This window comes from Manis javanica, chromosome X (genome assembly GCF_040802235.1).
Source record: "Manis javanica isolate MJ-LG chromosome X, MJ_LKY, whole genome shotgun sequence".
Taxonomy (NCBI): Eukaryota; Metazoa; Chordata; class Mammalia; order Pholidota; family Manidae; genus Manis; species Manis javanica.
The window spans coordinates 36,543,503-36,615,591 of NC_133174.1; the positions used below are offsets into that span (position 1 = coordinate 36,543,503).

The 72,089-nt window shown below is 41.2% G+C and overlaps 1 protein-coding gene across 1 annotated transcript; it reads right to left on the bottom strand.

Moving 5' to 3' along the window:
* Positions 1–674: 674 nt before the first annotated feature.
* NDP (norrin cystine knot growth factor NDP) lies at positions 675–25,416 on the bottom strand. The gene is made up of 3 exons (XM_037001487.2): positions 25,116–25,416; positions 10,843–11,223; positions 675–1,908 (listed from the first exon to the last, which is right to left on the bottom strand). The coding sequence occupies exons 2-3, from the start codon at positions 11,014–11,016 to the stop codon at positions 1,681–1,683; spliced, it is 402 nt and encodes a 133-aa protein (XP_036857382.1). The 5' UTR covers positions 11,017–11,223; positions 25,116–25,416; the 3' UTR covers positions 675–1,680.
* Positions 25,417–72,089: the final 46,673 nt, after the last annotated feature.

The following is a 72,089-nucleotide window of genomic DNA, read 5'->3' on the forward strand; positions in this document are numbered from 1 at the left end:
TTAATTTCATTCTGTTCCAAAGCCACAAATACACATTTAACCCTGCTGGCTTTCTAAAACATGTGTGAATGCTATGCCAAAGAGTGTACAAAACCATCATCTCTACAGGACAAATAATTCACAGGTGGACTGTACTAACAGTGGACTGCCCCATCCTCTCTGGTGAACCAAGACAGCATGGTGTCAAGGTTGTCCTGGAAACTGAGATGCTAGTCTGGGTTAGAGTTGAGATGCTGAGGGTGGATGTAACACCATGGTAGCCCCATGAGCATTTGAGTAATGCTCAGGAGTACAATTGGACCTGGAACACCAGACAGTCAATGTCAGAGAAACAATTGTTAGTGAACTATTTTCAGACTTGATTTATGGATACTTATCCTCTTCTGAGAAAACTGAAGAGATTAAAAAGGAGATGACTTCTCTATTTCATTCCGTGGTGCCTAAGGAAGCCAGAATGCATCAGATTTTGTGCTCATTTGGTTAGCTAACTTCTGAGCCTGAAAGCTGCATTTCTAAGCCCCCACCATGCTAGGACATTGATGTCAAAAAATGCACCCCTCATCCATTCTAGAACCCTATTGTCCTGTTTTTCAGGATGCCTCCCGCTACACCACAGGGGATGCATCCCGATAGGATATTTATTCAGAAAAAGCAATACTGACATAGTCAAAATGTTGAAGATACTCTTTTTATTTCACAACATGAGAGTAACTCAAAATCTGAGCCACAAGGACCAAAATATATTTGAACAAAATGTTCAAAAGGTGAGGCAGGCCACCATTTTGGTAGCAAGCTTCACATGGATAGGTGGATGTTAGAGGATGATGCCCATGACATGGCTAAAGCTAGAGCTCACCCACAAATAGAGTCATACTTAGTTGTCCAATTTGCATGCATGAGTATTAGTGCATTTTCCACGCCACTAGTACATATATGCCTTTTTCAAAGTCAGTGCAGGATCCGTGTTTGTGTAGGTTTTTTAAAGTCTGCTCCTTTACAACATTTTACCATAATTTATGTGAAAGAGCTTTTAGGTGACAAATTCTTTACACCACCTTTACTTCTCCAGAGTCATTTCTGAATATAATCACAGCTATCAGGAGTTCCAACATTACATACGAGAATCCATTTGTTAGTGATTTGAAAGTCAGTTAGCTGGCCGTGAGTGAATGTGGCTAAACATGTCCACGTGCTTGGTGCCTGGAATGGGAAATTTGTAGTCTTTAGCAGCAATGGCAGCCTTAGACTGAAGGACAAGATGAAAAACACCCAGATGATGTCCCAGGAAGAGTTGGGCTTTCCTGCTTTCCAAAGCGAATGCTTCCCTCATTTGCACCAAACAGTGACAGCCTGACCCACTCTTGCATGAGAGCCTGCTTTTCCCATTAAAGCTGAATTGTTGGAAAACCAAACAGCATTCAGCACCAACGGGGGAAATGCCTGAATCTGAAAAGGAACCAGAGGAATGGTACCAGGGAAAGGAGACGGGAATGGGAAACAAGTTCCCAGAGAATCTCTCTGTCAACAAGCATGTAGAGTCTTTGTTATCAGAAAATGCAGAATCCCGTGGGAATTGCTGCATCTTTTTTTTTTTTGCCTTAACTCTTTTCTTGCCAGGCTAGTTGAACCACCTCAGCAATCGGGTGGTTGTCCCATCCAGAAGCCATTCCACAGCAGGCCTCAGGAGCTGCACTCCTCACAGTGACAAGAGAGGATGTACCGGTAGGTGGCCGTGAGTCGCATGCCCCCTGAGCAGCGCAGCCTCAATGCCTTCAGCTTGGAGGTCTGGGGCCGACAGCAATGACAGGAGGAGCGGAAGGGCTGCTTCAGGACAGTGCTGAAGGACACCAAGGGCTCAGAGCGTGAGGCCTGGCTGCAGTGTCCCTCACACCTGGCCAGAAGCACCATCTGCAGAGAAAAGAGAAGTGGTTATCCTGTGGCAATGCTGAGACCTCATCCAGTCCCCGCAGTGGCCTATAAGAGGCCCTAACACTCTTTGCCAGTTCCTACTGTATTAAATCGGCGACTTTCAACCCTGATTCAACCATTGGAATCACCTGAGATGGGGGGGTGAGGGGAGGGCCAGAGGGGGTGTGCCCCCATCTTTGACCCAGTGAATTAAAATCCTTAGGGAAAAAGCCTAGGCGCTCATGGTTTTCAAAGCTCCTTGGGTGTTTCTGAAGTGCCCTGAGGGTTTAGAACCACTGGATGAGGCCCACTACCCTGATGTGCAAAGGAAAACCAAAGAGCAGAAGACATTTCTTTGGACAGGCGGTCGTCTACCATTAGCTCACTGTCAGGTCTACCAGTCTCAAAATGCAGGAAGTCATTCCAAAGCAAAATTAGGGAGTATATGAAGAATGACTGTAGGAGAAAGGAGTTTGTAAAGTGCAGGGAATTCCTAAAGAAAAAGAATATGGTTTCTGAAGAAGTGAAAGAGGGTAACCTGAGTACTACTTAGGAAGAAATACTGTGGGTACTACCACTTGAAACAAGAGAATCAAGTTGAAACAGGGTACATTTTGGTCCTGGGCATCACACATTCTGGGCTTATACACTGAAGGACCCTGAGCTTCGTGCAGTCACATCTTCAGAGTCATTTAAGGCAAGTATTAGGGTGAGTTCCTTCTGACCATCGCTATTTCCGAAGGTAAGTTAGAATGATAATAAAGTTTGGGCTGAAGTAACAGAGGCTGTGTGTTCTCTATAGTGTCTCTCCATGTGGCTTTAGTAAACCAACTCCTTTAAGAATCTGATGCCAACTGCCAAAGTTATCCCTAGAACAATGGACATAAGTGCCCATTCTATTCTACCTACAGCTTAAGGGGAGAGGCAAAGGCTCATTTACGAACCCCATACATAAATCCTGGTATCCTGGGAGTGGCAGTCAGGGTGGGTAGCTTGATTCATTAAGCTATAGAACCCTAATATGCAGTGGGGCACAGAGGGTGAGGGAAACCTGACATTATGGGTCCATGTTTATGTGGGAGGGTCTTGCTTAGTGAATTTCATATCAAGTGATGGAGAAAAAGTTGCCCTATAATTCCAGAACCAGCAAGAAGAACATACATAGTGGAACTATTTGAATACAAGATTAAAAGATATCTATATATGCATGAAAACTGTTTGACATTTACCTTGTGCTATCTTGGGAATTAATAGTTATTATTAAAAACTTGCCAGCTCTTATCTCTGACATCATCCTACAAGACAGAATTAAATATCCAAGGAATAAAAGAATGAAATGCATGCCCATCTTTCCAAAAGGAAGAGAAAATGACTTCTGGTAATTATAGATCATTAATGTCCCTATCAGAGAAGATGCTGGGATGAATCCAACAATCTCTTAGCAACCATCAGGAGAATGAGACACTACGAAATAACCAGCACGGCTGCTGAAGAATAACTTGGACTAGACCTACAGATTTGTTTTCTCTGAAAGATCACAGAAACAGAGAAAACAGAGCAACCATAAGCTGTTTTGATTTTACTGAAGTTTTAATTCTATCCTGCCTGCTTTTCACATTGATTGGCAAAACAAACATGATCTGAAAATAGGTCTTGAGAGATGCTACCATAGGTTAGTAGTACATGGGCCAGTCTTTGGTGCCCACCCTGTCCCTCTAATGAGAGAGAGAGTCCGAGGTCTTCCCCAGTCCCTTTTCCCCACACCAGCCAGTACATGGGAAGAGCTCTTTGACCTTTCATTTTGGAGGAATGCTCAGGTTGCTCATCTCCAATGTGGGTCATCTATTAAGACAGATTAAGAGTTATTCAAAGAATCACCTCCCAAAATGAAGTCTTTAGAGATCTGGTTTCAGCCTGGATGGATATGGTGAACCTGTGCCTACAGACTTACTTCTGAAGAGCAAAGACATGGTGATGCATCATACCCAAATGATACATGTGCAGGTGAACCCAAGGTAGACCTTGAAAGACCAGGCAATTAGTACTGTTCAAAAAGAGAGCAAGTCAGCAATGGAGGGCTATGTGTAGAAGAACTAAGTTGATATTTATTTCACTAAAAGTTTTCAGGGTCTTAAGCTCCACCTTCTGCTCATTCTGAAGGACAATAACTCCAGCACAGAAGACCCTGGCGCCACTTCCAATGGGCCCCTCTTCCACAAGGTAAGGAAAATGCACAGACATGTACAATAAATACCTTCACTTACATCTGTTCTCATTCTCAGCACCCACTCTCTTTTCTGATCAGGCTTAATTACTTAGAAGTGCATGGAACTGCCCTACATTTCCCTGCCTCTTACCGTTATTCATGTATTTCCTTTCTTAGGAATGTGCTTTCCTCCCAGCTCTGCTTAATGAAATCCCATTGCCAAATTCAAACGCCCTCTCCTTGAAGGAGAGACTATGAAACAATTATCAACACATGTACACAAATCCCCTCTCTGGAAGATTTCCACTAAATAGCTCCCATCTCAAAGCTGGAAACTATATCCTAGTCCAGCTTTGTTGTGTGTGTGTGTAAGAGAGGTAAAGAGGGGGAGTTTGTACAATGCATAAACGAACATCACTAAGGAACGAGAGGGGTAAATATCAGCTTTCCAGGTTAACTGTTGCTAGTCCACATTTTAGTCTCTGCCATCCCTCACCTGTGTTACAAATTTAATAAGCATCTTCTGACCTCTTCCAGACCAGAGCTTCACAAACTGTAATATACATGTAAATGAGCTGGGGATCTTGTTAAAATGTAGACTGTGATGGAGCAGTTTTGGTGAGGCCAGAGATTCCATATTTCTCATGAGATTCTGGTTGCTGTCAGTACTACTAGGCTCACATCCACACTTTGAGAAGCAAAGCCCTGGACCTGTAAAAGCTTGAGAGGCCCTGCTCAGGATGGATCGCTAGGTGATGATCATTTAGCTAATAATAATAATGGCAGCTAACGTTCACTGGGTGCTTTCAGCACTTAATTTCATTTAATCCTCATAACAATCCTTTGTGAAAGGTACTATCATTATCTGCACTATGATTACAGATGAAGAGACAGTGGCTTTAGAGAGTTTAAGTCATTTGTCCAAACTCACATATCTTGTTAAAGGCAGAGCCAGAATTGCACCCAGTTCTGTCTGAAACCAATTCCCTGCCTTTAATATCCTGCCTTCTGATATTAAGATGTTTTCCTGAGGCATCAGCCAACTCATGCCCTTCTCTAATTTACTTTGACCTGCCTCTGGGAGCCTTAACCGTATTACAACAGTACATGTCTGACCTTTTCCTTATGGGTTTCTTGGGACACGTCATCACCACCTCCACGTTTTTATCTTCTTAACCAATTCATCCTTCATGTCAATAAATCATTGATACTTTAAAAAATCAGTTCACTTGCCAAAACACATTGACCCCCAGTTTGTGGTCAGCACACTTTCTTCATGCTGGGGTGACTTGGCTGTGGGAGGACTCCACATTTTGTACTGCATGCAACTGCTCTTAATGGAGGGCATCCACACTGCTCATCAGCAAATGAGGAAAAGAACTTCTTTTGACCAACATCCCACATGGGGCTTCGCTGTTAGAGGAGTTTCTTCAACAGTTGGTTATTGCTCCTACTACCTTCTATTGATTTCTCACAGCTTAGGTTGGTGATAGATACATGTTATCTGCCTTTGGTCCACTTTAATTTTCACTGTCTTAGGTTCTCCAACCAAGTGGCCTGATGCTAGGAAGCTAGGCAACTTCTCTGGCAGCCCCTCTATGTTCCTCCAACCTTAGAGTCACTTGGCTCCAGTTGGATGTGAAAGCCAGTTCCTTCTAATATGAACAGAGGTGCTGGGTTCACAGTGTTTGTTCATGGATAGGCTCCTTTGTGTTCTAATCTGATGTAGGCAAAGAGTAATGAAAGATCCTTGGCTAATAATAAAATAGTGATAATGATAACATATACTGAACATTTCCAAGGCTCCAGGCACTGTGCCAAGCCCTTTGTATGCAAGTGAATTCTTAACAACCATTTCCAAAAGTAAATGCTCCCTATTTTACAAATTAAGAAATTAAAAGTCAGAGGATAAGTTACCAGCCTGAAGTCACATAGCTGTACAATGGAGGGCCAGAATTCCCACTAGGCCATGACAGTCAGCCTGTCAAGCCTTCAGGTTTCATAAGATGCTCAAGGTGTTGACGGCTAAGTTCAGGCTACATTGTAAGGGTTGTTGCCAGCTGTGATTCCTCAGTCTGGCCCAAGGAGTGCACCAAGACCACTGACCCCTGCCCACTCTGGTGACCTACCGTAGTTCTTCATACTTAACCTTTTGATGTAATACACAACTATCTCATGGGGTAGAGAAAACCCACACACAGGTGGTTTGCATCACCTGTTGTTGAAAACCTCTCACCACCGCCAAAGCCTCTTCCGTCTCCTATCTTGTGGAGCCCCTGCGAATCCCTTGCACATGCCATGACTGAGTAGACGTCTCCATCAGCATCAGAACAGAGACCCACCTATTCCATCATAGAATAGGGTTTTGGCTATTTCACCTCAACTGACTGAGAAACTATTTTTCCTTTTCCTCAGCAACAGACACTGTGCACCCATCATTCCATGGCACCCCTTGGAGCACCTCTCTCTCCTCAGGAACAAGGTTCACCCATGCTTCTCCCATTCCTTCTCTCACCAGCACCCTCAGTAAATGACTGTTCAGCTCATCTCCAGGGATCCAGGTCCACCTCCAAACAGTGTACTGCGCTGAGGGCATCAGGGAATTTGCAATCAGGAAATGGCTGCATGGAAGTGGGGTGGGGTGGAAGCTCTGCAGACTCCACCTGGAATCCGGTGCCCAGACTGATATGAAGTGCCCTTTACACAGAAAACTCTTCCCTTCTCTCTCTCCTCCATTTTCTTCTAAGTGTTAGGAGTGAAAAAAACTTGTCTTTTTCTTTTCTATTTTCTGCCTACAGTACCTACCACAGTGCCTGTACATAGCAGACATTCAGTACAAATTTGTTCCTTTTTTAAAAAAAAATCAAGTCACATCTCCCTATTAGTTGTGTTATAAACTACAGGCAGCCTCAGAAGATGGCTTGGGGACCCTAACCACTCCCGCCCAATCCCCAAGGCTCAGCACCTGGCATGCCAGGTCCCTTTTTGTCTGAGAATTGTCCCAGAGCTTTTCCTCCTGAATCCGCCTCCCCCGTCTCCTTTGTTGCTGCTCCTGTGGCCCCTTAGAGTTCAGACAACCATATGCCCTGGTTCCATGTCCCTGGCCTGGGGCCACCACTCCCACTCCTCACCCAACTCATACTTCACAGGCCTTCCCACTGGCTCGCCTTCCCAGCCTCAGTTCCAAATCTAGAATTTGCTCCCCTCCAGTCCCTCCTTCCTCTACTTACCTGGTAAGGGAGGTCTCACAGCAGGATCTGTTTCTCTTCTACTTTTACCCCCCTCTTAGCACCCAACATTGTAGCTTACATTTACTGTGCTCTTCTGCACACTCACTCCACCCCACCAGGTCTCTGTGTTTAACAAGAACCACAATGAGGCTCATTTCCCTAAGCCCTTAAGGCTCTAGAAGATCCCAACAGTTATTGAGGTCTTGGTAGTGACTGAAATAGAAAAGTGAGTTGAAACACCTGTCTAGTTTAAAACTTCATCATCAAGATCATATCATTTATTAATGTCTATTATATGCCAGACACTGAGCTGAATGCTTTACAAATCTTATCACCAATACCTGACCCACACTTGTAGGTAGACAGCATTAGCTCCATATCACATGGAAGAAATTGAGGCACCAAAGAATTATTTCACTTTCCCCCAAATCACCCACTGGGCACGCACTGTGGAGTTGGAAGTCAAAACCAAGTCTCTCCCATTTCAAAGTCTGATATGCACCAACTCCTTTAAAATGTCCATAGCATCTCATTTCCACTAACCACTGACCTTTTGACTTTTTCTCTACAGCCTTTACTCACTTAGAATTTCGGGACGAGTGTCAGTGAACCTGACACTCCCAGTATCTTTTGTATCCAATTCTAGGAGGTGTCCCCACCGAAATCTACCAGGCACATCCTGATCTGTGTCCTCCTTGGTGGACCACTGTGGCCAGTCCTTTCTGTTTGACTCCATCACAGCCCCTTCCTGAATTGGGAACTGATGGCAGGTCCCTCGGGCTGGCCAACTGCAAATTCAGTGTTGGTGGGAGCAGACAGTTTCACAGAAGGCTCCCAGAAATGCTTTCACTATTATTTCTCTTTTGTAGAAAGATTGCTGAGTATAGATCATTATTTCCAGACAGTCAGTTGAGCCTGGACTTCTACATGGGGGCTTCTATGTTCTACTTGCATTCTTCCAATATGACTATCCAAGTAGTTGAAAAATGAATGCACCGAGGCAGACATTGCCAGTCCTGGGCTAAATGACATGGAGCAATCTACTCAATACTTCTTTAGGGTTTCCATTTTCCTTATGGGTAAAATGGGAATGGGAGTGATTTCCATCACAGGTTTGTCGACAGTGATTAGATCATATATTATGAGATGCCTGTGACATATTAGGTGTTCGAACAGTTGCCTTCTCTTCTCTGAGCCTCTTCATCTGTCTTCCCAAGGCCACACACCAGATAAATGCAAGTTGGGAAGTATTAACAATTGACAGGCAAACAATAGGCATGTGTCTAGTAAAATACTGGCCTTTAAACACCATGTTGAGGGAAACGTTTTGCAAAGAAGAAAAATTTACCCTCTTCTTATAAAAACCCCTGTTGGCTGTTTTCTAGACCCAGGAAGAATGTTTTATCCCAGCTCTGCAAAGATGAACAATTTCGTTACTAAGACTCGTTAGAAAAAAGACCAGTCTGAGTCTGTGAGAGTTAAGAATTACAGGATATTTCAAAATGAAAAGCAGTTTGTGTTCCTGGATACATAGAGAAAAATCTAATCCAGAAAAGGTCTGGGTAGTTGAGATTCTGCCAGGCATATCTTAAGGCCAAGGAAAAAAGGTTTATAATTACAAGCACCATTTACATAAAACTATTGCTATATTTGGGATAGTTTGGGATGTTTGAAAATGGATTGTTCCCATGAAATTACAAACATTTCTCCTACTATCACAATTTTGTGCTATTTACCATAGCATTCTGGAAGAAACAGAATGAACATAGGTGGGCTACAATCTATTTCTAGGATTCATTTGAGTTTTTTGGGTTTAAGTTAATGACATCTCCTCTTTGACCTTCCCTTAACAAATGTGATAATACACTCCTCCATCATTTCACCAAATCTTTCCAGATTGTTTCTTAGTTTTATGAGATGCTCCTATTTCTCTGTTCTTATCATCACATCAACACTTTCTGTGAAATAATTTTAATTCCTTTTTTTTTGTTTCGCTTCTTTTTTTAAGAATCATGTTTATGGAGGATAACTCAACAGAGGGAGAATATCCATGAATAAGAAACACTAAATACTACTGCTACCCGTAGGGGAAAGAGACGAGGAGCTAATAATTGCTCCAGGCAATGTCACTCAGGCCTACAATTTCTGAGCAATCACATTTGTAGGAACATATCCCATCTTTTCAATTTGTTTCAGTTTTTCTTTTTTTTAAGAAGGGATTGCAGCCCTGCAAAAAAATGTTAAGTTTTTCTGTTTTACTCCTTTTTTAGTCTACAAGTACAAATAAGAGCCAGAAGGTTTTTCTTGGGTAAAAACCTTTTTTCCCATGGTCATACATCTTATTAATATAATGGTTAAAGTGATTCAATGCAAATTCTGATTCTCCCCAAACTAAAACAAGCCATCATCATTGAGCTATAATCAGAGAAGTTATGGAAATTTTAAAGGCAGGCAAAAATTGTAATGTTTTTAAATGGAGGGTAGACAAACTAACTTATATGGTCTTAATTCTAGTGGTTGATATTACCAAAACTTCTTAATTATACTGATAATTTTAAAAATACTTACCATTTTTTAAACATATGGGAATGTTTAAACGGTTTTAGTCTCGGGATTAAAAGTGAAAATCTCTGAGTTCAGGCTAAACAAATTCTTGTTTACCAAAAGTGGGCAAATTTCATTCATGTGACTAGAGGCAGTGACTATCATGAGAATTCTCATTCTGAGTCTGTCCCTCCCTGCTATGTGCCTCCCTTCTGACTGGTCCGTGTGGCTGGCCACTCTGAGTGGCCTTGAAGCCTGGTATTCCTTCATATACCTTGTCTCAACACTGAGACATAACTTGTGTCGGTTGCCTGTGCAAAATTATATAACCAAGTCCAAACTGGAATGATTTGGATAATCAACACAAAAATGATAAATGATCAAATTGTCATTTACCTTTTGAAATCATTGTAACAGAAACACAGCAGGTGGAGAAAGGCTGTGACCTTTCTGGTAGGCTAGTGACCAACTATTTTAATCAGGAATCCCTTTGAAAGGCCTCCAAAAAGGATACTTCACTGCCCTTGCATAGTTCTTGCATTTGCTTCCTCTTTTTTGCCGGTGGTTGTAGAAGGAATTGGGAGAACCTAGAGATTCCATTTTTTTCTCTTGAAAAGGGACAACTACTGCTCATAAATCACCCACCCAGGGAGGAAACACACCGCTCCTACCTTGTGTTTAGCAACGATTTTATTGTGAGACACTTCTAGCCTCTCCTATTGCCTTTGAGAAGCCCAAAAAGAGAAAAGCTGGCTGGGTGTGCATGTGGTCAATTAGACAGCTTTACTGATAAGAGTGCAAAGCATGATGGGAAACCCTGAAAGCATGATTCTCCCACAAGCCATGTAGCTTAGGTTTGGGCTATGCTCATAGTTGTCCATCCCTTGACAAAGGAATATGGCTTCTCTCCTGTTTCTGGAAGTAGTGCTACCCTCACAGAGATCTTGATCTTACCTTTGAGCTGCACTTGTACAATGGGTGACTTATAGAATCGACGTAGTGGTGTCTCATGCAGCGGCGAGGGTCCGAGTCCATCATGAACGAACTGTCCGTTTTGCTGTCTGTATCTCCCATTAGAGCCAGCAGGGAGAGCATAGAAAAGGATGCAGCTAGTACATGATTTCTCATTGTTGTAGGGAAAAACTTCTCAAGAAGAACAGTAGAGGGAGGCAGAGGACTAAAAATTAGAAATGCCTTCCCCTCCTAGGACCCAGTTCCTTCCGAGGAAAGGGCAGGATCCGGCTGAAGCCTTCTGGTTGGCATTGTCCTTTGTATGCGGGAGTTCTGTCTTACTCTCTTCACTTGCAATCCATCATCTCAGTGTCTGCTGCACAGCTGAAATGAAAACAGAAATTATTTTCCCCAGAAACAGTTACCCAGAAAAACTAGTGGAACCCAGGAGGTACTGAGTAGAATTTTCCATGTCATTTTGAGTGGAGCATTTCAGTTTTCAGAGTGTCATTAGCATAAGCTATCATCCATTCTGCACCCCCTTCCTGCCCTCCATAGCTTATGTTGTATGTTTATAACCATTTGGGGGTGGACACAATAGTTTAATGGAAGCACATGTTGACTTTAATTGCTGGAATCCATGTTCCTAGGAGCAAGAATAGTTTAAACCCATGGTAAAGATTAAACATGTGGTTCTGGCCAGAGCATAACTGAGTTGGGTGGTCTCATCCTTATCCCTGGCTGGTGGGGGCAAGAGGGTCTATTCAGTTTCTCAGTAAGCTCTAGTGTCAATGTCAGACTACAGGGCTAGAAGAGGAGGCAGGTCAGCACTGGCACAGGCCATGTCCCATGGGAAAGAAGTACATTTTCCATTTCCAAGTCCATAACCAACCAGCCACCTAGGTTTCCACTTCTGTGCTCAGGGCTCAGGGCTCACCCTGTTCTGTTTTGTTTTTTTAAGCCTCATGCCGGCCAGCATCAGTGACAAACTGCATCTGAAATATACATTTTACTAAGTGGCCACCAGTGTAGTTAAGGCAACACATGTGAATTTGCCAATATAGTCACATATTTCTGCAGAGCCCTGTAGTGTGAGCTCATGGTATAATTGGAGCAGAGACTTACCATTAAAATGGGATCAGGCTATACTGGTTTTCCTGAAATTTGCTTTATTCTTTTGACCATATACCTCTCAGACAAAGGACTGGAGTTCAGAGATCTCCCCAAATCTCCTCTCTAACCTCCCCCAGGCATGGCTACCACTGATACTTTATATCAGACCAGAAGAAAGAAAGGATCACAAATATTTTCAGACATTTAGGAAAATTTGGGGACCGGATGTGACATCCCAAACAAAAGGAACATAATAATTAAAGCTTCAGAAAAACTTTCAAAGATATTTCAGATAAAAGTTTGATTATTTTGTTCATAGTGCAACATTTTTTTAAACTTCCTATTCATGGACACTATTCAGGGCACAATATTGATAAAATCAAGATTAGTAGTTCAAGTCCACGTAAGTCAATTAGTTTAGCTTTAGTAGAGTGGCCCTGGACCCACCTAGCCTCAGTTACCTGTCATGAGTGGGGGGCAGTGGATCCCAAGAAGGAAACATTATGTGACAAAAGGTTCTTTCAGAGGAGAGCAACCTTGGCAATCACAAGACCACAGAGCATGTGTTTCAGAGAAGTCCTATAAGTTGCAGGAAGGGCAGGACCAGTAATGAGGGGACCCACCTGGATACCAGCACTGCCATTAATTACCTGGGGGCCTTTGCACAGGTCATTTAAACTGGTTCAGCCCCAGTTTCCTCCTCTGTAGAGGAGGGGAGTTGGGAAAGATGGCTTCTTCAGTCCCCTCTAGCTCTAAAATGCCACCACCTGATACTTATGGATTCAGGTACCATCATCTTTACCATATGCAGAAGATAATTCTAAAGCTGAGGAAACCATATTTTCATACAACTTTGCTCCACTTTCCTCTATGTGCACACTAATGGCAACATCTCGTTAAAATTGATCAAGTCTAAGCCTAAAGCTCAAGATTGGCAAAGGATGCTGAAGACCATTTCTTGTTTTCTTTTCAGTTGCACAGTCTAGGTTTTCCTATGTATGTTACAATGAAATGCACCAAGACTTTGGCTCAAAGAGCCAGAACTTTCTTGGGTTCCATGTTCAGAGACTACAATATTACTGACCATTTCCTGAGTTTCAATGTGACTACATTATCCCAAGTGGTTATCTGTCTGTTTGAAGCCTTAATTAGTCTCAGAAAGAGAATTTACTAGATTTCTCCTTTCACCACTCTGGTCTATTCATATTTCCCCCAGGAGTCAATGGCAAAGGGATAAAGGGAAAAGCAGACATTCAGTCCTGGCCTTCCCTCTCCACTGCCAGCAACTTCTCTTCAGAGCCATGGCCAGGAGGTATGGTTAAATGAGCAAAACAAATGAAAGGAAAACATGAACAGCATGATGGCAAAAAACAAGCAACAACATCAGTAACAAAGCCCTATATTGTGTGAATATATGGTCCTATTTGTTGGCATTTGCCTTTTCTACGCAGGAAAGGAAATATAAAGGGCCCTTAGCCATAGAAGATGGGATCCTTCACTCCTGTAAGATAAATGAAAATTAAAGTACTTTGAGAAACTTTATTCAACCAGATTTACAAAGATTCCAAAGTTTGATCATGCACCCTACAGGCAAGGCTATAGGGAAACAGGTCCATTTTGAAGACAAATTAATTGGTACAAATTCTGTAGAGGTTGATTTGACAATATGTATTAAAATTGAAAATGTGTATAAATTTACACTGGCAATTCCACTTCTGAGAATTATCCTTCTGTGTGAGCTCATACATGCATATGGTCATTCACTATAGCATTGTGTCATAGCATAAATTTGGAACAGCACAAAGTATCCATCAGTAAGTAACTACTTAAATATATTATACAGCATTCACATGATGGAATTCCATGCAGCTATATAAAGAAGGATCTAGAAACTTTACTAACTTGTGTTGAAACAGGGAGGGATAAGAATATATGTGTTCATGTGTATTTACATAGAGAAGCTCTGGAAAAATACCCAAGAGACTATACAATTAGCTATCTGCAGGGGTTGGAGGACAGGCATGGGGGAAAGACTTTTCACTATATACCTTTTTTATTTGTAGATTTTTGAACTTGTGAATGTATTACCTATCCATAATTTCATTTAAAAAATAACACTTTTTCTTTTCAAAGTTTGGCTTGAAAACAGTAATTAAGTCAATGAATATTTAAAGTTTGTGCCAGTCTGAGTATTTTAATAGTATCATATTTCTATTTCTTATAAATATGGGAAGACATGCTAGTCTATTTTATTAATTAAATACTCCTTCAGGGAGACCATTTAGTTCTTGTGCACTACTGCCACCTAGTAGCAACATCATGAATTGCAAGCACAGTTAAATTCTTTTTTTTCCTGAAAGGTGAGTAAAAGCTTTTGCAAGCAAATATTGTGAAGTTTATACGGACAAAGAGATAATTAATGTGTCACAAAAAGTAACTTAATTGTCTTTATTTATTTATCATTTTCTCTTTAAAGATAATCTAAACCCAGTAGTAAAAACGTATACAAAAATGACAGAGGGAATGTTGCTTCACCACTAATAAGAAATCAATTTTTCATTTCAACACACCCAGACAGCATGAAAAAATTTTGGGGGGTTTTATATTAAACTCTGAAATAAAAATGCGAGCAGTAATGTAAATATGCCACAGAACTCAAAGGACCCTCAAAACATAAAGGTAAGCGTCCGGCAATACAATACTGGGATTTCTGCCTTAAGCCTTCGAATTGAATGAACCAATACTAAAATAAACATAATGCTCAAGAAAAGGGCGATGTTGAGTCGAGTTGTCTTAACTTTGTATTGGTGAGGGCATGCATAGGTCAGAGTGAGAGGGAATGTGCAGAGTGAGGGGGAAGCGCTCCCAAAGAGGAAAGTCAGGAATGAATGAAATTTACATCATTTGAGGTCCCTGCTTTACAGCAGTCTGGGGGTATCTATGTCTGCCTTGTAGGAGCTTCTGCCATTTTCTCAAAATCAAATTAATTCCAACTTGTTTTAAGTTTTTTAGAGCCATGTAGCATAAAATCGAATGCTGCCTATAGAGGCTTAAAACCTCGGCCCAGTCAATGATGGATTGAATAAGGACATGACTCTCTTGCTGAACTCAGTAGCTCAGGGGCTGCTCCGTGCTGTGGGTAGAGTCTCTGAGAATGGGACTTGGCCGACGTACAGAGCCCACATTCTCATGGCTCCAATGTGGAGCCTCTGCCGGCAGGAGAGGCACGTAGGCTGGCGTGCCCGACTTTGGAGCTACCCTCCAAATGATACCAGTGGAAAAGAACAACTGGTGCCCAGATTTCCCCACCTGTCATCCTCAGGGAAATAATATAGCAGAGCTTACAGTGGGCCCAGCCTCCTGGGTGAGAAATGGTGTTGTGTCCACAGACCAGCTCACTCTTGGACTGACCTTCTGCCTGGCAGAGGGTAAAGCACTGGTTTCATGCAAGTTATTCCAGTGACAGGCTAACTAAGACAAGTGGATGTGCCAAGAATGGTCTTATTCTTGCCCTGCCTGGCGGACATGAGAGGGCAGTGCTTCAGTACCCATACATCTCCCCCACCCCCACCCCGCCGAGCTGTTTTCAGTACTAATATATACAGGTATTGCCCTCCTGTAGCTTCTTTCTACATGTATTTATTTTACATTATTCATTGAGCACCTACTATGTATCTCCTTTTACTTGGAAGTTCAAAGTTAAGGGTCAGGGGAAAAGATAGTCCTACACCAGTTCCCTCTTCCAGCTTGCTGCATCCACAAAGAGTCTTTTTTCCCAGGTAATTTTTTAGACACATTGATAAACTCCCTCAACATCTAACTCATATCCAACATGCATTGCATCATTTCTAAGAATATCAGGTCAAGTAGATAAAATGTAATGACTTTGGAATGGTGTCAATGTAGACAGAATTACTTGATATTTACTATAATTTAAAACAACCATATCAGGTATGAGTAAGGTAAGGATGGCAGAATATAGAGCCTCTCTCAAAAGAATTGCAAAAAAAAATCAAAGATTTAACTGTGGAAGAAAGCTTGCCACTAGATAACACTTTGTACTAAGATTAGAAAAGCAAGAATCTCTAGGTCTAATCAGAGAGTGTGAAGCGCTAAGTACCCCTTCCCAGGAACTCAAAGAATTCCAATTGGATCTAGTCAACTAGATGCCTTGGAAAGTAAGTCAGATGCCTTTTCCCAAGGCGCTTAATTTATAAACTGTAAACAGCATGTTGGATTTTATAAAACATCCCATGTGCTCAGTGAATGATTTTTGATAGTATTCCTATGTGCCAGCACATCAGTAGCAGCCAAGAAGCCAAGCCCAGGGTGACCCAGAGGCAGTGGCCTCCAGCCTGCCAGCCCCAGGTATCTGCAAGGATGGGCAACCACCAGGTCAGTGGGAAAGGAGCAGCTCCTGCCCCTGTCACTTCACCGTGTCTACAGTCAGAGGTGGGGAGGGTGCGAGGCAATGCCAGCCCCCTAGTGCCACCTTAAGAGAGAGAAGGGCATATCCTTACAAATAAACAGTAGTCCTCCAATTCTCAGATAGGACTCGGGGTTCTCTGAACCTGCACTACTAGCCAAGCATGGCCAAACTCTACAATGGTGGGGAGAGAGGAAGAAACGAGATGGTGAGAGCAAAAGGGAAGGAGAAAAAGTGAGATATAACTGGGGAAAGAAGCAATAAATCACAATCCTCGGGTAAATAAGGGTGTAAAAATGAAGGGCTGAGAATACATGTAATTTCTGGAGGTGAGCTAACTGTCAGGTGGCCCCCCTGTGTGTGTATCCTTAGGTTGGATAGTTTTACTGTCTGGGGAGGGACTGGTGTAGGAGGACTTGACCTTGAGGCTGAATAAAACTTGAAGTCCTGATTTTCAGGAGATTCAGAGGAACCTCTTGTTGTTATCCAAACTCCCACTTACATACAACTTTCATCTCTTCAACCCCAAATCCATTTCTAGCCTATGTTGTTGGTGCCCCACCTCCCGGTGTTTTGTACTTATTTGTCAGAAATATTGGATAACTATTCCACTGCATTCTGAAACCTGAAGAGCATTCTCCTGTTGCCTGCTTGGGTGGGAGGAAGGCTGATCTGAGGGGCATTGAGCTCTGAACCCTACCTTCTCATCATTGGCTGTGCCATCTTGAATAAGTCACTTGCTTTCTCTGGGACTCAGTTTTCTCATCTACAAAATGAATGGATTAGTCTAGATGCTTCTATAGTTTTATCCATTTCTAATATCCTTTAACTCTACCCAAGCTTCTCAGGACACAGCACCTGCTTTGGGGCCACAAATTCCCCAAAGCAGTACTACAGAAAGATTTCCTTCCTTACTCAAGAAGTTAATGATTGCAGAAGAGTCCAAACAAGTTCTAATGTGGAGCTTGAGACAAAACTGAAGGCCAGAGTATAAGAATTTGCCTCTTAATGAGACCATACTGAAGTCTGAAATAAAAATAGCCCATAATAACCAATTGACTTAGTGCCTGAATGTACTAAATATGGTTTATAAATTAACAAATATACTGTTAATAAGAGGAAGTGGTTAGCAAGGATATTTAGTTGGTTTCTGTTTCTCTTAAAGCTGTCTTAAAATTTGTAGTGTTTCTTTCCAGTCTCCACCAAATGGGTAGAGGAGAAAGGCTAGTGGTAGTCAGTCATGGTAGAATGATGATGATATAGGCTAAGTTCAACCTTTCTGCACCTTTCCTATGAATGGACCTTATTCCTAAACTGAGTTTGAGCCACAGATCCTCAGTGGTGGGGCCATTTGTGATGCACCGGTTCAGGATAGAAGAGCTAAATTAGCTAAAAGAGTTGTCTTCTCTGCAGATATAGAATGAATAAAGTCCTAGTGGTGAAGATCAAGGTACTCTGCTTGATAAAACATCTATGGAAACTTTGTGCTGGTGGAGGCACATGCCTGAAGCTCTGGGCTGTTTGGATTCATAAGAGTTGCCCATTGGGTATGGCTCTTGGGTCCTGTGCTGGGCTTATGTAGGCTTCTATGGTTTCTATGGAAAGACTCATTCTGAGTTTTTAACCATTGACATAATTAACTGGCTTTCAGAATACAATCCTTGCATAAATTGGAAATGCCCCAAAGTCTGATTACCCGTGTTTCAAGAAGCATGATACAGTTGAAATCTTTTCCTTCTGTAAATCGACTATTCCACTAAACGCTATGACTGATACGGTGATAAACTGTCAGAAAATGCTTACAGGTTGTCCTTTCTGCACTGCCACAAATCAACAACAGCCCTAAACGGAAAGTTCCCTTCCATCCTTTCATCAACAGGGAATAAAAGCAGGGAGAGAGAAGCCGCAGAAGAAGCAACAGAACAGAAGGAAGAAGGATTATTTTTATCCTCCAAATCTGCCACCACCCTTTCAGCGGTTTCAAATAGCACAATTTCAAAGAGGGAAGGTTCCCTTCATTTCGCCCACTCTCTCCCAAGGAAGGGGGTTTCACTCAGAGAATGAGACACTCTACCACACAACCTGTGTAAGACCCTTTGGGAAAAAAGCAGGAGAGTTCTGAGATACCCAACCCAGGGGACTCAATCCTGTTAAAACATGAATGCATGCTCGCCCCGTGGAACAGGAAAGGTGGCCAGGTGTTCTGGGGACCCTGGTGCTGATGTAATTTGACACTTGCTCTGCCCCTGGACTGCTGGCACTGGTATGGCCTTAGGGGAAGAGAGGTGACCAGTGTGAGCTCAAGGTACAGGCTCCCTTTCACTCTGGAGCCAAATGAGTATGTTGGCTTTTCTTCAAAGTGTCCAGCAAAGTGTTTCCAAAGCAGTATTTGAATCTCCTCACCCGCAACAGTGTTTTGGAATGGTGGGTAGTGATCTCACCTAACAGCTGTAGAGCCCTTAGTTAGAAATGGGGCATAAACAATAGGAGCAATTCAGTCTTTCCAGTTCCCATTCAATGTGCCTTTCTGCCCAATGATGGGATCGGAATACCGAATTCAATCCTGTTGCAATCCGGTACATTCACTGATGCAGACTTATGTCAAAGCAGCAGGGTTAAAATAAAATCACATAGAAATACGTTTCCCTATATTGTTAATAACTGAACTGATTAATAATAGCTCTTGGTTTTCAGTTTTGTATTTTGTTTTGCTTAAACCTCGGGCACTCCAGCTACATCTTCGGATTGCCAGTTCTGCTGGAGTGATTCTATTCTGCTGCCTTTGGATATTGAGCCTCAAAAGAATAATAATGTAAATTCTGAAAAAGGAGTAATTTTCCATAATTCAGAGGAAAATCACAGCAATGTAGCAAGTCCTGAAATATCACTTCGTGTTGTAGAGAAAAATTGGACTTTGATTAAGGATTGGGTTTCTTTGATTCTTTACGTCCACTGTAGGCATTGTGTGTACCTATATTTTATTCAAGAGTTGAGGATAGGGGATATTTTTTTCACTTGAGGAGTTGACCTCCATTTCTAACATCAAGTAAAGAAGGCAACTTCTGCATTCAGACTCCTCTTCCTGGCAGGGAGTTGTTAAAATTAATGGAAGCTTCTCTTTCTGCAGTTGTGCTGTTTGAAAATCTGCAGTGGCAGATTTTGAACATCAAAAATCACCTTTCCTCCTTCCCTTTTGTTACTTCTCCCATGACCTGCTCTCTTCTTATTTATACTCCCTGCTGATGGGACGATGGAAGGGGACTCCGTGTTTAGGGCTATTGTTGGTTTGTGACACTGCAGAAAGGTCATCACCAAACATTTTCTGACAGCTCGTCAACTTTCTTGAATGTATTAACCTGTTGCCCTTTCATTTCTAAAGGATATGGCAATTGGGTGGATTACAGCTTAAAAGAAAAAGCTGGGATTGAGCCAGGTTTTGGAAGAGGGAAAATTGTCTGACAAATTCTTAGCTGTTGGAAGAAAAAAGAAGGAGAAAAGAAAAACATATCTACTGCAAATCTTATGAAACTAAGTTTAAAGCTACTACTCACTGTCCATGTGCAGATTTTGACATGAGGGTGAAACGCACCCCAAGTGGATGAATTTCTGATTATAATCACTGGGGATATATTGCCGACTGAAGTTACTCATTCTTTGAATTTTCTGAGTCAGCACTCTTGCTAACAAGAAAGTAGTTGTTCTAGACTGTGAACCCCATCCAGGGTGTTACAGTCTGACTATTGAAAAAGGGTCCAGAGGGTGCTACTCTTGGCAATACGTGCTCTCCCATCAGACTCTGAGACCCTCTGCTGAAGGGGACTGTATGCATGAATGGCACCAAGCAAACTGTTGCCAGACACACAAGAGAAAAGCCTTGCGGATGTGAGGGCAGCTGGCATCAGAAACAATGCCATCGGCACAGTCTTCCTCAAAAACTCCAGTGTGTGGGTGTGTGAATTTGCAGCATGCGACCTGCAGAGCCAAGCCAGCACGCTTTCGGGACCAGCCTCTCCCACCCCACTGCACACACCCGGGGGTTTCCAAAGGATTCTCTGCCCTTCGTTTTCTGCGGGAATCAAGCACAGAAACGCATGGCTGCTGATCTGATGGGTGAGGAGTGGGTACTACCAGCTGGAATGTTGCCACTGGCAGGGGCAGACAGGATAATAGGACTGCTCTTAATGTCCTCCCAAAGAAAACCTTTGATGGACAAAAGAGTGGTTGTATTTTTACCCTCTCCCTTCATGCTGCCAGGTGGCTTTAAATAGATCCTCTAGCCTAGGGACTTGTATGGAATAATTCATATTAAAACCCAAGAAGTGGCAGAGGAGGGGACTTGGTTTTTTCCTCTCTTTCTTTTCTTCCCCCTTCTTGTCAAGTGAGCAGGAAAAGACTCATTTTAATTCAGCTGTGTTAGATTTTTCCTTTTGGGTCTTTTAATGAACTTTAGCCAATTTGGAAAAGACTACCAAAGCCCCCAGGAAAATAAAAGGAATAAAAAGTTTCATTGTAGATTGCTCTTCAATACCTTTTGGTCTTGAGGACATTAGCAGCATCTTTTAAGGATGCTGCACAGAGGAGTTCCATGAGGCTCTTAAATGGGGAGTGCCTAACTGAGAAGTCCAGTTCCTTCCATTTGCAACTCACAACCCCATCTGTGTTCTGCTGTTAAGAGACAGACAAAAAAGATCTGTCCCATCTCCCCAGCCTCGTGCATTTTGAGTTCAGCTCAACCCAGAATCCATTTCTCCTCTCTCCTTGTCATTAAACAGATTTCATCAAGACATTCAGGCCCATGCTAGCCAGATTAAAAGCCCCATCTCTCCTCCTTTTTTCCTGGGAAGGAAAGGATGTGGGAAGGTCAGAGAAAGGGGGCGGGGCAGGGCCGAAGGATCCAGGGAGCTTTATTTCAAGCCACTTGTCTCTCCCCATGAAAGAGAATAACCACATTTCTCTTAATGTAGGCCGAAGTGCATCCAGCCGTTCCCATCACATTCCCACCCCCGGCCCTGTGCCGGACATGAGCGGGTCAGTGTGATGGTATGCTTGCCCTGCCAACCCGGGTCACTCCAGACTGGCTCTCTCAGCAGCCTAAAGGGCAGCTGAGCCATGTGGCTGCTCCTCTCTGCGAGTGGGTTCAAGCTCAGGGCTCCAAAAAGCCCCCCAATCCTATCAGCCTAGTGGAGTGCTGCCAAGAATGACATCCTGGGAATACTATGGAGATGCGGAGACCTCATGGGCTGCTGTCCCTGGGTGGAACAGGACCCAGGCTGTCTGGAAAACAGGCCAAGCAAAGAGCAAGCTCACAATGGAAGGAGCTCAGGCGAAGGGGAAAGGGGGTGGGGTGGGAGTGGTGAAGAGCAAAAGAAAATAAAAGCCACATGCCACCCAGGAAGATTCCAGGCAGGGCGGGAGGAGGTGGTGGAGGAAGGCCTTGCAGGAAACGAGTACCCAGACATGGCACTGCCAGTCTAGCTGGATTCTTTTCTGAATTAGATTATGCGAAAGAAAGCGGGGAAATATATAGCCTGCCAGCTGTTCAAAGGCTTACAACCTTGCTTTTATTGTCCGGGTAAGTTGGTGAGGTGGGGCATCAGAGAAATTCCAAACATACCATCCCAGAGAAATTTTAATATGTTCCACAGTGTCATACACGAAGAGGAAATGACAGCTGATCACAGCCAGGGCAGGCCACAGCAATCTGGGCCCTGGAGCTCACCCACCCTCACACGGCCCAGTTTCCCTCCTCTGCTTAACACTTCTCAGCCCTTCCACCTGCTTCCCCATCCCTGCTCCCACTGGCCCAGCCAGGGCGCCTGGACAAAGAAGCGGTGACAGAATGTCATGGAGAGAGGTGAGCAGGGTTCAACGGTGGCTGGCCAAGAAGCTGAGAGCTGGCCGTGGTGAGTCAGGCACCCCAGGGAATCAGAGGCATGTTAATCCAACCACAGGGGATTATCTGCTGATAAGGGCCAATCAAGGACTCTGGTGATGCTATATTCCGGGTTGTTTTCCCAGTAACCTACCCGAGTCAGAAGACACAAGATGGGATTATTTGAAAGCAACCCTGTGTGTGTGGCTCTGACAGAGACCTGGGTTTGGGGAACAACTTCCAACCATTTCTTCCCAAGGGGCCTCTTGAATTTAGGCCAGACCTAAAAGTCACTGGTTTGGATCCTGAGGGTGGGACAAGAACGTTGTGGGGGATAGTGACAGCATCTTCCTCCATGCATGTTTCCAACTCAGTGATTCATTGAATGGCCCTGATGTTAGCCGCTGAGTAGGTGACTCACAGCCATCCGTGATAGAGAAAGCACGTGGTCCTTTCCAAAGCATGCTCAAGGGAGCGGAGAAGGAATAAACTGCCCTTTTTCCAGGTTTCTCCTACCCAGGCATGAAAGAACCGGGCTGCATTAACTGTGAGTGATGTGTACCCAGGATAGGGTGATAAAGGCCTAAGGGGAATCCATTAATCATCAATGGAAAGAAAACTCATTGATAAGCGACAACCATTTCAAGTAAATCTGGGTACCCACAGATATTTTAAATGGTTCTTTATAACAAAGAGGTCATTGACCACTTTACCCATTGGCAAAGTCCATTTCAGTTCCAAAAGCTAACTGGAGAAAGCATACAGACTGAGAATTAGGGAGTGAGACAATGGCTCATTCACCTTTGCTTCCATCAGGACTAGCTTAATTCCTTAAAAGAATGGGAGAATGAATAATCATCCAGTAAGAATCACAGTACTCAAATTGTGAGTTCTCAAAATACAAAATTGCCAGCCACCACTGGTGGCTATAATTCTGAGAAATCACATTTTTCAAGGGCCCACGGAAATAAATGAGTTGGAAATTGTTAAATGTATTGAAAAATGATTTATTTTCCCCTTGACAGTGTCCCTGGAAGTCAAATTAAGATTGCAAACTCTACAGGCACATTTCCACCTGTGGGTATCAGCTGCTTGGTACACAGTCATCAAGAAGGCCTCAGCCAGTTCTCCCCTTATCTGGACCAAATGTATTTCAAAGTAAATGATGCAAAACGTTGCATTTTGTGTTCAGACACTTTCATACAATGATCTGAATAATAGTTAAAGAAAATTGTTTTAATTTGGCTGCTTTGTTAAAGCAGCAGCAGCTTTAAAAAAATCACTGTAAAATTGTATAGCAATAGATTCCATAGTATCTTTTCAGGCTTTCTCCAACAGTGAACACCCCAGAGTTGTAAATTAACTCATTCAAAAGCCAGATTTTCATTCAACCAATGCTTGTTAGCCTACTTGTTAGAGACAATCAGAAAAGTTCCCCATACACCATGTTCGGCTCCACTGTACAATTGGTCCAGTGGACCCTAAAGTTTACTTTCAGAAGACGGACTGGTGAAAAGAAAAGGGGCAGATATTTGCATTGGGTCTAAACGCACAATTGAGAGGCACTCTGCAGTCCCCAATGTATTTACTTGACACCCGCAGCCAACACTGCATTTGAGGCATCTCTATGGTTCTACATGCCCCTGGGATTTAATATTATGTGGAGGAGTAATTTGCCAATGCCAGCTCCCTGTAATTAAAATGCACTAATATTAGAAACAGAGTGATGTTTTGCAGTACCCATGTCCATTATTAATGACAGTTACAAAGAACAGAAGATGGGACTCCCATCTGGCCAAATAGCTGCTTTTCCCACACCTGAATCTCAGCAGAGACAGGAGCCGACGTCTTTCGTCCAGGTTTATCTGGCCTCGTGGATTACAATGAGCCTCAGTTACAGGGAGTTCTGAGTCATTAATATTCTGTATACAGTCAAACTTCCCTTCCTCCAAGGAAGAGTTATGCCCAGGCTTCCTACAGCCTAATCGCTCATTTAAAGAGAGAACTTGTATTTAGGAGCTTGAAAGAACCCTCCGGCTCTTCCTCAGGTGTTTGGGAGTGTTTCCTACGGGTCCTAGTCCCTGTGTTGATGGGAGCATCCTTTCCCAATCAACGCGTGCGTGGACAGGGTAGCATCAGATCTTTCTGCAGGGACAAGCCGACTTCTAAAAATAACGCTTTGCAATAAGGCCAAGGCAAACAGCATGCATTTCCTCGGACTTTTTGCCCAATCAAAATCATATAGTAAAACCATCCTCCTCTCTCCCCGGTGTTCCTGACTGCATCTATGGAAGCGAAGTCCTTGCTCCTTGGGAGAAGAGTGCAAAGGAGCAAGATTTCCTGCAAAGCATGACACAGAAAGCTAGAAATAAAGGTCGCCTATTGTTTGAAGTCATTCTAAGCACTCCGGCAGAGCCCTGGCAGGAGATCAGCAGCATACATAAGTAGTAATAAAAGCAAACAGTGCGCTTTTAAACTCGCAGGCTTGCCGGCAGCGTTGCTAGTATTCCCCATTGTAAAAGGGATGAGGGCGGCAGGGAAGGTACTGGGGCTCCAGGAATCCATGTCACGGATTACAAAGTTACCTCGAACTACGCAGCGAGTTTGAAAATAAAATCTCTTTCAGTCAAACCCAAAGAGATTCTCCAGCCTCTCTGTGAGGCTCCGCTGCTCTGTCACAGACTTCAAAGACCCGTTCATTTAGAAAAACACAATGCTAGCATGCTACAGATTAATGCAAATTAAATTAATGCAAATTTAAGTGGTATTTAAAGGTGGTCTCTTTGTCTGACAGGAGGATGAAATGCTCGGTTTGGAAAGAAGTAATTTCCTAGGCAAGCCGTCAGCGCTGGTTTTCCTGCTTACCTTGGGGGAAACGCAGGGCTCCTTTCTTCTCAGACTTTTTCTGAGAGCTAGAAAGAGGTCCTGTTACTTCCAAATGCTTTTGTTCTTCTGTCCCTCTGTCACATGGCTTGCCTTTTATATTTGCAACACACAAAAGTTAGGACTGTTGTTTAAGCGACACAGCGAGAGAGAGAGAGGGAGGGAGAGAGAGGGAGAGAGAGAGAGAGAGAGAGAGAGAGAGAATGTCAAATGGAAAAGTGCCATTGTAGTCATATATCAATCAGGCGTGCGGCCGCAGCAGCGCACTAGCAAATGGGAGTGCCACGGAAATGTGAGGCACTGGAGATCGGGGGCTCCCAGCCGCTGCCCCACTGCTAGACTCTCCTCCTCGGAGCATCTTACCATGGGAACGGCATAGAAGAACCGGGACAAGGAAGTTGCTTTCTTTCTTTCTTTCTTTCTTTCTTTTTTTTTTTTTGTATTACGGAAATAATAAGGGGCCAAATGAATATTCTGGCTTTTTCTTTGGCAAGCATGTGGCTGTCATAAAGATAGGCAGTCTGCAATAAAGACACGTAGGTTTGGAAATCCAAAGACAGTGGCATTCTGTTTAGCTATTCAGCAGCTGAAAGAGGAGAAGTAGGACCTAAGTAAGAGGGGGAAAGATGGGAATGAGAACCACTTCTTAGCCGACAGTGTTGCAGCAAGTGCAAAACGCTGCCCCATTGATGGCAATGTGCGTGCATGGCGGGAGTTCTTTTTTATTGCTGAGTTGCTCACCACTAAATGATTTTTAGCTGTGTGTACAGGATGAAATCCACAGTGGCACTCTAATAAGCACCTTCGTTTGCATCATTTAGAGCAAAGCTCTAGATCTGATTTAGAAACAAGGAGAAAGCGTAGTCCTTCACTGTGAGATGTGTGAGTCTGCACCTAACAGGTAAGGCCAACCGGCTGCAGTGCCACTAGCAGAGTGGTAGCAGAGGTAACTGTGTGTGGGCAAAGTGCTTGCTAGCTGGATAATACTCTGATGAGCTGTGGGAATACAAAGGGTAATAGTTCACAATTCTCCCCCTTAAAAAGCTTAAAATTAAGACAGAAGACCATCAGGCAATTTTTGCGGAAGACACAAAGAGCCGTTGAACCATTTATAATTTTTGAATGTCAGATAGACCCAGCCCCAGAATCATTTGTTTTATTAACACTGATGAAGAATTAAATTGATAATAGTTTTGCAAAATTATACTTCATGGAAGGAAGAGTGAATGCAGCATACAACTTGGGAAATTTCTCTACGGAGCTCCATGTAGTAGTTGATGCTGAAACTGTACTGTTCACCTGTATCGCACTGTTTGTTATTCATTGAAACACTGATAATCACACTATTACTTCTCTGTAGAACCTTTACTCTGGTGTTTACAAGAAGTGTCTGAAAATGTTCATTGTTACCTCTATCTTTCAATAAGAAGTGCATTTTTTGTTGTTGTTCTGCCAGGAAAGCCCTGTCTACCTGAGACCAGCCAGTCACAAACAGAATCCACCTACAAGGTTAAAGGATAAATAACAAGTTCAAAGCCTTGAAAGAAAACCTGGCACAAAGCCCATGATGATATTGGCTGCATGTCTTAAAAGCAGAAGATCAAAAAGCAAATGGAAATTGGGCCTTAAAAATGGAAATAATCTGAAAGGGGAAATGACTTGTAGCTGAGTAAGAGCCATGGAAATAGTCATGAACACATTTTCTGGCTCAATTTTGTGGTGCAGATGGGGAGGGAGGATAATCGCTTTGGCCACCAACATTTTCAAATATCAGAGCTTGACGTCCATCCACCTTTTCATTTCTCTCAATAAAAAATAGATGTGTAACTTTCTCAACATCTGTTTACTTTGCCACCCTGCTATCTTTTGCCTTGGTTCTCAGAGTCACTCTATCTGCCCTGAAGTAACATGAAAAGGTGTGGTTCTTCCTGGCTGGAATTTTCCAGCCTTCTACAATCTGCCCTTCTGCATGGGCACCACAGAAAATGTAAAGATTGCAAACACATTGACTGGTTGGCCACAGAAGACAGGCTCTCTCCCAGATGGAGTCCCACTGCTTCCTCCAGCCGTTATGCTGTGAGGGGTGCCAGAGAATGCCATCTGCCACCCTTTTTAGAAGGAGCCTTTGCCTCTGCCCACTGGGCTCCAGAGGACCCGTTTCTGAGCGGATCAATGGGTATCTGGCAACAGCAATTCTTTTCATCACATCACCATGCTTTTTTAGAAAGGCCACTGTGCACCACATGTGGTTCCTTTACTGGCCATCATTAATGTGGCTGAGAGAGAAGGGTTCCCTCTACATTTCTCTCTATGCAAAAAGGAATGAAAATATTCTTGCTGTTATTTCATATATGCTTGGGGTGGGATGGGTTCGGAGATGTCTATCAGCTGGATGGAAAACCCTGAGCTTTTTATTTCTGGTTCTGTTTTTGTTTTGCCTGTCACTTTCTTGGTAGCAGGAGTCATCCAGGAACCAAACTCCCTGGGAGGGATGGGTAACCCCAGAGCAGGTGGGAGGTAGGACCTGAAGTTCAGCTGGAGAGCCAGTTGGGACCAAACGTGGCTCACCAGATGTGCCATCCAGGGGGAATGGCCAAGGCATGCAGATATTCAGAGGTTATTTCTTATGGTCGCACTGGAATCAAGAGCCCGGAGGTTACAGCAGCCTGTGTTGGGGCAACAGAGCCCAGCCATGTGACAGTGGGTAATCTGGGTCCGAGAAGGCATCTTTAAGCAGTCTGACTTTTGGGCTATGTCTGTGTTCCCCACTATTTTACAAGCCTGGATCTCCAGCTTTCCTGGTGATTCTGTGAAATGCCCCCCATCACCACACCCACCAAGATCCTGCCAATAACTTCCTTTCTGCTTTAACTAGCTGGAGATCATATTGGGGTTGGCGACCAGGTATCCTGACCTGAACACTATGTTTTCCAAACTTAAGCAAACTAACATCATTAACATACAAATGTACATGTAGCCTCTACTTCCTCCTAGCTACTTTCTCAAACAGACGAATGGTTTCAGCTTCATTGAATTCATTAGAATTCCTTCAGACCTCATGCAGTCTTCATATAGTCTCTGCTATAACATTTCAAAAATAGAAAATTCTTACGTGGGTATATAACAAGATCTATAGTTCTTATGTATAAGTACTTACCAAGACATCCACTGAAAACCAATAACATTTGACATCATTGCTACATGGATACAGATAGGGGTGTGTGTGTGTGTGTATAAAATCCCAACATACAAGCATAGTCTGCCAGAAATGGTTCATCTATGAGAATACTAATCTTTACTATCCTCATGAATATGATAGCATTCATTCAAAAAAACTATTAATAATAATAGCAACTGTTTAATGGGTGTTCATTCTGCTGGGCTCTGTGTCAAATATTCTATATGCATTATCCCTTTCAGAGAAATGTACAACAATCTTATAAGGTAAACATTTTTATTCTCTATTTTATAAATGGAGAAACTGAGGCTCTGCAGGGTTAGGTGGTTGATACAACAAGCAAATAATATGTCAGCTCTGGCTTTCCTGTCTCCAAAAGATGGTTTAGCCACTATGCCATGCAGCCCCTATTCAACAGAAGTTCACTGAGCAGAGCTTTTATCCTAATGATCTACTATTTGTGGGGGGTACATATAAAAATAGGACATGAATCCAGGTCTTAAGGTGTATATAATACTGTAGGGAAGAGAGAATGTACACTTATGCAGACACTGCCAGGGCCACAAGAAAAGCAAAAGGTACAGTTGGAGGTGGCACATCCAGGAGAACTCTACTGTGTCTAGGCTTTGAAGGTATAGTCTGGGAGCCAGAGGGTGAAGGTGAGTTTGTGGAGCAGCACACAGTCAGACATTTGGCTGTGCTAAACCTATGCTGTGGTGAGCCAGGAGGACACTATGAGCAGAGAAGGAGATAGGTTAAGAGCTGGGACTAGATGAGGTTAAAAAAGAGAGAATACAGTGGAAAGGCAATTGAGACAAAGGCATGAAAGAAGACGGAGGCTGAGCAGCAAAGATAAGTAGCATGGCAGGGATGCAATAGGTACTTGGATTCATCCACACATCCATTCAACAAATGTTCTTTGAGTGCCTCCTACCTGCCAGATGTTGTTCTCATCCCAGGGGCTCCAGCATTAGCTACAACAATCTTTCTATAGTAATGGTGGAGGAGAATGTTAGTAAGGACACTTTCAAGGTGAGTAAGAAAAAGCTTAAGTAGCAGTGACTTAAAACGTAAGGACATTTATTGTGCTTAATCAGGAAGTAGGTAGTTCTAGGGTTGATACAGTTGCCATGGTATCATCCAAAACTGAAGCTCTTTCCATTTCCATTATGCTCAGCACGGTTGGCTTCTGTTCTCCTCTGGCAGGCCAATTCATGGACACGGGCTAGCTGGTGGAACTCTAGAAATCACATCTAAATTCAGGAATCAAGAGGGAAGGAGAAAAGAGCTTGCTCTTTGTCAGCTTCTTCAATCAGGAGAAAACTCTTTCTAGAAACCCCAAGGACTTTTCCTTGCATCCCATTGACCAGCACCTGACCCCATTCCCACCCCAACAATCTCTGCGAGGGAAACACAGCTGCTGTGTCTGTCTTGGCCTGGTTGAAATCCATGCATGCCCTGGCGCTGAGTGTGTGGCAGACTAGACTTAGTCAGATTCTTAGTGATAGTAGAGGGTGAATAGTAGTTGGATAGATAACCAGGGGGAAAGAGACAATATGTGTGTGTGTGTGTGTGTGTGTGTGTGTGTGTGTGTGTGTGTGTGTGTATATATATATATATACACATCAGGTGACTTCAGAGTGTGATAAATGCTATGAGGAAACTGAAACAGTAATGAGATAGAGACTAACTGAAGTAGTACAGAAAGAGGGTTGAGGTGATAGCGTGACGGGAGTTGGTCTCTCTGTGGCGGTGACATTTGAATTTACATGCTAAAAGCAAACTTGATAAGTAGCAATGCCAAGATGGCTGAAACAGAAGAGAAGAGGAATGGTAGGAGGTGTGGTCAGAGATGAAAGCAGAAGCCATGTACATCACAGAAGCCTTTCCTGGCCAGTGTTTGGGGTTTTGCTCTTGGTTGAATTGTATCTCCTCCAAATAAGATATGTTGAAGTCCTGACTCTAGTATCTCAGAATGCAACCTTATTTGGAAATAAGGTGTTTACAGAGATAATCAAATTAAAATAAGGTCATTAGGGTGGGCCCTAATCCAATATGACTAGTATCCTTATAAAAAGGGGAATTTTAGATACAGAGACAGACTGCACAGAGGGAAGATACACAGAAAGAACATGGTCATGTACTGGAGTAATGCATCTAAAAGCCAAGGAAGGCCAAGGATTGCTGACAAATACCAGAAGCTCAAACAGGCAAGGAAGGATTCTCCCCTATGGCCATGAGAGAAAACATGGCCTTGCTAAGACCTCGATTTCAGACTTACGGTTTCCAGAACTGTGAGACAATACATTCATTCCTACTGCTTTAAACAACCTAGTTTTTGGTATTTTGATATGGTAGCCCTAGGAAACTAATACAGTTTCTTTGCAACTGGATGGGAATTCATTGATGGGTTTAAAGCAATGATTTACATGCTTAGAAGCTCACTCTGGCTTATATGTAGAGATGGATCACAGGCAGATGAAGAGGTGGGGAGGCACACAGAGTGGAACGAGAGAGGTCACTGCAGTCTCCCAGGCAACTGAAAGTTGCTGGAACTAAGGCTGAAGTAGTGCAGTTGGAGTGGAAGACTTCGGATGTATTTGGGAATTGAATATACAAGACTTGCTTCTGAACTGGGTGCAGGAAGTAACAAAAAGAGAAAAATCCAGGATGTTTCCTGCCCTATGCTGGACTGAGGGAACAGCAGGTTTGGTGAACGATGGTAAATTTGGTTTGGAACAGGTTTGGTTTGACATCCTTATAAGACATCCAAGTTGAAATGTAGAAAAGATGGTGTCATATCAAAGTCTGAATTTAAGAGGCAATTTCAGAACTGGAGCTATGCATTTGGAAGTTGTCAGTCTGTGGAGGGTATATAAAGCTATGTGGCTGATCAAGATCACCAAGGAGGAAAATCTAGCTAAAGAAGAACTAGGATGGAACCCTGGAACTCACCTACATTGAGTGAGATTGAAAGAAGAGGTCAGAGAAGTAGGGGGGAATCCAGGAGAGTGGGTGGTCACCAGAAAAAACAAATACCATTTCAGTTCCTGCTTTTTAACCATAGAAACCTATTGCCTAAAACTAGATAAAAGGAACTGTGGCAGTAGACCTGTGCTTCTCAACTTTAGAATTGAGAGAGTTTTTAAAATGCTGAGGCCTAGGCCTCACTCAGGCTAATTGAAACAGACTCTTTACACCTGGAGACTAGACATTTGGTATTTTCTAAAGCTCCCTTTGTTTCCTCAAAAAATTAAAAATAGAACTATCCTATGACCTAGCAATTCCACTTCTGGGTATATATACAAAGGAAATGAAAGCAAGATCTTGAAGAGATAGCTGTATTCTTGTGTTCATTGCAGCATTATTCAAAATAACCAAAATGTGGAAATAACCTATCACAGCATGGTGATTATAGTTAATAATACTGTTTTATATACTTGAAAGTTGCAAAGAGAGTAGATCTTAAATGTTCTCACCACAAAAAGGAAATGATAATGATGTGACATGATGGAGATGGTAGTTAATGCTATGGTAGTAATCATTCTGCAATATCAACATTGCAGTACATCTTAAACTTACATGTCAATTATATCTCAATAAAGCAGGGAAAAGAAGAAAAAGAAGACAAGGAATAGGAAGAAGGAAAAAGAAAGAAAGAAAGGAAAGAAAGAAAGAAAGAAAGAAAGGAAAGAAAGAAAGAAAGAAAGAAAGAAAGAAAGAAAGAAAGAAAGAAAGAAAGAAAGAAAAGAAAGAAACAAAGGAAGAAAGAAGAAAGAAACAAAGGAAGAAAGAAAGAAAGAAAGAAAGAGAGAGAGAAAGAAAGAGAGAAAGAAAGAAAAAGAAAGAAAGAAAGAAAGAAAGAAGAAAGAAACAAAGGAAGGAAGAAAGAGAGAGAGAGAAAGGAAGGAAGAAAGAGAGAGAGAGAAAGGAAGGAAGGAAGGAAGGAAGGAAAGAAGAAAGAGAGGAAGGGAGGAAGGGAGGAAGAAAGGGAAAGAAAATAAATTCCCTTACAACATCAAAGGCACATTCCGTTAAGTAAATAACTGGTAAGCTGAACCTCATGAAAACTAAAATTTCTCCCCTGCAAAAGATGGCATTAAGAGAATGGAAGCAAAAGCCACACTGGGAGAAAATATTTCTTCACTGGGAGAACACATTTGCAAAAGACACATCAGATAGAGAACTATGATCCAAAATATATGAAGATGTCATACAGTCAGCAGTAAGAAAATGAACAACCTGGTTTAAAAAAATGGTCCAAAGACCTGAGCAGACACCTCACCAAAGAAGATATACAGGTGGCAAATAAACAAATGAGAAGATGCTCCACATTGTATGTCACTGAAAAATTAATAATTAGAACATAGAGTTATCACTATACACCTATTAAAATGGCCACAGTCCAGAACACTGACATCACCAAATGCTGGTGAGGATGTGGAGTAACAGGAACTCTCATTAACTGTGGGTGGGAATGCAAAAGAGTACAGCCACTTTGGAAGACAATTTGGCAGTTTCTTACAAAACTAAACGTAATCTAACCATATGATCCAGCAATTGCACTCCTGGGTATTTACCCAAAAGAGTTGAAAACTCATGTCCACGCAAAACCTGCACATGGATATTTATAGCAGCTTCATTCATAATCGTCAAAGCTTGGAGACAGCCAAGATGTCCTTCAGTAGGTGAATAGATAAACTGTGCTACATCCAGACAAGGGAATAGTTCTCAGTGTTAAAATGAAATGAGCTATTAAGCCATGAAAAGACAGGGAGGAATCTTAAATGCATATTACTTCATAATTTAATATGTCAATAATAATTCAATAAAGCTGATTTGTTTTAAAGATGCATATTAGAAAGTGAAAGAAGCCAATCTGAAAAGGCTAGATACTGTACAATTCCAACTAAATGACATTCTGGGAAAAGCAGAATTATGGAGACTGTAAATAGAGCAGTGGTTGCCAGGGCCTGGGGTAGGAGTAAGGATGAACAGGTGGGAAACAGAAGATTTTTAGGGCCGTGAAAATAGTCTGTATGATGTTATAATGATGGCAACATGTCATTATCCATTTATCCAAACCCATAGAATGTACCACACCAAGAGTGAACTTTAATGTAAACTATGGACTTTGGGGGATAACTATGTCAACATAGGTTCATCAGTTGTAACAAATGTCCCACTCTAGTGGGAGATGTTGATGTTGGGGGAGGCCAGGCATGTGTCGGGGCCAGGGGACATATGGGAACTCTCTGTACTTTCCACTCAGTTTTCTTAAGAAGTTTAAACTAATCTATAAAGTAAAGTCTATTTTTATAAAAACAACAACAACATGGCATGCCCCCTTCTTCTCCCCAAAATATGATCCAATTAAGGAGACAGCCTCAGGGAAAAAATGAACAACTCCCTAAGCAATTCTAAAGTGCACTTAAAACCAGTCTTCAGCCATTATTAAAATACTCAGTCAATCAGTTCAATAAACAATTTCATAATGTAAATTCAGCTAATGAGCCACTGGATATGTGCTAATTTTAGTGAATAAACTTTTTTTGGCATGTTTTCTACCATTTTATGAGCATCTTCAAAGCATTGAGAGGACATCTTTTTCTTACAACATGGGGTACATCTCATCAAAGGCATAAATCAGGACGATCTTTGGTTTATAAAAAGATGACAAAAGAAAAAAGACTCTCAGCTCTAAATTTCAGCACCTTTCGAACTTTATCAAGAACAGTTTAAGAGCAACATTGTTAGTACATAGAAAAACTGAGATTTTTTTTATCTAGCCTTTTTCTTTTTAAAGGCATTCTTCTGTCTGCAATTTGCTCCATAAAGAGAATGAACAAGTATTTTATACACAAAAGGAAAAATGCAAGGATTCAAAGCAGTCCAAAGAACATTTGAAAAAAAAAGCTCCTGTATTTAAGGAGGAAACAAATCTTCTAACAAAATGTGTCATCTTGCTTCATTGTGGTTCTAAAATTAGCTCTTCCTTATTTAGGTAAGAAATTGGGCTATTAAAATCATAACTTAGTACTTTGTCAAAGTCCTAAGGAACACGGTGCTAGAGTTAAGGATCTCAATGTCCATTTTATTTCAAAGGTCTTATTCTTCACCCCACAGAACCCCTCAACAGTATCTGACACAAATGAGCAATTCTTCCTTAAATTCTTTCTTCCCTTAGTCTTCATCATATTATAGGATCTATTCCTACACCCTGGCATCCTTTTCCTTCATGGTCCTAATTCTTTTCTCTACTAATACCCACCTGAGGGATTTATCTAGTTCTTGGTTCCAACGTTACCTCAAGGTCAGCTTCTGTTTTAGCCTGCTTTCTGAACTTCGAAGCAAGAATGTCCACTAATTCCTAAGAAGTCACCTTTTAATATCCACTGGCACCTCTCTCTGGGGTAGCAAGTCTAACTGACTGTTCTCCTCTAATGCTTCTCCATTTTTTTTTTTTTTTTTGCATCCTTAACTCAATTGCCCCACAGTTGCCCTGGCCTGGAAAATCTTATTAGCTCTGCAATTTGGGGAAAGTTGCTAACTTCTTAAAACCTCAGTTACTGCATCTGTTTTATAGGTAAAGAATACCGGTTTAAGAGGCTCTTTGTGAAGGTTATTTAAGACGTGGAATTGACATTGCTTGAGATTTCAAAGATTATTGCTGTGTGTTGTTATTAGAAGAGGGAGGCCCTGCTGGAGAACACCTAAATAAAGAGGTGAACTCAGTGCAGGCTATAAACAGGCCCAAGATCTTTGACTTCCATATTATGATGCCTATAAAATGACTGGCAAGCTAGGAAGTAATAACTTTCTCTGTAGAATGAGACAGAACTGTTTCGGTCATAGGTGAACTTCAGTTTCTTATGTTCTTACTAAAGAATAATAGACTCTACTGTCAAGAGTCTGTCTTATTTTCTTAAATTCTTAAATTTCACAGTATTAAGAAATAGTCACTTCCTTCAGTAAAACATGAGATATTCATTTAGAAATAGACTTAATTCATTTTGCATGTCTCAGTGAGCATGTACAAACTCAGTTTACTAGTACCTCAACAAATTCATCTTAGGTCAGTTTTATTCATACTTAAGGTCAATTTCATACTGAAAGAATTATTGTAAGAATGTATACTGACAGCTTGTAATTAATGTATACTTCTGAGAGGATGAATAATCACTGACTGGATGTTCAAAGAGAGCTTATATTTCTTGATCTTCAACTTCCCTCCTCCACGAAATGATACCACTCATCATATTTGACACTTGATTGTTTTCCCTAACAGAATGTTTTCATATATTGAAAACTTTGCCCCAAATTCATGACATTTTCAATTAAAACTTAATTAAAAAACATATTTGGTGGTTTGAGTCAAGAAAAAATAACAAGCATAGATTATTCCATAGTTGTTCTATGTGATGAATAAAGGCAGCTTCATTTTATCCATCTACTTATTCCATCTGTATTGATTAAACAGCTACTAAATGCAGAAAATGACACCTTTCCTTACCAAATTGATGAATAATTGTATTTTAAGAAATACCCTCTGATTTTCCCCAGATATCTGGGAAATTATTTTCAGACCCTTTTCAGTCCTACTTATTCATTTACTCAACAAATATTTTTTGAGCAGTGCCAAGCCCTGTTTTAGGCCTTGGATATAGAGTAGCGAACAAGACAGACAAAATTCCATTTCTCATGAAGCTGAAATTCCACTAGGGAGACAAACAAGCATCTCATAAACAAATGTACAAGATACTGTCAGGTGATAAGTGTAATTGACAACAATCAAAAAGGATAAGCAGATCCAGAGTGAAGGGGAAGGCTCTTTTAGTTTGGGCAATCAGGAAATACACCAGGAAGGTATTAGAACAGAGATACAGGTGAAATTAGAAAGTCATGTAAGAGAAGTAAGAAGAAAAGTCGAGTAAGAAAAGACCATTCCCAGCAGAGGGAACAGACTTGGGATAGGAACAAGTTTGGCATGTTCAAGATGAAGAAAGGAAGCTATGTGACTGAAGCAGAGTGACCAACAGCAAGACTAGGAGAAAATGAAGCCAGGGCTGAATGAGGTAGACCCTTGTAGTTATGATAAGGCATTTATAGTACAGCTGCCCTTGAACAAAGCAGGGGTTGGGGGTGCCAACCCACAATGTAGTCAAAAACTGAGGTATAACTTTTGACTCCCCCAAGACCTAACTGCTAATGGCCTACTATTGATTTTATGGTAGTAATGATAAAATAGACTGGTATCTACATATATTTTATGCATTCATGACATACCTTATTTTTTAATGTTTTCCAAGTTTCTAGGCTACTCTGTCTGCAAGTTTTCCTAAATTGTCACAAATATCCAAAATTTTTCCAATATATTTATTGTAAAAATCCACATATAAGTGGCCTTGTGTAGTTCAAACCAGTGTTGTTGAAGAGTCAACATTATATTCTAAATGTGACAGAAAGCCACCAGGGAGTTTCAGACTAGAGGGTGACACGACCTGCTTTATGTTAATAAAAGACAACCCTGGGTCTCTTGTGGAAATAGACAGTCTGGCTTGGAAGCCAATGCAGTGGGACATGGTTGAATTCTGAGTATGTTTTGAAAGTAGAGCTCTTGCAGAACTTGCTGATGTTCCTTCTTTTGTAGAGCTCTTGCATAACAGACTGAAGTTATGGTTTGGGCAAAGAAAAATAATCGACAATGACACTTAGGTTTTTGGTGTGAATAACGGGTGATTGACTGGTGTTCCTATTTAATTGAAATAGGAAGGTTAGAGGAAGAGTGCAGTGGATGGTGGCCACAGAACCAAGAATTCTGATTGGGGTATAATGGTACACCTATTGTGCAATGAAGACAAATGTTCTGCCAGTGTGTAGACCAGACCTGTAGGATCATCACTCATTGGGAAAAAGTCATGGAGACAAGACCAGGGCAGATGTATGACTTCCCCGTTGCTCCTCACACTCTTGAATAGCTTTACCTGAGATGCTAGATATCAGAGAGGGACATGACTTGTGGGATGTGGGGCTTTTAATCTGAGTGGTTAAAGAAGACACAGGCTCTTCCATGACATCATGAGGGGCCAGGATGTAAGAGCAATATGATAGAGTAGAACCATGCTCCATCCCCATCCTGCCAGTCCCTCCTCTGGGGTGATCAGGGACCAGGATATAATAACAATAGGATGTATGAGAACCTTGTTCCATCCCTGTCATCCCAGCTCCTCTTCTAATGTTATGGAAGTGAGAGGAGGATCCAAGCTATGTGTAATAGCTATGTGACAAAGAAAGCTGGCTGCAGGATTTGCCACATTGGCGAAGCACCAGCCCCTATCTGGGCATGCTTGAAGGCTGAGGTCCAAGCCTCATAGCTGACTGGGATTGATGGCCTTAAGTACTAGCCTTGGCCAGTTTCTATGGAGATTTGTAGGAGGTTAACTCCTTCTCTGCAGGGGATAATCCATGGACAAATTAATACCTCTTAGTAAAAACTTAGATTAAGTTGGTAGTGGTGAGTGGTGAAATATGATTGGATTCTAGAAATATTCTAAATGTAGATTTCCTAAATATCTTGCTGATGGCTTGACTTTATGCTTTGAGGTAAAACAGAGGAATCAAGGAGTATGTATAGGGTTTTGTCTTGAACAACTGATATAATCATGTTGTCATTGACTGAAATGAAGGTTGAAAGAGCATGCAAGTGGAAGTAGAAGTGGAATCAGGAGTTCTGATTTGGAAATGCCTAATAGATACTCAAATAGAGAGGTGGACAGCATCTGGAGTTCAGAAGAGATCTCAATCTGAGCAGTGGATATACATTTTAGAGTCAACAGCATGTGAGTGCCTTTAAAGCCATGGGACTGGATCATCTTAGGAGCAAATATAACAGAGAAAAAGGCCACAAACTGAACCCTGCCTGGGTTAGTCAATATGTAGAAGTCTGGAGCAGGCCTAATGCCCACTTCTCCTAGCCGACTCGGTTGTCTACACCAAGAAAAGAGGGAACATTCAAGCATAATGTAAGCTCGAAATAATACCTGTGATTTACTGCATAAGGCAGGCCTGAGATAGAGCAGAAGTGTTTCAAGGCAATGGGAAAATATTTTTATAAACACAGATACAAAACATGAAGAACATATAAATATTAAACAACAGCTTTCTCCCCACTCCTCTAAGGAGAATTACCTGCCAACTCAATAGAAAATTGACAAAATTCCATACTTTGCCTACTTTTTCAGAGATTTCCATTAGAACTGTGTAATTACTTCAAAGCTTTTTGAGCAGGATTTGTTTCTCTTTTGAATGCAACATTTTATCCTCTCTTTAATAGGCCTATATTTTACTCTCTCCTCCCCCAAAACTATGGCACTATTGAATTATTAGACATTTCCCTAACATGATATGTCTGTTTTCTGATTTGAGTCTTGGTTTCTCAGGCCAGTTTCAATTACAGAGCAATGATGCCTCAGCTGTGATTATTCTACTACAGATCACTCTTATATTCTTTATGACTCTGAGGATAAATCATCAAGGAAATTTGAAAATGCCATTGTCCTTTCCACAACTTTTGGATCTACAGTCAGGAATTGCTTATGGCCTAAGCTGAATGGACTAGACATTAAATCATGGTTAGTAATACTTAATCAGGAACTGAAAGAGTCTTGCTTGGCAGAAATGGAGGAACAAATAAAAATGTCCAACAATATGAAACAGGGAACCATTCTGGTCCCTCTTGGATTTAGCTCATTCCCTAAAACAAAGAGATATGTTTTTTCATAAAAATAATTAGATTGTAATACATTGGATTCTATCAATTGTTGGGTACAAAATATGTGTGAGAATAGCCTAGAAATCTATGGAAAAACAAAAAATGAATAATGAAGGTATGACAAAAATATATACTGCTTATCAGTATCCATGTGTTCTTCCAGGTTTCTCAGCCCCCTTGTTGTTGGTGGGACAATGTAACTAGTTCTGGCCAATAAAGAAAAGGTGTCACTTCCGGGTCAAACCATTTAAGATCCTGGGCACAAACTGTTCAGTTCTCTCCTCCCATACTTCAGTGGCCTTGAGGCCATATATTAAGATGAAATTTCCCTATATATTACTTTGTTTAGTTATCTTCTGTTGGAAACAATTTGGGTCTCATTTACTAAGATTTTTTTAATGTTCAAAGCTTTGGGAACTTTCAGTCTAAAAATATTTTTGTTATATGAAATCAAGCATTAGGCTTTTTTTTCCTATGTGTCTATGTACCATACTAAATTAAGAACAATTTTCTAGGAAACTCTTGGCCTTGCCCACAGTTTTCCCATGTCTCCCCTAGAGGTAACATGGCTCTCTATTCAGTCATATAGCTTTATTAGATGTTTCTTCGTTCTTCATAAAAGGATGTCCCAACCCTCATTCCAGATGAGCGATTGTTTGCAAAAGTATTCCAACATCGAAGAGCTTACTGTCCAAACTGATCAAAGAGTGCAATCACAAACTCTCTGCGGCCTTATTTTTCACTTAATGTTTGAAATAAAAAACGCCTAGGGAAGGTTACATAAGGGACACAGAATCCACCCTATAGCCAGCACTGTCATTACTCTGCCCAAATGGCCCCTGGATCCCTTTCACCAGGATCTACTCCTTCCCCAGCTTCTGCAACTCTTTTCCAGAGAACTGACCTCAGACCACTGCAGCCACTTTGTCCACAGGCATTAAAGCAGGAAGTACCTGGAAGTTTTCTTCACCCCACCCCATCCCTGGATGCCACAGTCTTTAGCCAATAACTGATGAGTGCAAGAGAACAAAACCCAGTTCCCTTGCTCCAAGTCAAGACAAACAATGACTTGTAATTTCTCCTCTAGAGCTCCCTGCGGGATCAGGCTGAGGCTGAGACATCACCTGAACTCATACCATTGCTTAGCTTCTTCCCTTCCTCTATCCTGCTCCCTCAACTTCCACGCCAGTTTCTCCTGGGAACATTTTTTAAATAAATTGCATGTACATGAGTCCCCCAATTAGGGTCTGCTTCTGGAGATTAAGACTAAGAGATGTCCATCTCCTTAGATTCTACCACCTTTCTGTGAATTAAGGTGACTCACTCACTAGAGTGGAATACTTGGATTACATAATGGAGCTGTAAGGATGAGTATTTACACACCAAAGAGATCCCTAGGAAATCTATGTGCACATTAACATTCCAGGAGCACTTTTCTGAGAAAGAGTTCTACGAACTGGTTCAAGAAGTTCAGACATTGGAATAGACAGAAACTGTGGAAGAAATCACAAACCTTGTCAAAAATGAATTATTGAGTTCTTTCCATTTTTATAATATTCTAATACTATTTAAATAATTCCAAAGTAGAGAAAATGATGGGAAGCTTCCAATTCATTTTATGAAGCTAGCAAAACTACAACATTAAAATCTGATAAAGATTAAACACTCACAGGGAAAGCTTATTAAATGTTCTAGTGAATATATAGAAATAGAAATCCTAAACATAGTATCAACAAGCTGAATCCAGCATGAAAATAATAGTACACCACAATGAAAAAGAGTTTATATCATGATTGCTAGGGTAATTTAATATTTTTAAATCTATTAACATAATTTATCACATCAAGGGAGAGAAGCTGAAATTTTAATAGATGTCCCCACTTTAATTAATTGATGTTAAAATTAAATATTCATTAATTAATATGTGTACTGAATTGGGACCGGAAAAAACCTTTTTAATGTGATAAACAGCATATTTTGCAAACCAACATTTTACATCATTCTGACAACTTTTCAACTGAAGTCAGAAATAAGACAAGGATGCTTAAAATCATCACTATTTTTCATTTCTTGTAAGTTCTGAACAATACATTAAAACAAGCAAAGAAATAGGAGGTATAAATATTGGAAAGAGAACAAAAGCAATGCTATTTGCAATTTTATTTTAAACTACCTTGAAACCTCAAGAAAATCATCCATGAAAATGCTATAACTACTAGGAAGTGGTGAACAACAACGTAAATATATAAGTATCAGTAATAAATCTCACATATTATAAAGTAAATATTGTTTTATTGACAGAATGAGCAAAAATATATTTACAAATGATTTTTATATATATATACATATATTATTTTATCAAGATATCATTGATGTACAATCTTATGAAGGTTTCACAAGAGCAACATTGTGGTTACAACATTCACCCATATTATCAAGTCCCCCCACACTCCATTGCAGTCACTGTCCATCAGTGTAGTGAAATGCTATAGAGTCACTACTTGTCTTCTCTGTGCTGTACTGCCTTCCTTGTGCCCCTCTACCTTATGCATGCTGATCATAATGCCCCTTACTCCCCTTCTCCCACCCTCTCCACCCACCCTCCCCATCCCTTTCCTTTTGGTAACCACTAGTTCCTTGGAGTGTATGAGTCTGCTGCTGTTTTGTTCCTTCAGTTTTGCTTTTTACAAATGATCTTAACAAGAAATGTGTAATGTTGTGTAAAGAAAACCAAAAACCACTTTAAAAATGTTCAAAACGGAGAAAGACACCATATTTCTGGATAGGAAAATCCATTATTACTGAAGTGTTCATTCTTACCAGTTTGCTTTACAAATGTGATATGATTCTAATCTAATCCCATACCAACTGAACATTAGGGCAACTTGACAACAACAAACATGCAAGAATAACAAACAAAAATTTTTAGAGAAAAATGAGAAAAGACTTAAAAACAAATGTTGAAATATATCATAAGTCACAGTGTTTTGAACAAAATGTAGTACGAGTGCAAGACGACAAACAGTTCAAGATAACAAAAATAGAAAGTCTAGAACAGACATAGGAATGTTTAAGAATTTAGCTTATGATAACTATGTCATTTCAAATCATATTTATTATATAATTTGACTAAGTATTTGTGGAAAAATTAAGTTAACTTCATGTTATTCCAGAACTGATTTAAGCTGGGCTAAACATGTAAAGTTTTAAGAGAAAAAGGACATTCCAGAAGAGAATGTCGATACGCATTTACATAATCCTGGGGTGCAGTAGGCTTTTCTAACCATGATCCTGAAAGCAACATCATAAAAAAATATGGGCCTGTTTGACTATATAAAAATGTTCACACAACTGTACATAAAAGAAAAAATAATATATATATTAAACACCTAAGCATATTGTGTTCTTCTATTGGAAGGGCTCAGGCAAAGTTGGGAAAATGTGCTTACTCCATATGAAGTAAAAAATATATATATGTATCATAAAGAGCTTCTGCAAGTCCAAAAAAAGTAACAAGATTTAAGTTGGCAAAGACCAGGAAAGAGTAATTCACAAAATAACAGAGCCCATCATTTTATTTTCAAGAAAAGCTTAGCTTCTTTCATAATAAAGTGCAAATTAAAATAACAATGAAGTGTACATCACATTCTATGTAGTGAACTGACAAGAATTAAATAAAATCATGAAACGCCGAGTTCTGGTAAGTGTGCAAGCAACTGGTATCCTCAAACACAGTCAGCCAGAAAGTAAATTTTACAACATTCTATATAGAAAAGCAGCCATTTATATAAAAACAACTTGCAAGTTTTGGCCATTGGTCTTCTGGGAATTTGTCCTAAGGAAATCAGTATAACATGTTCAGTGATTTACAAATAAGTATGTCCACAATATCATTTTTCATAATAGCTAATTTTGGAAGTCAACTAATTATCCAACAATAAAGGATCGGCTCAATAAATAAATGCCTTTATCTAATGAAATACACAGAAGCTATTAAAATATTTTTAAATGATATTTAATGGCTTGGGAAATGTGCATGATATATAGTTTAATTAAAAACAGATTGAAAAATCATACGGAGTTTGAACATTTTGTTAAAATTATATGCATGCACAATATAAGATAGGAAAAACACACACCAGAATGTTAACAATGGTTTTCTTTCCAGATGCTGGGGTTTTAGATTATTTGTAATATTTTTTTTCTGCTTACTTGTAAGTTCCATATTTTCTTCAATGAACATGTGCTCTTTCATAGTCTGAAAATATAAATACATTAAAATTAAGTTTTTTAAAAGTGGTAAAAAGAGAAACCCACAGTCTTGTGGACCTCTCGGCGTGTCTTGCAGAAAATACACCATCAACATGTGTTTGCCAGATAGGCAGTCCCTCCTTCAGGGGAACACCCAGGAGAAATTCTTGTCCATTCTTGACACCAACAACCAATGACAGTTGCTCTTGTCCTGAGCAGTTGTCCTGCTTTTATCTGGTGGCCCCTGTGAAGCATGTAAACTAGAAAGCTTAGAGACAACCTGTATCTACCTCTGTAAACAAGGGTACAAATTTATATGGCATGCGATTGTTCCACTTAAGAATTTGTCATTTTGTATTTTTTGTATTTGGAGAAGTCAGCTTAAGTCTTCCCAGGAAAGAAGCAGGATCTGTGGAAAGTAATAAGTATTTATACTAATGGCCCTGAAGCAATAAGAGAATTCCGCAGCATGTGAGAACCACAGCACCCAGCAGGGGTGGGTCAGTGCTAGCCCTGCAAGATAACTCATCCCTTAAATAACTTGGAAGAGTAGGTCATCCATTCAGTCAACCAACATTAGTTGAGGGGCTGTTAGGTGCTGAGCAGCCTTACAATGGATTATGAGAAAACTGCACAATTCCTGCTGTTATGGGATGAATTGTGCCCCCCTCCAAACTCATACATTGAAGCCCTAACTCCCAGTACCTCAGAATGTGATTGTATTTGGAGATAAGGTTTTTACAGAGGTGACCAAGTTAAAATGAGGTCATTAGTGTGCACCCTGGTCCAATATGACTGGTGTCTGTAGAAAAAAGGGAAATTTGGACACAGAAACAGACATACACGCAGGGAGGACATCATGTGAAGATTAGATTTATGCTCCCAGCTGCCAAGGAACTACCAGAGGTTAGAAGCAGATCTTTCCTTTGCAGTCCTCAGAAGGAATCAACCCTGACGACACGATGATCTCCCAAACTGTAAGGCAAATACATTCGTGTTGCTGACATCATCCAGTCTATGGTACTTTGTTACAGCAGCCATAGGAAACTAATACACCCACTATCAGGGGATTAAGGAGCCAACAGGCAAACAAACAAATGAATATACAATTTCAAACTGTAAACAGCCCAGGTGGAGTACTCAGAAAAGGTTGCCATGGGGAAGCACAGTTTAAGCTGCAACCTGAAGGATGAGAGGAAATGGCCTGTGAATTGAGGAAAGCATCCCAAAGAAAGGGGCAGCACACATGCAGGCCCAGGGTAGAGAAGAGACAAGCTGGTCCCAGAATCTAAGTGTCCACTGAGGCTGAATGCATCCTAGGAGGCACTGGTGACAGACATCAGAACCCACTTGGATTCTTCTGTCACTTGTGTTCAAGTGGGTGTGGTGAAGTGTAATGAATCCTCAGTACCCAGTGTGGGCTCTGTCATTCATAACTATTTTCTTGATTGATCCCTTGTTATAAAAAATATTTTCTGGCAGACACCTGAATCCAGAAAGTCTGGTGATGGGAATAGAAGCACCTCCTTTGAGAATTCATTCTTAGTTTTGGTAAGGGTGTGTTTCGTGATCCTCATTCTCTGATACTTTTTAGATTCTTTCCCCCTTCCGAAAACTTCCTGGCTCCACTAAAACTTCTAGGTCACTGCCTGATCCTAGTGAAATGCATGAGAGAGTGGCAACCACCAAGTGTGCACTTAGCATAAAGAAAGTAAGCAGAAAACTATGACCCCATGGTCATGTGCAGATGGAGGTTTGCACCTGGGAGCTTTTCGAAATAAATTTCATTCTCTTCAGGCCCTCATAGTCATCCATCAATCATCTGAGTTCATTTATTCAATTACACCCTCCACTCTTCCTGTCACTGAGGTCTAACCACCTCGGTTTGCTATGAAGTCTAACTCCCAAGCACCCCGGGGAGCTGCTACCCAGCTCTTCCACAGGCAGACACTTAATTCAGCTCTAATAGTGTCCTCTGACTCGGAGCAAGCTTTTATTCTTATCAAGTCCCCAAAATGCTTATTTGATTAGCAGCAAATGTCCACCATGTGGTTTCTTCAAAACTGATGTTATTTAGGATTCCATCACATATCAAACTGATGATTCAGTAAGTAAATTAAAAGAGATTGGGACCTTTAAAGCTATTGGGGATCTTTTTGACCTGTGCTTTTGAGCAGATTTCTATATTCACATCATAGGCAATACAAAGACAGGGCTAAAATGGCTTTAAGACATTCATTCTACCTAAACCAGAGCTCATTTTTTACATAATCTAGTGAAAGTCATTTTTCTTTTCAGATAAGTTGAATGTAAAGTAATTCTTTAAAAAGAAAAAAGAGATCCAAGAATATTGTGAATATGTTGTGCAATTTAAAATTTGATACTGAAGTTTTATTCTCTGTTAATCCTTTTGTGAATTTCTACTGTAGACATATGGCTTTGAGAGCCCACCTAGAATACTAATACATAAATAATGGTTGAGCACAGCTGTTAGAACTCCCAATTACAAGCATAGATTTAAGTAAGGTTGATTTTGAACACACTACCTTGTCAGTTTGTAATACGATGCTTGTATTATTACTCCTTACTTTCCATTTGCATGCTAATTAAGAATCATATAGCCCCCACCCCTAGATATGCGGTTATGGGTACAGAGCCCCAGGGACCCATACCCACAGGAGGTGGAAGCATTGTCTGGCAGTTTTCTAGATCAGTGACCATTTTCCAACATGACTTCAACATATCTTGCCTTTCTTTGCCCACTCCTACAATCTCCATTGTACTATATACTGGGCTCATTGAGAAGCCAGTAACTGAAATACCAGGGAATATTACTGGAACCCTCTGAACACCTGCATGTGGGAACTTTCCAAGTAACACAACAGCCTTTTCTCAGTAGGCATTTGCTTTCATTTCCTTATAGCTTTTAATATGATTGACCATTTATTTCCTCCTTAAAACCCTCTTCTCCCTCCGTGTTGGTAATACCATATCACGGCAGCCTCCTCCTACAGCTGTGGACATGCCTTCCATGGCCACACTGCATGTATGTCCATCTCTGTGGTTCAACACAGAATCCACTACATGTTTCTTTCTATTGATTTACATATTACAAACCTATCAATGCCCTTCTCCTCTTTGGAATCTCCCGAGACATAGTGATTTGACCTGTCACTGACTGCACAGCATTTATACCATTTTGGTTAATAACCAAACACAGCTCTGTGGCATCTCTTGTAATGTAGCCTTACACTTCAGTTAATTCTTAAGAGAGGGAGACAGAGAGAGAGCAAGAGGAAGAAAGTTAGCAACTGAGCTCTGACCAGAGGGTCTTTCCCTTGGATACATTGCCCATCTCCCCTTCCAGTTACAGGCATCAGGAACTCAGGGAGGAGAGAATGAATTGTTAAAGCAGAGTAAAGAGGAGAAAATGTACTCAGTTTGGAGTTTTGAGTTTAAAAATAGGCTTCTGAAACTTGTGGCAGAGACAACGGTTTGAGAGCAAACGATTTGAGTTCCAAGGGTATAGTCTTTACAGTTTTAAAAGCCAAGTACACATGGAGCACATAGGCTGCTAAACAAAAGGCATGGAGTGTAGGATTGGCTTGGGGAAGAGAGAAAAATGACCTGGGCTGGGCAAAGGCAAGAGGGTCCGTGAGGGGCAGGGGGATGGTTCCCAGGGAGTGGAAGAACCTGTGCTCCCCTTACAGCTGGCACAAAGCATGGCAAGCAGGCTCCCCATGCCCTTCTCTGTGAAGTGAGGAGAGACGAGTGACAGTGGTTCGGGAGGTTTGGGGATGTCCAGGCCTAGGGACGTAAGGGAGACTTGAGGAGCCCCCATGCACTCCAGCATGGCACAAGGAGGCCTCCCAGATCTTCCCAAGAATAGGTGTAGCTGAGAGTACAATGGCGGGACTTGAGTATTCTGAGTTTGGATAAGGATGATATTAGTCACCAGCAGAGATCATTGACCAGAGACCAGCTGGAAATACCTGGGCAGGTGCCAGCAAGCACAAATATCAATGATGTGCAGGGGCCAGTGCGAGCAGACCCACCCTGGCTCACCTGCTGAAGCTTGTTTCCCAAAACTTGCCTCATAGTGAGTCTGCTGCAATGTGGCTACCACCTTAGAGAGAAGGCAGAAAGGCAAAGCTTTGCAAAGACCAAGAAAACTCTGGATTGACTAAATTTATGTGGAATTAACCACAGTTGTTTCTTTTACCAAGCAGGATGGAAGCTAGAGTTAGAAAACAGCTTTGGAAAACTGTAGTAGAAAATCAATATAAATTGCCTGTTTTGAGTACTTGGCCTTAAGCCTGTGGAACTTTACCCACTACTGCTCATCTCCCCAATGAAAGACAGGTATCTTTTCTTTTTCATATTTTTGTTTTTCCTCCAAATCATCTAGAAGACCTGTAGGTGCCTGACATGTATTCGTTGAATGACTGGATGATCAATTAATTAACTTGAAATTTTAAATTAGTGACTATTTCAAGGATAAACAACAGAGGCCTAAAGTTATACATTTTGCCCAAATATTGAAAGGACTACCTTTAAAAACTAGATGCTCTCCCTTCTTCCTATAACCCATTCATTATTCTGCTCAGGAAACAGACTTCTTGTTTCAAGCAGGTGAGATGGAATATTTGCTTAGTAATGCCTTCTACTTTCCCAGAAGCTGTAATGTCAACCTTGGAGAGATGAGAGGACCCGATTCCCAAGGGTTATCTGAACATCTGTAAAGAAATATCTTCTCAGTTCATCATCATAGTGATGAAGTGGAATGCTACAACTCTGGTTAGTGGGGAATAAAAACTCAGGTAGGCATCACTTGGCAGGTAGAGGACAACAGCGTTAAAAGTGGAACTGTAGGACAATTCTGTAGAAAGCTGCCGTGGATATCTGCATATATAAACTAAGTTATGAAAATAAGGCTTTAAAGAACCATTAAAAATGTCCCATTGAAAAGCCAACATATGTTTGTAACAAATGTACCAAGTACGCTCTGATGCTGGCTATTGACAGTGAGCGAGGCGATGTGCATGTGGAGGGAGGGGCATGTGGGAACTCTGCAGCGTCTGTCCACTTTTGCTGTGAAACTAAGTCTGCTCTAAAATGTAAAGCCTTTTATTTTTTAAAAAGCCACCATATGAAATCTGTAGAGGCAGTAGACTGGTGGTTGCTAGAGGCCTGAGGGAGGCAGGAACAAGCAGGGGTAGGATACAAGCAGTGTGGGGCAGGGGAGGAAGCACATTCCCTTTTTCCAGAAATATGTATCAGAATCTCCTAGAGGAATGTTTATTTGAAAATGAATTTTCAATACTAGAATTACAGATCTGATTTTAGCAACAATAATTCATTCACTTTGAAGATAGAATCACACCTAAGAGGGTGTAGGAGTTCTGATTTGTCAAATGGAGATGTGCATTAGGAAAGGTGAAAACATAAAGGAGCATGTTGTCTAGAGATAGATTAAACACAGACAGGCTGTCTACTTTTTCACCACCCACAGCATACATTCAGCTTCCTGAATGCCCATGGCCCAAATGTCCCACTGGTCTGGACTTTCCGGATCTGCGTGTGAGTGGGTGGGGTGTGAGAGTTCCAGGAAGAAGCATCCCAGGAGCCCAGGCTCTGACTCAGGCTTTCCCTGGAGAAGCATTTGGCTCTGACTTCCTAGAATTCCTGGCTTTGGCATCTGGGGCCACCTGTCCTGCTCTTCTGGTCACAGCCCCAGGACTCATAGATTACTATTGCCTAGACGAGCTGGGTTATAAGAACATATACAGTGCATCTGCCTGCCTCAAAATGCCATCATACTCATGTGTGCACATGTCCATGCATGCGCACACACAGGCCCTGTTGGCCATGTTTATACCAGCTGACCCTGTCCTCCTGGCCACTGCTGACTGGACCCGGGCTGCATAACTGACCCAGCTGGGCCACTTTCTTTTTCCAAGGAATTTAGAATTGAGGCTCAGAGTTACTAGTCAGGGTACTGAGAGGTTAGATAAAGTAAGAAAAGGTTGACTGGGAATAACTTATTTGACCATGAATTCCTAAAAGAGCAGAGAAAGTTATCCCGTAGAGAGAGGGAGAGAATCAGGTCCTGGTTCAAGACTCTCCTGTATTCGGCCTTCATTTTCTGGTTTCCGAGATGCCTCTGTATTAGTAAAATAAATCCTCCTCATACATTTTTGTTCTTAACCTAAGATAGCACACATAATTTTCTGTCACTTGCAGTCAAATGATCTGTCACTAAAAATTAGAATTTCAAATTATTAGTATGAATTTCACCATTTATATTTATATTGTACAACACCAGTTTTTAATGCACATATAAGAGTACTTAACTCATCTGTGGAATCACTAATATTGCTCAATTCACATTTTACAATTTCTTACGTGTATATGTATTTTGTCCTTATCAGAATAGTAGAAACACTGCATAACATTAATGTGTAACATAACATGTAACATTTCATGTAACATAACATATTCCCAGGTTCCAGATTGGGACCTGGACATTTTTATGGGGCTATTATTTTCTTTAACACAGCTGAGTACCTTGGCTGTTCCACAGAGCTAATTTCAACCTCCCAACAGCATAGTGCTCTCACAATAGCCAGGCTTCCTACACGGTGGTCAGGTGGCTCTTAGAGTGAGCTTTCCTAGCAGAAAAGTCTCAATGTGCAAACACATGTCGAGCCTCTGCTTTTGTAGAACTTGACAACGTCCCATTAGCCAAAGCAAGTTATATGCAGAAGCCCAGGGTCAATGTGGACACAGAGTTAGAATACAGGGAGGCATGGTTTAGTCAGGTCCACTATTGTAACGGTGAAATCACAATTAGAATGTTCTTTCCAATAAGCTTTGCACATCTGCCTCAAATGTCCAAAATTATGAAAGAGGGAGCATTGTAAATTGTACAAAACATTTGCTAATTCAAGAAATGATTGTTCCTTTGAAATACAAATGAGAACATATTCCGGAACCATCAATTTGTGGGAATAACACAGATTCCCTGAGCACCGCCTGTGACTAAGGTCTTGCTGGATGCTTAGCTTTTGACCAGTCACTGAGACCTTGAGAAAGAAAGGTTCTTGATAATCCACAGTGTTAACTCTGTCCTCACAGGCACTTGCACAAAGCTAGGAAGAGCAGTTGGCCCCACATGCTACTTTTAAAGAACTTTGGTTATGCATAGAGCAAGATAGGGTGTCCCACCATAGTCAGCCTGGATGGGATATCTCTGATTGCTTCTAGTCATCCATTGATGATTCTTCCCTAACTCAATTATCAGTATGATGATGCTAAATGGAGAATTTTCTATTTCTGTCATTCCTTTTAATTCTATTTGTAACTTTGCTATTATACAAAAGAGTCTTCTCTTCTCCTATATTTATTTATTTATTTGTATACTGACATTGCCATGGTGTGAAATAATAGAAAAAATATATATTGGTCTCTGCCACAGAGCTCCTAAAATCCTTGTGATTTCTCTAAGTGATAAGAGCATGAGGAACATCCTTTATTCCACTATTTGGTCCTTGACCCTGGTTCCTGACCCAGAGCTCCTAAATCTGTTGGAATTTCCTAGATGATAGGAGTGTCTTGTTCTAATGAGGTGGTTCTTGGCAGGCTCCTGGAAGGGGGCTGGTCACCAGAAAGACCAAGCCATGATTGGGAGCTTGGAACTTTCAGTCCCACACCCCCATCCTCCAGGAAGTGGGGAGGGGCTGAAGATTGAGCTCATGATCATTCACACCTATGTGAGGAAGCCTCCATAGAAATTCAAAAAGTACAGAATTCGTAGAGCTTCTGGGTTGGTGAACACATCTGTGTGCTGGGAAGGTGACACACTTCAACTCCACAACCTGCATTCAGGACCCTACTGGACCTCACCTTATGTATCTCTTCATCTGGCTATTCTTTGTATCCTTGAAAATATGCTTTGTGTTAATAGGCATTAATAAGCATATAATTTTCCTGGATTCTGTGAGCCACTCTAGCAAATTATCAAAGCCAAGGACGGGGTCGTGGGATCCTCCAATTTGCAGCTCAGTTGGACAGAAGTTGTGAGTCACTTGGGGGCCTATTCTTTGTAATTACCATAAGAAGTTGGGGACAGTTTCATGGGACCAAGCCTTTAACCTGTGGGGTCTATGCTAACTCTGGTTAGAGTCAGAATTGAATTAGGTTTTAGGACACCTAGCTGGTGTCAGAGAATTGGTCAATGTGGAAAATTCTCACACATCTGAGATCAGAAATAGTCAGTGAGAGAATAAAAGGAAACAGAGTTTTTCCTAGACACATGGACACATCAATGATTATTTTATTTAGTGGGTTGTAATACTTTATTATCATTTTTATTTTACACTCAAATTGTCTCAGATTAGCCAGGGCTAGCCTTTTCAAGATGGCTCCTGTGTCATCTTGACATGTCTCCAAGCCCTTTGAGCATGTCATTTCTTTCTGGCATAATAAGATGTCCCAGACTTATCTTGTACTTTCTCTGCCCCAACCCTGGGATCACCTATTTCTCCAAGGAGTCCAGATTTCTTTTTTTGGATATAGAAAAAAAATCTAGGTGCAAGGTATGCTCAGTTGCTGCTTAGAATATCATTGCTTCTAGGCCCTCTTATTAGACAGAGGTAGCAAATGTATGTATGTACATACAAACATACATTTTTGTATATACAACAATTTCTGGAGGGTGGGAAATGCACAGAAGAAAAAGAGGAAAAGACTGAGGTAGGCAGAATAATGGTCTTCCAAAGATGTCCATGTCCTAATACCTAGAAACTATAAATATCTTTGGTCATAGGGCAAAGGGCAATTAAAGTGACGAATGGAATGAAGGTTGCTAGTCAACTGACCTTGAGATTGGGAAATCATCTTGGATTATCCAGGTTGGCCCAATATAATCACAAGGGTCCTTAAAAGCAGAAGAGGGAGGCAGAGGAGAGATGACAGCATGAGGAGGATTTAGCCTGATATTGTTGGCTTTGAAGACCAAAGGAGGGTCCCAGGAGCCAAAGAAAGCACGTGTCCTCCAGATGGTGGGAAAGGCAAGGAAACAGGTTCTCCTCTACAGCCTCCAGGGTGGAATACATCTCTGTCCACATCTTGATTAGAGTCCAGTGAAACCCATGCTAGATTTATGACCTACATAACTAAGGAAATGAATATATGTTGCTTTAAGACACTATTTGTGGTAATCTGTTACAACAGCCATGGAAAACCCAGAGTGAGAAAAACCCTTTTGTCCAGTCAGAGCCTAAAAAAGCCTGAGTCACCGCTGGGTAAAGCAGAGAGATTCACAATTGCATTGACTTGAAAGAGCCTCAACCCAACTTATCTGGGGAAATATTCCATACTATTTAGGTCAGGGAAACTGAGACCAATAATAATAGTGTATCCAACCAGAGAGAGTTTTTTCGCTCTTGTATAAAACCTAAATACATAGGGGAGGGGACTCTCTGAGAAGCCATCAGGGGCCCAGCCTCACCATTTCCAGGGCTTTGCCCTCATTGTAGTCAAAGACAGCTTGCCATCACATCCTCATTCCAGCCAGTGGGCAGGAGGAAAAATGACAGATATAACAAATATAACTCTTCCCTTTGAAAGTGTCCACATATCACTCTAACACACATGCCACTGGCTAGAATTTGGTCACATGGCCACACCTCTAAGGAAGTGAGGCCGTGCATCCCTGTGCCAGCTTAAAAATCCCATTTAGATGGGAGAAGAGGAAAACAGTTAGCCATCTCTTCCACACTATAACTGGCACCCCTCAGTTATGTTGATTCATGTTTTTTATGCTTGTAGAACTATATTGTTTCTTGCATAACTTTTTGGGAAGACAGTAGTAAGGTCAAGGCTATTTCTATTTTATATGTTGATTCTTAACCAAAGTGAGAGGAAGAAATGAATTCATAGTGTACAAGAATCATTAAGTCTGCTGGTTTCCATATCAATTTAGCTGTCCTCTGACCATTTGAGGTCACTCCTGTCGAGGGCCCTTGAGTGTCCGGGTCCTGCTCCCTATCTCAAACTCCTGAGTTTCTTCTCTCAGTTTTGTGGCCTCCTAGCCGTCTTCTCCTGTGTGTCCTCGACTCTGGTGTTGCTTCCTCAGTCCTCTTACTGACAACAGCCTGCCTGAAGCACACCTAAAATGGGAGCATCTCCTTCATCCTTACTTTCATCACTTCTGCATTCCTTTCGATTTGCTGCTATAACAAATTACCATAAACTGAGTGACTTAAAACAACAAAAATTTATCATCTTAAAATTCTGTAGGTTAGAAGTCCAATATGGATCTCACTGGGCTAAAATCAAGATGTAACCCAGTTCTGCTTTCATTCTTCAGTTTTTAAGGGAGAGAATATATCCCTTTGCCCTTTCTAGCTTCTAGAGGTTACCATGCATTCCTTGGCCTGTGGCCCTTTCCTCCATCTTCAAAGCCAGCAATGACAGGTCAAGGCCTTCTCACATCACGTCACTCTGACCTCTTCCATGGTCACATCCCCCTCTGATTCTCCCTTTTTGCCTTCTTCTTCCACTTTTAACAATGCTTGTGATTACATTGAGTCCACCAGGTAATCCAGGATAATCTCCTTATTTTAAGAGCAGCTGCTTAGCTACCTTAATTCCTCTTTGCCATGTAACCTAACATATAGGACATGGACAGGACACCTTTGGGAGGGACATTACTCTGCCTTCCACAACCCCCATGCTTATCCCCCTTCCATTAGCCAGAGCAAAAATTAGTCTCCTTCTGCTCTTCCCCTGGGCTTCCCTCCACCCCTACTTCTAAATCAGATCATTATTCTGCTCAGGATTAGTACTTGAGATACAAACTTCCTACCAATTATAACCTTACTTTCTACATAATCACTTGTTCATTTTAAGTTGGTCTATAAATGAGTGAGTCACTCTGCAATGCCCGAAAAAAAAATAGCAACATGAGAAGGCTATCTTAACCAACACTTTTAAGCTGCCTTGTACTTGATTGAAAATTTTAAGCACTTGACTTTGGGTTTTTGGCACTCCTTACAAAGTTAGTAGCAGCTCTTAAGAAATAGAGCTCAACCTCACTCAGATGAATTTGTTAAGCCTGCTAAATAGAAACATTAATGTCATTTGTGATTTTGAAAGGTATGCCTGAGGTCTCAAACCTGTTCCTGAATGAAGGAACAAGTGAGGAGAGTGGGGACAGAACAGGGATGTGCTTGAAATGTTTTTATATTCAAATCCTTTTAATAGAATTAGCTGAACTGCACAAGCACCCTCAAGGCCTGAAGTAGAGGGATGTGGTGGCAAGAATGTGGGAAGAGGAGTGGAAGGGCTGGATTCCTACCCAGCTTTTATCACTAACTTGTAGGCCCTGACCACGATGCCTTCAAGCTTTATCATCTTCAGGGCAGGGAGGAAGATCCTTGGCGCCAACCACTTACATGGTAATCAAGGCCAGGAAAGCAATCCCTGCTCCCTCCTAGAGCTGATAGTAGATTTGAGAGAATGGTCTCTAGCTTGTAACTGATGGGACTGAGCTAGGAAATGAGTTGTCCTGGATCATCTCCAGGGCCTTGTCAGGCTGTGTCCATCTGGGGTTCAGTGACAGTCTTACTCAACTGACAGCAACTGCTCTGCCCTCAGATGGCCCCAGTCTCTGCTGCATGCCAAGATCAAGTCCTCTCTGTGGCCTGGGTTGTGGCTTTACACTGCACTTCCCTCTTCCTTCCTGAAAGATGAATCAGACTGGCATGACTCCTGCCACTCTCTGAGGGAACTAAGCCAATGTGAGTGTGCACTGGGCATGTCTTTTCCTTAGAACTAGGCAGTGGTGTTTATGATGAATCAATCTGAGGCAAACAGGGTTCACGCTTTACTCTGTTTTCTTGGTTAGTAAATGACACGCCAAGTGCACTGTTTACATTTCACTCTGCATGTTTTAATAATGTAACATGGATGTCTTAGGTTATTTAGGCTGCTATGACAAAAATAGCATAAACCTGGTGGCTTATGAAGAGCAAACATTTGTCTCTCACAGTTCTGGAAGCTGAAGAATCCAAGATCATGGCCCTGGCAAATTGGTGTCTGATGAGGGCCTGATTCCTCATAGACTGTGCTAATTTGCTGTGTCCTCACATGGTGAAAGAGGCTAGGGAGCTCTCTGGGGTCTCTTTTATAAGGGCACTAATTCCATTCAGGAGGGCTCCACCCTCATCTCCCAAAGACCCCACCTTCAGTTATCATCATATTGGGAGTTAGGCTTCAACATATGAATTTTGAAGGGATACAAACATTCCATCTATAGAATATGGGGTTCATTGATAAGGAATCTTCAAATGAGATTCAGTGATAAAAACCTCATCTACAATTTTGCATGTGTCTGTGTGTGTGTATCTTTCTGTTAAGAGGATCTATAACTCATCAGATTTTCAACAGAATCCATGAGCCAAAAAAGGATAAGATGAACTAGTGTAAAGGAATGTTCCCTTGCCAGAGAACCAGCATCAATTATTGCCTCCATTTGACAGAAGCAGCTCAGAGAGTCAAAGATGTAATATCATTAATAATTTAAAGCATTTTATATGAAGAATCATTACTAAAAGTCTTCCTGATCAATTTATCACTTTCCAGATTAGTGTATGCTCTTTTCATCTGTAAAATACATTCCCTGCTGCCTCCAGCCTTGAGCCTACCACTTTCTCACACTTTTGGTCCTACCCATATAGTTGATCTATATTAAGATTTGGTGATGGCTCTTGCCCATTCTATTCATGACAGGATATTATATTTCTGTGATTTTCTAAAACCATCAAAAACTGATTAAGTATGAGCATGAAAAGAAGGTCGGAAAGTTGAATTCTTTGTAGGTTCTTGATTCAGGCAAGTTGATTTTTGGTAACTGTAGAAATTTTAGGAGGATATGAAAAGGGTTCTGCACTCTGAGTGCATGGCAAGCACCCTTCCACTTTAAAGTTTCTGCTTCACTGGAAAGAAACAGCAGAAGGTTACTGAACAGTGTGGTCTGGGCAACCAGGGTAATACTCAAAAAAGCCTTAGTCCTTTGGCTAAGGATTGGGGGATTAATACAAATTTACATATTTGAGTTAAAATAAGAAGCCTAAAAAATGGATGGAGCATTTTTATGATTCCCAGATTAAACCAACTTTTTGTCTTAGCCAAACAATCATTGTTCCCCACCGAATCAATTTAGAGTAGTTGTACTGTTCGGATATCTCAAACAGGAGAAAAAAATGTGTCTCCGGACCCACAATTTTTTTCAAGGATGTTAATGTTAGTGTGCTTTTACTGACCCAGAGAATGAGAGTGAATGGATATTTTCCACTGTGAAGATTATTCCATACTCTGGATCAATACGTTTTTTATATAAGAATTAGGTTTTCTATGTCAGTTTGAATCTCCAAAGAAGCAGATGCTAAAGTAGGAGTAGATGCGCAAGGGATTTACTGAGGGAAATTTGTGTGAAGTAGAAAGGGGAAAGGGAATCAGACTAAGCTGAGAGAGGCTTAGGCCAAGATGCAGGTTTTACACATATGATGGGAGAGAGGGAGGGAAGGAAGATTGGATAGAAGAAGCCTTAGACAGTAGTGCAGCTCTTGAGAAAGTCCCAGCAGATGGAAAGCACTGGGATAAAGATTGCCTATAAAAGAAGTGCCATGTTAGGCTGAAATGGCCCTACTCTAGTGCCCCCACTGTGCTCAGTCATCCCAGGGTGTGAATGAGGCAGAGGGTCCCAAGGGCATGGCAGCTGCAGCCTGTTAGCAAACTCAACTCAGCCACAGGACTGTGGACTCCTTTTCTATTACAAAATGTGGCTATTGGAAATAAAGACTATTCTCTAGGTGGGCTCAGACTGGTAAGGTGTATGGAAGATGGAGAATCCAATTATATACAGCCACCTTTTTCAGGAGACTTCTAAGAAGGACTCGTCTTTCTCATCTACCTGCATCTGAAACCTTGTGGTAAAAATGATTTCTCATGGATTCAATTATAAAGCTTGTGAAGCCTTTGCACAGGCATATAAATAAGTTGCTTCTTTAGTGGGCTGACTTCAGTTCTAGCAATCACCTGTTATGATAGGCAATGTTGTAGAGATATATAGTGATGGCCTGTGCAGATAAGGCCTCCTGGAGCTTCACCCTCTGGGATGGGGGACAGACAATAGGACAGAAAATCTATAGATACGATAGCAGTAAGGTCTGTGAAGCAAATCAGCATAACATGTTAAAAAGGGGCTGGACAGGGGTGGTGGTCAGAAGATTGTGGAGAGCTACTTCTCTCAGGAGGCAATCTTTTAGGTGAAACCAAGTTGGAAAAAGGGAGTGAGAGTTTGGGACAAAGGACAGCAAAAACAGAGATTGTTAGCTGGAAAGGAGTTGGGCACATTAGTGGAAAGGAACAAACACCACTTGGAGAGACTGGAGCCAACTGAAGTGAGGCTCATGGGTCACAGAAAGGAGTCTTAATTCTATTCCAAGTGTGATGGGAGGCCTTAAAGGGGTCTAACTGGGGGGAAAACATGACTGGATTTACATTTTAACCTCTATGATTCCAGAGTTTCTGTATGGAAGGAGCTTGTAAGCAGTAAGATGCTTACAAGGGCATTTTTTGGGAGGTGGGAGGTTAAGTGAGGAGGGGAAGATGGGAGGGGGCAAAAAGCTGCATACCACTTTGCATAAAATTGAGAAAATGTCCATTGTGCTTACCAAAAAAAGGCGGGGGAGTGGAGGGGTTGTTGGCCCTGAGTGTGAGGTGATTGAAGTATCTGCAACTCAGCTCACTCTCATTCCCCAGCATCAACACTGTAGTCTTCAAAATCACCATGACTACTGTGTAGGGAATGAACCAAGGGGAGCAAGAGTAGATGTCTGGCAGCTAGGTATGATGCTTGCTGCCGTGGTACAGGTCAAAGATGATAGTGATTTGGTTAAGGCAGTAGCAATGGGAGTGGTGCAAACTGGATTTATTGAAGATACTTGTTTTCCTGTGAGGACGTAATTGTCACAGTCACCAGTTCAGTAGCATTCTGGCCATTGTAGAACACTCCTCCAAGCTCTGCTCTTTCACTTATTCATTAACATGTGTTTCTGAATTCAGACATGTAGGAGACATTGTTGGTGATCTGCTCTGATCCCCTCAATCCCTTTTTATTGTTTCTATGTTTCCATCTCCAGGCATCCACTTTTGCCAACAAGGGCCTGAACATGTGACTTCTTCAGAGGACTGTCTTCCAGCTACTTTGAAGGGCTTTACCAAAATATGACAGCCAGAAGTGCTGACAACTTTCCATCCCTCCTGCTGCCACCCATCTCTTCTCTGACCAGCCCTTAGTCAATGACTGACAGGTAGGGGAGTATGAAAGCCCAGCCCTATCACCCTGAGTCAAGACCAACTTACTCTGAGGTGTAACTTACCCTCCAGAGCTTCCCAGAGGATCAGGTGGAGGCTGCCCTCCATGGGACTTTGCCTCTGAACCCACCTCACTTAGCTTCCTCTCCTTCAGTGTCCTACTTCTTCCATTTCTTTACCAGCTTCTTCTGGAAACATTTCCTGAAAAATCCACTTGCACACAAATCCTTATCTCAATGTCTACTTCTAGATACCTCAATCTAAGACTTTTTGCTCCATTCCCCTTGATACCCCCTTAGTCCAAGCCACTGTCCTCCTCTCTTACATGTACCACTGCAGCAAGCAACATGCTGCTCATTTCCAAGATTTTTCTGCCATTACCTTTATCATATGAGAGTCATGCGTCACTCAAGAAAACTCAGTGCTCAATTGGTTGAGAGTATCATTATGACAGTCATAACCTTGATTCTGCACTGTTATTTTTAAAAGTTAAAAATCCATAAATATCAGCACTTGAGCTAGTATTAATAATAAATTATTTTCAACACATCCTACAACTGATTGCTAGCCCAAAAGGGCGGTACAGAACCATATGAGACTCTGGATCAGACTAAAAAGACAAATGGCTCATCTCACCCCAAGCACAATTAACACAAGGGGAGCACGGATAGAGCACAATCCAAATACATTCTCTTTGTCAGCATAAAAGTATCTTTCTGTGAAAACAACAACTAGAAATATTTAAGTACTAAGTTGAACCATATGACATCTCCATTCGCATCTTCATATGGTCCAACCTAACACTAATAATGAACATTGGCTAAATTGTATAGGTTTTATAGATACAATATAGATTAAAAGAGGCCCTGCCTCATTCTTAACCTTAGCCAGGTATCTTCTTAAATAAACTTCACTTAATTCAAACACACTTCTCTGGTGTTGTCCACTCCAGGACTAAGGAAATGGATTTCAATTGTTTTCGTAGGTCCAAAGCCTTCTTGGAAATTGCAGTGAGCCCAAGTCTTTCTTCACCCTTTAGACACCACCTCACTACTAATGCCTTACTACTCACCTGGGAATGTGATTGCAGGGCATTTCTTAGCATTCCCTGGGAAATATTAACCTCTACTGCACCCATTGCCACAGCTTATTTTGGAGCCAAACTCCTGAGACAAGCACAGGGCACAAGAGAGAAGACCTGAGTGTGACTCTGATCTGACCATGTTCCGACTGTATTAACTTTGCTGTTACAAATCCCTTCCCAATGTAAATACATATGTCTTATGCTTTTAATTAATGGCTTCAGTCTGCATTGTATTCCCTTCCTTCATACTGAGAAATCAGCTACGACCTTTCAACATGAGTGATTTTCAAGTTATGTTTAATACAAAAATAGAAGCCAAAAAAGCAAGAAAAACCAAAGCTGTGGATGTCTATCCTTAAGATGGTTTAAGTCAAATAACTACACATTTATTTATGACTATTATAAAAACAGCCAGCCTTGTGTGTCAGTTGCACTTCCAATGAAGTACACAGCATTGTAAGATCTGACCTCTTCCAGGGGTCACCAACTCATTGCACACCTCAGTATCTGCAAGGAGGGGAATGTGTCCCCACTCATTTCCCTTCACGGTATTTGCTCTGCTGTGGTTGCCCAACTTGAATCAAGTGATACTTTGAGTCAAGCTGCTTTTTCCTTAACTGAGAAACCAAAGACAGACCACAGTTAACAATAGTCTTAAAAATAACATCTTGGGAATAATCATCACATGTTTCTTGATTACAGGAAATGCATACCAAACGTCGCCTTGTATTTAAACCTGAAGAGTGGGCAGAGTGTGGGCAATTACACCAGAGGCTATTTAAGGAGGGGCAGGTTTTCCATGACTGGCAACAGTTGGCCTTAGAATTCCATCTGTTCCTGACTTGATTTCACGTCTAACTATTAACACAGATGTCACTGGTTAATATTATAGAAGCAAAAGTGATTGTCACATAAACTTTAGGATGCAAGTGGCTCATTCAAATCCCTCTGGCTCGACCAGACCTCCACTATGGTGAAGGAGCAAAAACAAAGAACAAACTCACAAGGACTATGTCTTGTGGTTTTTTAGTCCTTGGAACCAGAGACATGAACTTAAGTGCAAGGACACAGAGGCCTTTTGACAATTCTCCCCACTTCCCGGAAATGCACACTAGCCAAATGCTGTAGGGAGCACCAGAGTCAGCTACTTAATTTGTGGGGTCCAGTGCAAAATGAAAACATAGGGCCCCTTGTCCAAAAGGCAGAGAAAAAGGTGGCTTAAAGGTACTAAAATACAAAGCTTTGTCCTTTTTTCTACTCTTTCTGTCTTGCCTCATCGTGGTTTATTTGCCATTTAATATCATTCTAAGTAAAGAAAAACTAAAATTTTAAATTATTAGCATGAATTTACCATTCATCTAATATTGTATGATGCCAGTTATAAATACAAATATAAGAGTATTTAACCCATGTATGGAATTACTGAAATTACACAATTCAGATTTCTGAGCTTTTATATACACATGTATTTTGTTCTTACCAGAAGAGTGGAAATACTGCACAAAACGAACTTAACTGTTTTTATTTGACTTCATATGCACACATTCTCAACAATCTCAATCCATGGTTTTCTGATGAGCCAGGAAAGACTGGAAGGAAGAACTGGCACCTTATTTTTCTCTTTGCTTGTACCTCAGTGTTTACTATGTGAGTGGTGGGCTTACACAAGGAAAAAACACAAGTAAGAGTTCCTTATTCTTTCATTTCTTAGAACGTCATTGCCTTCTGTCTTGCCAATGGGTTTCAGCCCTGGGCAAGTTCGCTATGGATTCAATGCGACCAAAGAAATTGACAGCAAAACGTTCTTTGTGGTGAAAGGGTTTATTACCCGGCTTGTTCTCCTGCGGTAGGTCTAGCACTAGCGTCTCTGCCTCCGCCCAGAGCACTGGGCTGAGCTCTCTCTATAGCGCAATAATAGCTTATTGCCTAAAGGTGTGGAAGCGGTAGCCCAGCAACAGGCCAGTTACATCATCCGGTGGTTTAAGTTCACTGAGGATCCTGGCCATAGGAACCCCAACTTCCCCACACCTTTATTCTTCAATCAAAGCAAATTCTGGTTCAAATAAAAAACCCTTGATTTCACAGAGCTGTCAGTTACTCCCACTCACTCAGTTGTAGATGGAACACAGTTTGTGTCTCTCTGAACCTATAGCATGAGTCCACTGGAATTCTGTGCTCATGGAGCATCATGAGTGCTGTATACTAGCGGGGCAGCAAGGAATAGAGGATGCTTGTATCACTAGTATCTTCTGTACGCACACTCATGCTCTATTCTCCCATCAGATTTCACTAACGAAACACAAGTTCATAGGTAAAATTTAGAAGCTCAACAAAGTGACAGCAGTACATTAAACCAAAGTAGTGAACCTTTCTGAGTATGGTCCTCTGTGTAACTACACAGACTGCATACCCTCAAAGTCAGCCTTGGGGACATTTCTTTTCACACATTTATTGAGTAACAGATTTGTCTGACAAAAGTGAATGAGACAGACAATGTGCCGTCCTGTAAGTCTTAAAGGGGCTGTTTGGGTGATTGCTGTGTCCATGTTTCCAACAGAAGAGCTACTTGCTGAGCTCCTAAAATGATACCTACATTTGTAAGGGAATATCTAGCACTCCTGGGATATGCCTGTTCCTCCAACTTGCAGTCCCCTTGAGATAAACAGGGGAAAATGCAAAATCTGTACAGTTAAGACTTAACAACAAACTTATGAGCTCAACTTGACATCCAGAATATGTTACCCATGAGGCTTATTGTAAACAGGCTACAGGGAACAAGGTGGCCAGATGAAGCTCCGAGCAGCTTGCCTAAACAACAAAGTGATAAGCTCTTGTGGCAGAATTGTTGAACTTGAAGAAGTGGCAGAAAGTAATTATTCTTATAATTTTATTTTTTTTATTAGCTGTAAAATACACAAAACATAAAATTTACCATCTTAACCATTTTTAAGTGTACAGTGCAGTAGTGTTAACTGCATTCACATTGTTGTGCAACCAACCTCCAGAACATTTTCATCTTACAAAACTGAAACTCTATACCCATTAAACAACTTCCCATTTCCTCCTCTCCCAAGCCCTTGGCAAGCACCATTCTATTTTGTATTTCTATGAATCTAACGACTCTAGATACCTTATATAAACACGTGGGATTATACAGTATTTGTCTTTTTGTGACTGGTTTACTGCACTTAATATAGTGTCCTCAAAGGCTCATCCATACTGAGGCATGTGTTGGAATTTCCTTCCTTTTTAAGGCTGCATAATGTTCCTTGTATGGATAGACCACATTTTGTTTATCCATCCATCTGTAGGTGGACATTTGGGTTGCTTCCACCCCTTGGCTATTGTGCATAAAGCCCCTGTGAACATGGGTGTGCAATATCCCTTCAAGACTCCATTTTCTATTACTTTGGATATATAATCAGAAGTGGAATTGCTGGAGAAAACAATTATTTTAAATCACACTTACAGATGCATGATGCATGTTGAGAGAGAATATGACTTTCAGATATGTCCGGAGACTACCTTACAAGTTTGAGGAGTCAGAGAGGTAACATGGAAGTATCAAGTTTGGAAAAGTATGTTTATCCCACGCAGATGGTCAACCATGTGGCCTTCCAAACTGGACAGACAAAATTGCTGGCTAAAATAAGCACCAAGGCAGATATTTGAACCAAAAAACTTTGGATTGGAATCAAGTGAAGCTAAAATAAGTATACTGAAGATGTGTAGAAGAAATATTCACTGATCATCCAATTGTTCTTGGAAAGATAAAACTATTAAGACACTGTTTATGGGTTTGTCACACCGCACTTGGAGCAGTGCAAAAGAATCTTCTGTAGCAAGATACCAATCTTCAGACAAAAAAACACAATGTCTCCAGTGAGATATTACTGCAATGCCCTCAAATAACCTTACTCAAAGTACGTCATCATTCAACATTTAGACAGTCAACACCCTAACAGGCTTTACTGATGGACTTTAGAATTACAGAACTCTCAAGCTTGTAAGGACTTTAACAATCATCTAGTCCAATTCTCCTCATTATAAAAAGAAGAAACCAAGGCTCAGAGAGGTGAAGGGACTTTCCCAGGACCACAAGGCTAGTTGGTAACAGAAGTAGGGCTGAATTTCTCAATTTTAGTGGTGAATCTGTTAATATCCTCAAGGCCACCCTTGTAGCAAACTCACAAGCATCTTGACAGTGTAAATAAAATAGTTCAAGTTTAAAAACACAAGAGCTTCTGGATTATTTTCTGTAGCACAGCCAAGCTATGACTGATGTTGTCCAAGTACACTATCCCAGTCCAGGCATGTACCAGATGTTTTTTCCAAGACACATCAAGATGTTCAGTGGTTGCAGACAATCAGCATCATGAAGACATAGTCAGTGCCCTGAATGGATGTACAAATATCTGCCCCCACTTTTGGGTTAACTTAAGACATCAAAACTACAGGAAGTTCCCATTAAAATGGAAACATATTCCCCAAGAAAAATTATACACCAGTTCAGTATGGCTAGTAACATACTAGTGGGAACTCATTGATCAAATTAGTTTAGTTGTCACCTTGGCAAACAAGGTATCTCCTGGCATTGAGGGACTGAGACTCAGGACCCAGGCATTTTCGTTGTGCATAGACAGAGGCTGGGGAGCGAAAGGCTAGCTGAGCTGGGGTGCACAAGCATGGAGAGCTGTTTGGGGCCCTGATGAAGAGGAAAGCGTTGGACAGGGAATGGAGAAAAAAGGTATAGGAGTATTGAAGAAAAAATTCACTTATCTAACAATTTTACCATGAAGGGCTGCAAAGAATGCAGATAAATGTCCCCATGACCCATGCTGTGCACAGGAGGAAAGAATTTTTGATCATCCAACAATCTCTAACACAGAAAGGTGAATATGCATTGTGGGGCTTTAAAAACTGGGCTCTGAACTGGACTCTAATTTACTCTACACCCCACTGTAATATTCCTACTTGACAAGAATAATCTAAACCTGACTAAGATAGCAACTGTGTTCCTATTAAAGGAAGGAAAGCAAAAATGTGATGGAAAAAAACCAATGGTAGAGTCACCCAGTTTGAGGGAACCGTGTCCCCTCTGTTACTGGACAATTGAGACAAATGGATGTGAATAGACCCTCTGGGAATTGGCTAAGATTAAGGCAGAGTGAATATTTATTTTCTTTACCTTATCTTTATTTTTCCTATATCCCTGTACTGTGTGTTGATTCAGCCATTAGAAACCATGAAGGTTCAGATAAGCTCAGGGAAACCCCACAGGAGTGGTGGTGATTTTCCATCCTCTGTTTGGTACATGTGTCTGTTTAGCAGTCAGCCAGCCTGGTTCCCTGGATTCAACTTCTGGTACCCAAGAAATTCCAGAGATGCCTGGACCTTTGGGTTCAGTTACAGAGAAACCCGCACCATATTATTTGTGTGGGGAATTTGTTCCAGACAATTCTGAGGACATCTGGGAAGAGCAAATTGGATCTTGGGAAGGTCCCCAGAAGACTTACTCCTCAGAGACTTAGAACTCATAAGAAACTTCAAGAGTGTTGTGAAGTTGGTGAAAATATGAGAAGGAGATGAAGAGGTACAAAATTCTAATTATAAAATAAATTAGTCACATAGAAAAAAGCACAGCATAGGGAATACAGTCAATAAAATTGTAATGCTTTTGTCTGTTAACAGATAGCAACTACACATATCATGGTGAACATTTTGTAATGTATAAAATTATCAGACCACTATGTTGTGCACTGGAGACCAATGTAATATTGTCTATCGGCTATACCTCAGTTAAAAATAATAAAATAATTTTTTAAAATTGCTGAAAGAATACTGTGACTAAGATGTTCACAAGGGCAGAGATTCCTGGGAAAGCCAATATTCCTTCATTTCCTTACAAGATGTCTGCTATTCGCTGGTTAACCCCTTTGTCCCTTTCCTACCCCCTAAGCCAAACATTAACATAACAGTCACCTTAAGTAACATAACAACAGATACTACTTTGAGCAGACCATTTTAAACAGTCCCTTCATTATTTCATTTATTTCCACTGTAACCTTGTTAGATAAGTACTATTATAATTCCTCTTTGCACAGGTGAAAAAACCAAGAAGACGAGAGCTGCAAGGAGTACCCGCAGGCCACAGACGTCCCAGCACTGCGAGACTACAAACTTCATGATCATCACCACATATTGTTTTGTCACCTAAGGATCTTGCTTTCTCTGGAAAGTGGGGAGACCCCTTATTTCTCCACTTCCTACCCCACTTCCCCAGTCCTGCACTTGGGAGCCTCAGCAATGAGGCTTCCCCAGAAAGGGCTGGGCTTTGAGGAAAGGATCCTTTCCCCTTCGCTCACAAAAAGCTGTTGAAGGTTAACAAGGCCCAGGCCTTCCGCAGGCAGAGTCTTGCTCTGGGCCCAAAGCATGGAGTCTGGCAGCCCGCTAATGAGTTTCCATTCCCAAGGGGAGCCTGCCCAGGAGAGATGGCCATCTGGGAACAACCTTCCAGGTGTTCCTTTGGCTACACATTTTGTTGATTTCCTGAAGTGTGTTTTCTTATGGGGTTTCTGTTTCTTTTCTGGCTTGGTTTGTGACTTCATTTCTGTTTACTTCTTCTTATTTGGCCCAACATACTTGTTTTCATCTGATTTTTCTTTTCTCAGACTTCTGGCATATAAACCTGTAGCTCATTTTGCCATATGATATGCCACCCTGTGTGTGTGTTTTGTCTGAAGTCTTTGGAAGCCAAAACTTAAACACCATGAAAATGAGTTGGGGGGAATTATTCAAGCCTTTTGACTTATGCATAGATCATCTTGTTAATGAAATACATAACCACGATTTAGATCAGAGCTCAGATTAGCTCAACTGTTCATTACTTTCATCTTTCATAACTTATGAAAACTCCCGTTGAAAATGTAGCATCAATAGCCTTAAAAAGAGATAAAAATGTGAAGTGTTTCAGACTCTTTTGGTTTGGTGATCCAGGGATGGGGCAGGGAAGGCTGGGTGATCACCAGCTCAGAACCTTGGGAACAGGTCAAGACTTAACTCCCAGCCACGAAAAGTAGAATGGGCCAGGGCAAGGTTTTGGGTGGGGAAATGAAGCAGGGCAAAATGCTCAGTCATTTCCCGTAGAAATCATCTGTCATGCTGAAAACGGCCTATCATGTCTATATGTCCAACCTCTAATCCCAGATGATGTTCTGAAATTTAAAAAAAATCAAACCGATTTGTAGTCTGTCTGGACCTAATTATTTTCCTCACACATCCAAGAATGTGTTTGTCAGACTTCCATCAGAAAAGATGGGATATGAAATAATGCTGTAACAAACCGGTTTAGATACCATTGACAGAGACAAGGAAAAGTCACATCAAATGCTTCCTGGGTTACAGTGAGAACGATTGCCCAAATAACACAAAATTCACAGAGGAGAAACCCAGTCAAATGAATCCCCAGTATGACTAAGTACATAGGACACTGCTGAGCTTTCTAACAGGGCTGTACTGTCTTGACTTTATTTAGAAGCCTTGACAGTTTGCTGTCTGCCAAAGCTTTGGAGTCAGTAAGGTCTGAGTTCAAATCCTGGCTGTACAACTTACTAGCTGGGTGACAGTGGGCCTTCAGTTGCCTCATTTGTAAAATGGAAATAATAATGTCTATCATTTACAGTCCCTATCAGTCTCAACTGAGATAATGCATATAAAGTGCTTGGTCCAATGCTGACATTGCTGACATAAATAACTTTTCAGTAACTGCTAATTCTAGTTCCAGGTTCTTGCATTCCACCCAGCTGTGCTGCGCTCTCTTTTCTGAGTCAGGAGGGAGAGTATAATCAGTGTTGTTGGTTAAAATAATGTTAGTTAAAATCATTACTGTGGTGGATCTTAGGCGTATTTGTGGACCCATCTCCTCCTTTTATTCCCCACTCATAACATGACTGTTCCTCTGGGGTCTACTTCTCCGTGAGCCCATCTATGTGATCTTTGGGAGCCGTGCCTCATGACATTCCACTGACATGGTCAGAGAGAAGAACATGTAAGTGAGGCCTGAACCTCCATAGTACCACTTCCCTGGGCACAGGGATTAATTATGGCAGAGATAAACGCATGTCCCCATGCAGGCCTATCAGTCTTTCCCTTGGATTTTCCTAAATTGAGCTGAGAGGGAAGAGCTTTCTTTCCTTCTCTGGCCCTAAGCCAATGAGGACAGAAACCTAAAACAGTTATGGTTAGGATACTACCAGATGAAAAAGTCCCTATGTGGTAGAAGGCAATGAAGCAGACACAGAGAAAGAAGAGGAACCAGGGTCCTGCTGGAGTTCAAGTGCGTAGCTCTGGGTGTCCCCAGGGCCAGGGACAGGCTTCCTGGGTCTTAATCTGCTGTGAGTTGTGTTTGTCACTTGCAGCCAAAAGTCGTAAATAATACAGGGAGAAAATTCGGTCAGGTACACTCAGGACAGAACTATTAGTAGAACTAAAGGGATATGAGAAGTCGTACATCGTACATATAGAGAGAGACTTTTAGAAGAGGGACTAGGGGGCTGTGAGTCAGGAGAGGAAAATAAAAAGGGTGGAGGGTAGATTAGAGCCACATGACTCTGCCATATACACAACCGGTATTTCCTAGACCATAGGGCAGAGTTGAGGTTTTTCACAAGACGGCAAAGTGGGGTCTTTCATTTCCACACTTGTACATACAGTTCCATATTTTGCATAGTATTTCAGGGAGTCCACAAGTCTCCTGAAGCCAAGCAGGAACTGTCTTCCAAAGGGCTGTAAGAGGCAACTAGTGCTAATGATGATGCTAGTGATTCATAGTCCACTTTGCCTCTTGCTAGCTGTGTGTCATTATTTAATCTCTCCAAGTCTTAGATCTTCATTTGTAATGTTGAAATAATAAAAAAATAAATAGAAAATAAAAATATAACAGGGGAGTTGAGACTATTAAACTGGGTCATGTATGTAAAGCCCCTGGGACTGTGAGTGATGTGCTGTTGTCACTCAATAAATGCAGCTGTCATCATCATCATTGCCAGGTTAATTAATAGATGATTATGGATCAATTCACTGAGAATGCACAGACATCAAGTGTTTCACTTGCATAATCAACTTCATATTTAATTTTGAACATGTCATTCTGTTTCATTGCATCAATACAAGAGCCCTCTGGTGGTCAAAACCACTTCTAGAACATGCTCAAAATATTACCTTTATTTAAGTGTAAAAAAGAGTCACTTAGGATATTGCCATCTCCGTCCCATTAGGATAAACCAGAAGTAATGGGCTTACTTATGGTGTTATGAGCTACATGGTATGCCCACACCCCATTCATATGTTGAAGTCCTAACCCCCCAGTACCTCAGAAAGTGATATATTTGGAGACAGGGTCTTTAAAGAGGAAGTTAAAAGTGAGGTCATTAGTTTGGGCACTAATCCAGTCTGACTGATGTCCTTATAAAGGGAGGAGACTGGGACACAGATACTTAGAGAAGGAAGACCACAAGAGGACACAGGAAGGTGGCAGCTGAGTGCAAACCAAGGAGAGAGGCTTCAGGAGAAACCAAACTGTTAACATGTTAATCTCAGACTCCAGCTTCCACAACTGTGAGAAAATAACTTCCTCTTTTTGAAGCCACTCAATCTCTACTACTTTGTATGGCAGCTCTAGCAAACGAATACATATGGATTGAGGTCCCAGTCAATAGACCACATTGGTTTTCCTTTTAGTGTAAATTGTGCCAGCAGACCTAATTGTTGTCATCTCTGCGGTCTATTTGGATGTAACCTGGGATAACAGAGCCTGGCATTATGGAGATTATAGTGAAGGGTTTTATGGTGAGTTTATTTACCTTGTTTCATGGTCCAATGCTAACCACTGAAAACCAAGCCAAGGGGACCTATCTGAGGATAGCCAAGTACAGCCCAAAACACATCAATCAAAAATAAGAGGAGCACCATTTTCATTGACACAGTCCAACACATTCAACAGAACTTAATGCTATAAATAATTCCCATATGTAATAGCATTTTTATAATTTGCTGCAGCTTTAGCTTAAATTTTTTTCTAAAATCCACAAAAACCCTTTTATGACAGGTATTTTTCTTGTTTTTGTTTTTAAAGAAAAAGAAGTAAAAAGTCAGAGAAGGTCACTGAAGAAGTTTCCATGCAGAGATGCAATTCAAATCTAGGCTTTGTGGCTCCATATCCCATGCTCCATTCACTACTTTCGCTGCCTTTCCACACTTTCCATTTTACATGAGCCCGTTGCTGAGATCTTCTTAAAGCATCTTTACTAAGTAGGAGATCTTTTTCATGAAAAGTGACAATTGTTTGTTCTATAGGCTTGCGTTTATGGATTGAGCACATGAAAAATGTGGCTATGAAGCAATGAAACTGGATATAAAGATGGATATGGGATGCCCTTTCCAGAGCATCAAGTTCACTGGAGATGTAGAGATCTGTGAATGTGTCTAAACCAGGAAGGGAGATGAAAATAAGTTAGGAATTTTTTCCTCCTTGTTAGTTCATTGCTATTCTGCAGTCAGTATTTAATGAAAATCGGTGTGATCTCTCCATCTGCACACAAGTATACTTTGATTAGAGTCAGGTTTCCAACATTGGCCTTTCTTGTTTCAAAGCTAATCTCACAAATAACTGACCCTCGGTCACACTTTAACACAGAACATCTACGAAAGTGTAAATAAGAATTGATGAAAAAATTATTTAATTAGTGGAATTCAACACTAGCAAAGTGCTCCCACGTCAGATAATTAAATTCAAACGTACAAAATTTCTGCATTAAATGCAGTGAGGTTTTGTTGATTTGGAGTCCATTAATTCATGATGATTTAACATAGGTCAGGCTGACGTCTACCTCTTCCTTCTCTGAAGAAAGAATGTGCGAAGGACAATAGTGTAAACAAGCGTAGGTGAGAGCATTTTCGTCCTGTGTAAGCAAAACGATTGTTTTAAGAAACCTTGGCACATTTACTGTAAACCAATTGTACCTAACCCATTGCAGGAATCCTCTGCTTTTCAGAAGTTTGCGTTACCCCACCTCACTTTTACAAAAGACCTGCATTAGCACCTGTTTTCGCTGACTGAAAGAAATCCAAAGAGAATTTTTACTTTCATGAAAAAAATGTGAAAAGCGAACATAGCGTTCAGCATTTATTCTGACAGCGGCCGTTCTAGAGCAGAGCATCGAGAATGGCGCCGCCCAGCGCCTTCCCTGGGAACTACACTCAACCTCTCAGCGTCTGGCTAACACAGCTTTGAACTGTGTCTGTGAGCATGTGCTTTATCTCCATTATTTTGTGCAAGATGGGTCTTACAGTATCAGAAAAGCTTAAGAGATTTTTGGGGGGAGGGGTCTGGATATGCTCAAAAGTTTTCCATATAAACTGATATAATTGCTTCTTTGCTTTATGGCCACCTTAGCTTATGGAAGCTTTCATAAGAACCTCTACTTGGGGTTAGCAGGGGCAACCTGTATTCTGTTTTTGAAATTTTTCACCAGTTCAGAGAGACTGTCTCCCCAGTGAGTCTGAGTTAAGGGAGAAGAGCCATAACTGGGTATTTGTTTATAGTGAGCCTAAGAAGCCAAACTGAGGCCCGTTGTCCTGACAGGAATGAAGGTTCAGCAGCTGGCCTGCCGGACCTCCTGCTGATGGAGGGTAATGGAAATGGACCAGGAGCTGGAGCTCTCAAATGGTTGCAATACTTTTCAAATCTATTTTTTTTCTCATATTTAAGTCATGCTTCCAATGAAATCTAATCCACATTTTCCCTAATTTACATTTAAAATTGTTCAAATGTTATGTTGGTATGAGATGTGAGTCCCCATGAGACCTTATGAACCTACTAAAACTTTTTCTTCAAAACAGGAAGTTGTGCTTTTCCCAGTGCAAACAAAGTTTTGCTTGAAAAGGCCTGATTTGTACTTAGCTTTCTTAGCCGAAAAATTTGGAATATATTTTAATTTTCAAAACACATTTTCTCCCATTCTCCTTACCATCATCAATCTCTCCATAAAGCATTCCCAATCATATATGCAGCTTCCCTTCTTATGTAAGCTACGTTATGAGAATATTAGCCTTTTTTTTATAATCTGTGCTTGTCTCTTATGGATGAGGAATTGCATAACTCTGTAAATGTACTAGCTACACCTAAGTTTAATTCTGTTCAATGACCATGCATCAGAACCTGTGCAAGAAAGTAGGACTGCTTGGCAGGAGGGGAAGAGATAAAAAATATTATTTCAGAAATGAGTTGGT

What these genes read in the sequence shown, in the direction of transcription:
- NDP (XM_037001487.2), bottom strand. Translation starts at nt 11,016, where the DNA reads ATGAGAAATCATGTACTAGCTGCATCCTTTTCTATGCTCTCCCTGCTG. An exon ending in TGTACAAGTGCAGCTCAAAG is followed by an intron (nt 1,909 to 10,842) that starts GTAAGATCAAGA and finishes TTTTCTCTGCAG; the next exon opens with ATGGTGCTTCTGGCCAGGTG.